General features: G+C 46.4%; 1 protein-coding gene across 1 annotated transcript; it reads right to left on the bottom strand.

Moving 5' to 3' along the window:
- Window positions 1–56,885: 56,885 nt before the first annotated feature.
- On the bottom strand, window positions 56,886–63,280 carry LOC143983527 (uncharacterized). The gene is made up of 2 exons (XM_077483320.1): window positions 62,493–63,280; window positions 56,886–58,802 (listed from the first exon to the last, which is right to left on the bottom strand). The coding sequence occupies exons 1-2, from the start codon at window positions 63,268–63,270 to the stop codon at window positions 58,204–58,206; spliced, it is 1,377 nt and encodes a 458-aa protein (XP_077339446.1). The 5' UTR covers window positions 63,271–63,280; the 3' UTR covers window positions 56,886–58,203.
- Between the last annotated feature and the right edge of the window lie 8,809 nt (window positions 63,281–72,089).

Here is a 72,089-nt window from a genome sequence, read left to right as displayed (position 1 = left end):
CCAAAAAGCAAGCCAGATATAGGTGTAGCACCCCCTTCCCTTAGGCATAGGTGGAGGACAAAAAAACACAAAAAGCCTTACACCAGGAGTGTGTTTGGCTCACAGTGCTACAATAAATATGACCTCAAATTGTAAATGTAAATATAATGTGTAGTGACAGCACCATCACTACTACTGTCAGCCCAACACTGCAAGCTGCAAGGAGAGGAGGAGAGAGTCGGGAGGAGGTGCAGGCTGTATTCTCTCTCCCTCTCCTGATCATAGGTTCACACATAATGAAGGGGGTATAACAATTTGGCATCTTTGCCCTGGGCACTGGATGATCTTGTCCTGGCACTGCATCCAGCCCAGCTCTTCACTTGTCAGCTGGCGACACAGTGATGCAGACACTGTGTCTGCTCATCCATCCTTTCCTTCTGACTGTGTTGTGTATTGAGCGGGCTCTTTCTCGTTGACTATATGCACTCTATCACATTTTATATTTGTGAGTATATAATATGTTGTTTTTATTAACCTCCCTGGGAGTATGATTATGTCTGATTTTTGAATGTCAAAGCGGTACATTGTTTTGCATGGAAATTTGTTGTTTGATATTGTAGGCCTGCAATTCCTAGGAATAACTCACTTAAATCTGTCCAAACAAGAGCCTAGTAGACATCCCGGGTATGATAAATTTTGAAACACAAAATCATAAATTATAACTATAAATAATTATAAAAAATAATAATATAATATTAATAATACATTTTATTCAATAATGTAATCAAACCAAGAACACTGAAAGTTGTCCATGAAGTGATGACCAGTCAGGCATTCTGAGTAGACAACACCAACAGCACGACGTCCAGCTCTATTCACAGCCATTGATGGTGTTTGGTGGTACACAAAGATCCATTCGGCAACTTTCCAAAATTAAGTCAGAAGGAAAAGGGGGGGGAGCACAATTAGGGGCCCACCGGCTTGAGAAACTGTGGCCACTCGACCTCGTGCTTGGTTAAGAAATGTTTATATATATATATATATATATATATATATATATATATATAATATGCAGGCTAGTTATTTAGGGTTACTGTCACTTTAAGAATTGGGAATGAATTCCAGGATCCAGGATCCAATGGGAATCATTGGAATTCTCTGGAAACCGAGATAGGCCATGTAAGGGCTGCTACTGTGAGGCTTATTCCTTTTCCCCCAGTACCAGATCAGCAGCTCAAGAGTTAAGCAAGAGATTTCACCCCTGGGTCATCATTTGCATCAGTTGGTAAGGGAGAAGATATGGAAGGAGGAGTTTATAGAGATATTGTCACTCCTCCCTTTTCACAAGGATGCTGTTTTTAAAGCAGACAGGAAAGGGGAAGAGAAACAGGAGGATGACAGGGGTAAGCATATACCTAGGTCTTTTCACAATTGGTTACAGGCATTCTGTATATATGCTGGCATGATGGCTGAGAAACACCTGGCATTGCGTGGGGAGTATGTTTCAGCACTTAGATCACAGTTTGGAGGCTTACAAAAGTTTTCAGGGCCTGGGGTGGTATGTGTACGATTAGTCTTTTAGGCAGAAATTGTCCATACACCTTGCCCTTAGGTGGGACGTGAAGGATGTGGGTCTGTGGCTGAATTAGATTTTGCCATAGAAACCAGTCACGCCAAAGCAGGGAGTGGTTAAGCCTTTACCGACAGCATATAGGAGAGGTTTTTGTTTCACTTTCAATGAGAGCCAATGACGCTGGAAAGCTTCCTGTAAATATAGGCATGAATGTGCCTTTTGCACTAGAGTGCATCCGGCGGCTAAGTGTTTTAGGAAAAATGTGAACACTGGGTCCGGTAACACACACAAAAAAAGACTGCACGCCAGTGAGGCTGGAAAGAATGCGCCCATGGTTGCATAGGTACCCAAACAGGGAGAAGGCACTTTTTCTCATTAATGGCTTTGAGCAGGGTTTTCCATTGCCCCCCCGTTTTTGGGTAAAGGTTGTGAGGTGGTTGGTAACTTGAAGTCTGTTCAAATTTTTCCACACCTTTTCAAAATTTCCGCATTTCTCTGTTAGGGGTAGTTCCTAAGGGGGAGCCCAATGCTTTCCGCCTCATACATCACTTGTCCTTTTCCGAAAGGGAATTCTCGAAATGACGAGATTGATGTGGCCTCATGCTCAGTCTCTTATGCGACATTTGAGGACAAAATTGTTAAAATCAGGTCATTTGGGGTGGGAGCTCTCATGGCTAAAGGGGATATAAAATCAGCTTTCCAAAGGTTTCGCAGCAATTTGGGGCACATTTGAGGAATGTAGTATTATTAGAATTGTTCCCAATTTTGGTAGCTATGGAGCTTTGGGGAGCTTGTTTTGCGAATAGGAGGATTTGCGTATAAACAGATAATAATGGAGTTCTGTTTGCGGTGAATTGCCTTTCTTCTAATTCTTTACTTGTAATTAAGATATTGAGACAGATTGTTTTCTTATGTCTTAAGTACAATGTATGGTTGAAAGCAAAATACACTCTGGGTAGGTTGAATGTTATAGCTGATTCCTTGTCCCGGTTTCAGATGGACCACTTTCGTCAGTTACTTCCAGATGCAGACGAGCAGGGAATCCGGTGCCTGGAGGGCCTGTGGCAGATAATATGAACCTAGTATAGAATATATACTGGGATTGGTTGTTCTGAAGACTTGGAGTGAGTTATTCCGCTACCTGAAGGAGTTGGCTGTCATTTGCGAGCAATAGGGATTTTGATGGTATCAGACCGATGGAAGGAAGTGTTTTGGCCTTTATGACATCCCTCATGTAATAAAAAATTTTCAGCAGTCAGTTGGTAAAGACTTTGGTGGGTCTCTCTTTTTTGAGGAGTTGAGGGTTGAGGAGCCTATCTTCCTGTATGTCTTACTTTTCGGTTAAGCAGGCGGTTAAAGGTTACAAAAGGAGGATAGTGGTGCTGGATGGCAAGAGGCCAATTTAGTTAGAAATCTTGGGTGGTCTGAGATTGACAACGCATGCAGTCTGCGCTTCTGCATATGAAGCTTTGCTGTTTAGGACTGCCTTTTTCCTGGCATTTTTTGGGGTATTTTGGATCTCAGAGCTTGTTCTGGGCTCCAAAATGGGCAGTTCATGCATCCGTTATGAGTCCGTTATGAGTATACCTGTATTTCTGTGGAACAATCAGCAGTTCACATTTAGTTACAACGTTCCAAAAATGACCCTGGTGGTAGAGGTTCGTGGGTTATTTGAGGGCTCAGGTTAATAAATCAGAGTGCCCTTTAGGGGTAGTTCAGGAATTTTTAAGGGTCATGCCCCGAGTGGCAGGGAATCTATTCATACATTTGGATTTCACACCCCTAGCGAAGTACCAGTTTTATTTTTTTTTCGGAATTGCCTCAGACATATGGGGTTACACGGGTTTAAGTTCTCTTCCCATTTCTTTAGAATTGGCACAGCTTCAGAGGCGACCAGGAGGGGTTTGGATGACTCAGCCATTAAAGAAATGGGGAGGTAGAACTCAAAATGTTTTCAATTATATGTGAGACCTAATTTGTGTGTTAAATTTGTCAGATTTATGTCACACTGTGTGGATTCTGGGACACTCTTTTATTTACTGAGCACGAAAAAGAGTGGCTCAGCGTAATTATTCTTTAAATTTGTCATTGAATTGGGAATGTTTTTTGGAAAGGAGTAAGCTCTTAAGTGGCACCAGTTATACTTCCACTTATACAGATTATTGCAGGTTTGGCCCCCGCCCTCTATATTAGTAGTTAATTTAGGGGGTAATGACCTGGGAAATATTAGAACTTTAGATTTACTGTTCAGCATGAAACGGGATCTCCACCGTTTTTACCTTAACTTCCCCAGGTACTACTATTTTGTTTTCTGAGATTGTTCCGTGTCTTTTGCGGCTGTCCTCGCCCCATAGGCAGGTTATGGAGAAGATGAGGAAAAGAGTGAACAGGGAGATGGAAAAATACATGCTCGTGATTGGTGGCATATCGTATCGACATGTGGACCTGGAGGGTGGGCTATACAGGCCAGACGAGGTGCACCTCTTGGATGTTGGGTGTTGATAAATTTCAATATATTTAACCTGGGCCTGCAGTGTGGGCTTGAAATGACCGCAGTGGGGGTGGTGGGTTGGACTTGCTTTTTCAAGCTCGGCTTGTGGGGACATTTTTGTAAATGGTACAGTGTTGATGCCTTGCTGCTTGAGTTCTGATAACTGGGCAGTTTAATAATATTTGTTTTCATTAAAGTTATGCTGAAAGTTGTTATTTACAATAAAATTGTAATATATTGAAATATGTAAACCAATAAAGGTGCCACGGACAAAATTTTGGCAAAATTCAATCTTGTTTATTTATTTATTTGTTGGTATCTGGGGAAAATGTTTATTTTAGGTGAGTGTGGCCTTCAGTCTCATGAATCACACTCTTTTTTTAGCAGAATGTAGGCATTCCACAAGCATTGCTCAAGAAGATGCCTGAAGATATTTTTGCAGTACTTATTTTGCTGTTTCCTAATTGCTGGGTAGAATGTCATTGCTTGGTCGGCTCTGTCGACACCTCCCATGGTGTTATTGTAGTCTATCACTACTTGTGGCTTCATTAATCTCTTTCCCACCTTTTGCACGTACCATAACAGTGGCGGTATTATGAACTGTACTCATTAGGCACACATCTTTCTTGTCACGACATCGCAGTGCCATCATTTTGCCTTTCTGCCAGGCAACCATTTCTCCAGTCTTCAGCTTCTTATTGCCAAACATTGGCAGGATGTCACGCCGATTAGCCCTAATGGTTCCATAGGCATCTGTTTTGTTTTGCAGAAGAAACTCATAAAGTTCAGGAGACATGTAAAAGTTGTCAGTTGTTACGCAATAGCCCTGATTTAGCTATGGCTCAATCAGTGAAAGAACGGAAGATGTTGCCATTCCATATTGCTGTATTTTGGATTGAATGTTGTTCCTTTCCCAGTGCATAGATTTGCATAGCATGAAGGATTTTACACCAAATTGTGCTCACTTTGATGCAATGTATTGTACCCAGCTGAGCCTTCCCTTGTAGGCCATTAGACTTTCATCTATGCTGATATCTCTTTCTGGCACATAGCTCTGTTTTCAAGCTGGTCATAAACCGTTTTTCACGTAGAGGGGATGCTTTTTTGGATGCCATGGACGTTCTCAAGTTTCCAGGCAGAAATAATGGCAGAAAGAATCATAAAAGTGCAGGCAGGTCACTGCACAAAGCATGTGGGACAAAACTGATCTCAAATGATTTCATACCGTAATGTAATCCTAACAGATTACAATGTATTGTGTGTGTTGTGTACTTATTGAATTTGCTGCCGGTTCCGCCCCCATGCAGTGTGACGTTTGCAGGGAACAGAACCCAGAACAGTGATGCATCGGGTGGAGGATCTGGCCGGGAGAAATTGGGAATATATCACGCTATCCTAGGGACAAGGTAAGTACCTGTACCTGGATACTGTGCAATCCAGAGTGTGGCTCAGGGGTAACCACTATTGGTACTGAAAACCCTGAACCACACTGGAATACCGCCAGGGAGCTTAAAGCCCTTTGATCTTTTTACTAATAAGAGGTCTGCACTGTTTTCTCCCTTCCCCTGTTTTTGTCTCAGAGGTGGTGGACCCCCCCCAGGTGGCTTGGTGGGTTAGCATTTCGCACCAGGACAGAATTTTTTAATTTTTGTAGGGGGAAAGAAATTTGGCACCTGTCACAATATAAAGGTTTGAAAGAGTTTATTATTGGACCATAAACTCAGGGAGATGTAAAGGTTACTGAAAAGCAGCCAAAAATTGCAGACTCCAGACTCTACTTACAGTAGAAGTACTACAGAAAAAGGTTCTTTAAACTGGTACTAGCACTCTGTACTCTTCACCCTGTATAGCAGATCCAGTGCAGCACATGTATCCCCTGGACAAGCCACCAGGCCCTCCTGCAGTGTCCACTGGCAGTATCTTCCACCCAGCTCAGCAGCACACTCATCACCTATAGTGCTCCAGTCCAGGTAGTCCAGAATTCCTAGGTAGTGATGGACGAATTTCCGACGGGACGTTTCGCGAACACGTACCGCGAACGTGGCCAAAATTTTGCGAACCGCAAGATCGTGGCGGACCCCATTGATTTTAATGGCAGGCGAACCTTAAAAACCTCCAGGTCATATTTTCAGCCACAAAATACTTACTAGATGTGCACACATAGTCCCACAACATGGACACTGACATAACAAAAGTATTAAGTGAATCTGGGATCGACAACGACAAGCATTCTTTTTTTTATCTGTGAAATTTTGACAATTCAGGCCATGAAGGCCATGGAGGAGAGGCAAGGTCAGGGCAGGCTATGAAGGGGGTGCAGGAGATGATCAGTCAGGAGATGATCAGTGCCAGTCAGGGCAGCGCAGTCCTGTGTCCCAGTGTGCCAACCTGTGCTTGAGCCCCTGACCCCTCCCTCTGCCCGGCCCTTACCCCCACCTATGCAGGGCTCCACTGCAGTGGTCTGGAGGTGCCAGTCCAGTGCTGATCCTCAGCCATGGTGCTGGCACTACCTGCTGATTGGCTTCTCCGATGCTATCTCCCTCACTGACACCAGCACTGAGATAGAACACTGACACCAGCACCGCGATAGAGACTGAGCACTGACACCAGCACCAAGATAGAGAGCACTGATACCAGCACCGAGATAGAGAGCACTGACACCAGCACCGTGATAGAGAGCACTGACACCAGCACCGTGATAGAGAGCACTGACACCAGCACCGTGAGAGCACTGACACCAGCACCATGATAGAGAGCACTGGGATCACACCAGCATCGAGATAGAGAGTACTGACACCAGCACCGTGATAGAGAGCACTGACACCAGCACTGTGATAGAGAGCACTGTCAGCAGCACCGAGATAGAGAGCACTGACACCAGCACCGAGATAGAGAGCACTGACACCAGCACCGTGATAGAGAGCACTGACACCAGAACTGTGATAGAGAGCACTGACACCAGCACCATGATAGAGAGCACTGGCGCCAGCACCGAGATAGAGAGCACTGACACTAGCACCGTGATAGAGAGCACTGACACCAGCACCAAGATAGAGAGCACTGACAACAGCACCGTGATAGAGAGCACTGACACCGGCACCGTGATAGAGAGCACTGACGCCAGCACCGAGATAGAGAGCACTGACACCAGCACCGTGATAGAGAGCACTGACACCAGAACCGTGATAGAGAGCACTGACACCAGCACCGTGATAGAGAGCACTGGCGCCAACACCGAGATAGAGAGCACTGACACTAGCACCGTGATAGAGAGCACTGACACCAGCACCAAGATAGAGAGCACTGACAACAGCACCGTGATAGAGAGCACTGACACCAGCACCGTGATAGAGAGCACTGACGCCAGCACCGAGATAGAGAGCACTGACGCCAGCACCGAGATAGAGAGCACTGACGCCAGCACCGTGATAGAGAGCACTGACGCCAGCACCGAGATAGAGAGCACTGACACCAGCACCGTGATAGAGAGCACTGACACCAGCACCGTGATAGAGAGCACTGACGCCAGCACCGAGATAGAGAGCACTGACACCAGCACAGTAATAGAGAGCACTGACACCAGCACCGTGATTGAGAGCACTGACGCCAGCACCGAGATAGAGAGCACTGACACCAGCACCGCGATAGAGAGCACTGATAAGAGCACAGTGATAGAGAGCACTGACAGCAGCACCGTGATAGAGAGCACTGACACTAGCACCAAGATAGAGTGCACTGACACCACACCAGCACCGTGATAGAGAGCACTGGGACCACACCAGCATCGAGATAGAGAGTACTGACACCAGCACCGTGATAGAGAGCACTGACACCAGCACCGTGATAGAGAGCACTGTCACCAGCACCGAGATAGAGAGCCCTGACACCAGCACCGAGATAGAGAGCACTGACGCCAGCACCGTGATAGAGAGCACTGGTGCCAGCACCGAGATAGAGAGCACTGACACCAGCACTGTGATAGAGAGCACTGACACCAGCACTGAGATAGAGAGCACTGACAACAGCACCGTGATAGAGAGCACTGACAACAGCACCGTGATAGAGAGCACTGACACAGCACCGTGATAGAGAGCACTGACGCCAGCACCGAGATAGAGAGCACTGACACCAGCACTGAGATAGAGAGCACTGACAACAGCACCGTGATAGAGAGCACTGACACAGCACCGTGATAGAGAGCACTGACGCCAGCACCGAGATAGAGAGCACTGACACCAGCACCGTGATAGAGAGCACTGACACCAGCACTGTGATAGAGAGCACTGACACCAGCACTGAGATAGAGAGCACTGACACCAGCACCATGATAGAGAGCACTGACACCAGCACCTTGATTGAGAGCACTGACGCCAGCACCGAGATAGAGAGCACTGACACCATCACCATGATAGAGAGCACTGACACCAGCACCGTAATAGAGAGAGAGCACTGACACCAGCACCGTGATAGAGAGCACTGACGCCAGCACCGTGATAGAGAGCACTGATGCCAGCACCGAGATAGAGAGCATTGACACCACACCAGCACCAAGATAGAGAGAGAGCACTGACACCAGCACTGTGATTGAGAACACTGACGCCAGCACCGAGATAGAGAGCACTGACACCAGCACCGCGATAGAGAGCACTGATAAGAGCACAGTGATAGAGAGCACTGACACCAGCACCGTGATAGAGAGCACTGACACTAGCACCGAGATAGAGTGCACTGACACCACACCAGCACCGTGATAGAGAGCACTGGGACCACACCAGCATCAAGATAGAGAGTACTGAAACCAGCACCGTGATAGAGAGCACTGACACCAGCACCGTGATAGAGAGCACTGTCACCAGCACCGCGATAGAGAGCACTGACACCAGAACCGAGATAGAGAGCACTGACGCCAGCACCGTGATAGAGAGCACTGACACCAGCACCGTGATAGAGAGCACTGGCGCCAGCACCGAGATAGAGAGCACTGACACCAGCACCGTGATAGAGAGCACTGACACCAGCACCGAGATAGAGAGCACTGACAACAGCACCGTGATAGAGAGCACTGACACCAGCACCGTGATAGAGAGCACTGACGCCAGCACCGAGATAGAGAGCACTGACACCAGCACCGTGATAGAGAGCACTGACACCAGCACTGTGATAGAGAGCACTGACACCAGCACCATGATAGAGAGCACTGACGCCAGCACCGAGATAGAGAGCACTGACACCATCACCGTGATAGAGAGCACTGACACCAGCACCGTGATAGAGAGAGAGCACTGATGCCAGCACCGTGATAGAGAGCACTGACGCCAGCACAGAGATAGAGAGCATTGACACCACACCAGCACCAAGATAGAGAGAGAGCACTGACACCAGCACCGAGATAGAGAGAGAGCACTGACACCAGCACCGTGATAGAGAGCACTGAAACCAGCACCGAGATAGAGAGCACTGACACCAGCACGGAGATAGAGAGCACAGACACCAGCACTGTGATAGAGAGCACTGACACCAGCACCGTGATAGAGAGCACTGACACCACATCAGCACCGAGATAGAGAGAGCACTGACACCAGCACCGAGATAGAGAGAGAGCACTGACACCAGCACCGTGATAGAGAGCACTGACACCAGCACCATGATAGAGAGCACTGACACCAGCACAGAGATAGAGAGCACTGACACCAGCACCGTTATAGAGAGCACTGACGCCAGCACCGTGATAGAGAGCACTGACGCCAGCACCGAGATAGAGAGCACTGACACCAGCACCGTGATAGAGAGCACTGACACCAGCACCGTGATAGAGAGCACTGACGCCAGCACCGAGATAGAGAGCACTGACACCAGCACCCATGATAGAGAGCACTGACACCAGCACCGTGATAGAGAGCACTGATACCAGCACCGAGATAGAGAGCACTGACACCACACCAGCACCAAGATAGAGAGAGAGCACTGACACCAGCACCGAGATAGAGAGAGAGCACTGACACCAGCACCGTGATAGAGAGCACTGACACCAGCACCGAGATAGAGAGCACTGACACCAGCCCTGAGATAGAGAGAACAGACACCAGCACCGTGATAGAGAGCACTGACACCAGCACCGTGATGGAGAGCACTGACACCACACCAGCACCATGATAGAAAGCACTGACACCACTCCAGCACCGAGATAGAGAGTACTGACACCAGTCACTCGCTGCGGGACCCAAAAATATGACACCGCTCAACCTCATGACTCATGGCGTCATGACTTGTCTCAGATAGAGTAGCCCTCCCTGGGAATTCATCCAGCATTGCGACTTCCTCATCTTCCTGCTCCTGCTCCTCCACGGCTTGATCAATGACACGACGCAATGTACGCTCCATAAAGAAGGCATAAGGTATGATGTCACTGATGGCGCCATGGCTGCGACTGACCAGTTTGGTGATCTCATCAAATGGCCGCAGAAGTCTGCATGCGTCGCGCATGAGCAGCCACTGGTGCGGTGAAAAAAAACAAGCTCCCCAGAACCTTTTCTGCCGCAGAGTTTGTACAGGTAGTCGTTAACTGCACGTTTCTGCTGGAGCAGCCTATCAAGCATATAGAAGGTTGAGTTCCATCGCGTCGGGCAATCGCAAATAAGATGTCTGACCGGCATATTGTGTCACCTCTGAATGTCAGCAAGGCAAGCCATAGCCATGTAAGATCTTCTGAAATGGGCCGAGATTTTCCTTGCCTGCCGCAAGATGTCCTGGACCCTAGGGTATTTGACAACGAATCGCTGCACGACCAAGTTTAAGACATGTGCCATGCATGGCACTTGTGTAATTTTTCCCTGTTTCAATGCGCTAAGCAGATTGGCACCGTTGTCACACACCACTTTACCAACTGTCAAATTGAGTGGTGTTAGCCACTGATATGCCTGTGAACGCAAAGCTGAAAGGAGTGCAGGGCCAGTGTGGCTCTTGGCTTCCAAGCACAACAGACACAGCACAGCATGGCAACATCTCACCTGGCATGTGGAATAGGTTCTGGGGATCTTGGGCAGCGCAGTGGAAGAGACTCTAGCAGCGGAAAAGGAGGAGTCAGCCAAGGAGGAGAGGGAGGATGAAGTAGGAGGAGGAGAAGAAGAGGCAGGCCTGCATGCAATCTGTGGCGGTAAAACCAAATCTACACGGGTGCCACGGGTTACATGCTTGACGGCCGTCAGAAGGTTCACCCAGTGGGCAGTAAAAGTTATATACCTTCCCTGCCCGTGTTTGCTAGACCACGTGTCTGTGGTCAGATGTATCTTGGCACCGACACTGTGTGCCAGAGATACATTCACTTGCCGCTGAACATGGCCATATAGCTCTAGGATGCCCTTCTGTGAGAAATACTTCCTTCCTGGGACCTTCCATTGTGGTGTTCCCATGGCCACACATTTTCAAAAGGCCTCCGAGTCCACCAGTTTATATGGCAGTAGTTGGCAGGCTATCAGTTCTGACAAGCCAGCGGTCAACCGTTGGGCAAGAGGGTTATTCGGCATCATCATTTTTTTACGCTCGAATATTTGGCTCACAGATGCCTGCCTTTTTCCAGAAAAACATGAGGTCGGCATGAAGGAAGGTGGAGTGGAGGACAATTGTGAGGAGAGAGGTAGAAGACGAGGCTGGACGGTGAGAGCCTGTAGTGTGGCTTTGTGGGTTCCGTTGCTCCCACTGGGCTCGGTGATGGCAGCTCATGTGCCTTCTTAAGGCGGTCGTCCCTAGGTGAGTATTGGGCTTACCACGACTTATGCGTTGACTGCAAAGGCTGCAGATGGCAACACTATTGTCAGCAGTGGACACAAAAAAAGCCTACACCGCGGAGCCATGTGCCGGCATCCTGGGAGTGCCAGATGTGACCGTACATGGTCGATGCCTCGCTCCTGATACATTAGCAGTCTGGTTTGTCCCTCCTGTGCAATCTAAGTTCCGCCTGCTTCTCCTCCCTATCTGCTGGTCCATATCTCCCTCTGAACTCCCCTCCTCTTCCTCTCTTGTGGGCACCCACGTGACATCACTAGACACGTCATCATCGACGTCACCTTCCCCACCGCTATAATTAGAGATCTCGGACTAGGCAGCAACACCGGGGACCAACCTCCTCCTTGGGCTGATCTGGGTACTGTCGTCAGACTGCTGAGTGGCGATTGTTGTTACCTCCTCTTCCTGATCCAATGCCAAGAGTGGCTGCGCATTGGCAATCTCTTGTGATGGATCGGAAAATTATTCCTGTGACTCAAGCAGAGGTTATATGGTGGTGGTGGTGGTGTTGGTGGTAGTGTCTTTGGGGGTACACACAGCAGAGAGTGAAGAAGAGGGTGCAGATCGAGAGGATGAGGAGGGTTCAGAAGAGTAAGGCTGAGTGAGCCCCTGAACCAAGTCTGGTGCATCCTTTGATGTAATCGAATGCACCTTCTGAAATTTCCCACTTTGGTTCAAGCTTGTTACTCCTGCCCTACCCCTACCACCCCTGCGGAAGGGCCTGCCTTTTCCTCTGCCTGTCATTTTTTAAATGACCCTGTGACAAAAGTCTTTAGAGAAGTGCAGTACATGTGGAAGAAGGTATATAACACCTTGTTTCAATCTGTGCTTTTGGGGGGCCACTGCTGCCCTGGGCCCTGTCATTGTTGTGGGGCCCAAAACAGCTGCCTCATACTTGCCAACTATCCAGGTTTAAATTCCCTTGTCCCTTGAAGTTTTATTCCTGTGCTGTGTCCCAATATCTCAGTGTGAAGTGCTGGTACTAATGCTGCCCAGCTCTGCCCTATTGTTGTGTGCAGATGACTCACCTGCAGACCCTGTGTTTACATGTAAATAAGCGGCCTTCGTATGTAAATTGCAGTGACATGCATATGTAAATAACTGAGGCCAACGGAACTGATATGTAAATAAAGGCAGCATTCATATTGATGTATGAATCTATCATAGCTTTTAGATCAGAACTGAGGAAACAATGGATATTGTGAAACGCGTCTTCTGATTGACCGACACGTCACTTCCGGTATACGGAGCTTGCGTTCCACACTGAAACGCACTTCCGGTTCCGGGTTCTTGGACTCTCCGGACGCTAGAAGGCACTGATACTGCCTATTGCCATCATCTGGACATCCACGAGGTGGCGTTTTCTACAAAACCTAGGCTGCTACACTGAAGCCTCCGCTGCTGAACATCTTTAATGGCCGTTCCAGCTATTTATCATCTCCACTCCTCCGGATAGAAGTGTGTTAGAAAAGTTTTAAATGTTTATTGTGTGACTATTAGAAAAACAATAGTCCTGAGACTGATTTGTTAAAAAGCTTACTTCTGAGCACATTATTGTATTAACTCATTGTATTGTTTTGTCTTAATTAACTCCATAGTAAGTTGTAGAATCATTAGATTTAACTAAATATGATAGCCTAAGAATGTACAGGAAACATAGCTAAAAGAATAAAGGTACCAGTTCGTACCATGACAACGTTATTTATGTTTCCTCAGCCAATAGAAGCATAGAGATGTTATTCTTATGGGTTATGTGAAGGCGGGACACAGTCTTTTTGGAGACATTTTTCTTCAGCTTCCGTGCTGTAAGCATGAATCTCTGTTGTGGGCCACATCAGAAATAAATTTTCCTGCTTCTCAAGAACACCTGGAGTTTTTTTTACTGATCACAAGGGAAATTCCTAACAAAGTGGCTGTGATTACCCTCCCCTCCGTTACATTTTATGCCTGACTACAATGTCATTTTGTGAGTAGCCAATTGGCTGTGTGATTTTATCAGATTAAATATCATTTACCTTATATACTACACTTAGTTTGGCGCACTTCTTGTCTTTTCTACGTTGTGTGCAGATGACTCACCTGCAGACCCTGTGTTTACATGTAAATAACTAGCATTAGTATGTAAATAGGGGCGACAATACTAAGTAAATAGCTGCGGCGGGCAGCATTGATATGTAAATAAAGGCAGCATTCCTATGTATATCATGCTCCCCTGCTGTGAGGAGTTGATGTGCTGTAACCTCTAGCAACTAATCAGTGAGCCATAATGTGTGCTGTAACCTCTAGCAACCAGTCAGTAAGCAGTAATAATATACTGTAACTGCTGGCAACCAATTGCAATTGCTGCCTGATCTGATACAGGAAACTGATTTTAAGTCTAGCTGCTATTTATTGTATGTCTCAGAGTAGGTGGAGAGGGAAATTGCATGGGGGGGGGGGGCAAGAAAATTTTTGCCCAGGGTCCAATCTATATTAAAGACGGCCCTGACTATACCCTCCTAACCTCCCTACACCATGCCCTTCTGTCCTCCTTGCACCATGCCCTCCTGGCCTCCCCTGTACTCTGCCATCCTGAGACCCTGAAATATACCCTCCTGATTCCCCTGTACTCTGCCCTCCTGAGACTGTCATTGTAGCTCCCTCTAAACCATACTCTCCTAACCCCCCCTCTACTCTGTCCTCCTGACCCCCCCAATACTATTCCCTCCTGACCCCTCAGTAACGGGCCCTCCTGAACCCCCTGTATTCTGCCCTCCTGAGCCCCAAGTGCCATGCCCTCCCAGCCCCACAAATACTGTCCCCCTTACCTCCCTGCACCGTGCCCTCCTGACCCCCCAACACCATACCCTCCTGCCCCCTGCACCATACCCTCCTGACCCCCTGTTCTCCACCCTACTGATCATTATACACTGCTCTTCATACTGCTGACCTCTGTACACTTTTCTTAATCCTATTGACCTTTATATACCGCCCTACCTACTACATGCCTATGTACACTGCCCTACCTACTACTGACCTCTGTACACTGCCCTACATACTACTGACCTCTGTACACTGCACTACATCCTACTGACCTCTGTACACTGCCCTACCTATCACTGACCTCTGTATACTGCCCAACATCCTACTGACCTCTGTACACTGCCCTTTGTATTACTGACCTCTGTACACTACCCTACCTACTACTGACCTCTTGTCAGGAACCATGAATCAGACTGGGACAGAAGTGCAGTAAAAATCACACTATTTAATAAAATGGTAAAATGGTATAAACAGAGCAAATGTAGTCAAAACATAGCCAGAGTTCGGTAACCAGGATGGATAGTCAGAACATGCCAGAGAAACAGGAGTCCAGAGATCAGCAAAGTCAGGTGCAGCAAACAGGATCAGGAACCAGAAGGGAAGTCAGCCACGCAAAAGTCTTTCACAGGAAAACACAGAGGAGAGAGTCCGGATATGTTGACCAAGACAAAGGCACAGAAGATCTAATCCATGCAGTTTAAATAGCTACCAGAGCTAGCTGACGAGCAGGAAATGAAGACCAGGTGAGTCACTGTGGAAGGTAGAGTCTTTGGCAATTAACCGACAACTAAGCACAGAGCTCTAGAAGGAAGGGCTGAGCCCAGCCCTGACACCTCTGTACACTACCCTACATACTGCTGACCTCCTTACACTGCCCTACATACTACTGACCTCTGTATACTGCCCTACATCCTACTGACCTCTGTACACCACCTTATGTATTACTGACCTCTGTACACTACCCTACCTAATACTAACCACTGTACACTGCCCTACATGCTACTGACCTCCTTACACTGCCCTACTTCGTGTTCGTGTCGAACTCATGTTCGACTTAAACATTGCCTGTTCGCCTGTTCAGCGAACAGACAACAATTTGGGGTGTTCGCGGCAAATTCGCAAAGCCACGGAACACCCTGTACAAGTCTATGTGAGAAATCTAAAGTGCTAATTTTAAAGGCTAATATGCAAGTTACTGTCCTAAAAAGTGTTTGGGGACCTGGGTACTGCCCCAAAGGACATGGATCAATGCAAAAAAAAGTTTTAAAAACTGCCATTTTTTCGGGAGCAGTGATTTTAATAATGATTAATGTGAAACAATAAAAGTGTAATATTCCTTTAAAATTATAGCCGCAAGTGATTTTAAATGACTTTTTTTTCTGCAGAAATGACACTTTGTGCAGGGACAGTTCTAAGCACGGGAAACATGCGCCCCTTCACAGGCATATTATAGACACCCCCCGGGTACGAAATTTTAAGGAATATTACACTTTTATTGTTTCACTTTAATCATTATTAAAATCACTGCTCCCGAAAAAACGTTGTTTTTAAAACTTTTTTTTGCATCGATACATGTCCCCTGGGGCAGGACCCAGGTCCCCAAACACTTTTTAGGACAGTAACTTGCATATTAGCCTTTAAAATTAGCACTTTAGATTTTGAACGTTCGAGTCCCATAGACTTTAATAGGGTTCTAAAGTTCACACTAAGTTTAGGTCTGTTCGCACGTTCTGGTGTGAACCGAACAGGAGGGTTTTCGGCTCATCCTTACTACTGACCTCTATACATTGCCCTACTGTCATGGATCTGCCACCTAGGGGTTAAAATAGTGCAGACTAATTTCAGTGATTGGCAACAGGCTGCCTTATTTAAACACCTCAGCAGCACTGTGTCTTTGCTGTCTGGTCTGCAGCTCATACCTGTTCCCGTGACTTCCTGTTCCTGTGATCCGATCTGTTTCCTGTGTTTGATCTAGCTTGTTTGACTATGATTGATCTCTGTTATCCTGACCCTGGCCTGCCTTGTAACCACGCTCTGCTCTACACTGCTTGATATCCTGTTGCCGAACTTTGCCTGTATCCTGACCATTCTCTGCCTGTCGTCTATATCTACATCTGATCATCTGTTACCAAACCCGGCTTGTCTGACTATGTATTCAGTGTTTCCCCAGCTTACCAGCCTGCTCCCTGTTTCCTGCTGCACAAGCTGAACTGACAAGACCAAAGACGAACCAGGCACCCATATACCGCCAGGCTCTTGCGGCCACTGTTGCAACACCGGTGGCCCCTGAGACGGGGTTGTACGAGACAGCCTTCCCACTGCACGTCAGGCTCATCCGGCAGGTATGTAACACCTATATACTACTGACCTCCTTACACTGTCCTACCTACTACAGGCATACCACAATTTTAAGTTACCAATGGCGTTTATTTACTAAAGCTGGAAAGTGCCAAATCAGGCTGACTTCTGCATAGAAACCAATGAACTTCCAGGATTTATTACTAAAGCTTAATTGAACAAGCTGGGATTAGAAGCTCATTGGTTTCTATGCAGATGTGAGCCTGATTATGCGGGGTATGCCTGTACTGACCTCTGTACACTGCCCTACATACTACTGACCTCTGTACACTGCCCTACCTACTACTGACCTCTGCACACTTCCCTACATACAACTTACACTAGCCAGAGCGATGACAACGGTTCCACAAGTGGAACTTCCACTTTAAGCATTCCTCGCCCCCCTGCATGCCACATTTGGCATGTAATTTTTGTTGGGGGGGGGGGTACCTAGTTTTGACCGGTACCCAGCTCCCATTTCCGCTCGGCTGTGTAGGCAACTCATCCTCTCTAAAGCCCCGTACACACTATCAGATTGTCTGCTGAGTTTTTCCTTCAGATTTACCAAAACCATATAATATGAGGTCAAACCTTAGGAGTTTCAATGTGTATGCAATCAGGCAGGCCCTTCTACTACATGGTTTTGGTAAATCTGAAGGAAAAACTCAGCAGACAATCTGATAGTGTGTACGGGGCTTTACTCCCTCCCTGCAGTCTTCTGGGACACGTTGCAGGTCCAAGAAGATTGCCTGGCCACTGAGAAGGCGCAGCATGTGCCCACTCTTTCAATAATGGCGTAGTGGAGAGGAGAGGAGCGAGGCTTCAGGCTGCCGCATCGCTGGATCCTGGGGCAAGTGAGTGTCTGTTTATTAAAAGTCAACAGCTACACTTTTTGTAGCTGCTGACCTTTAATAAACTTAAAAACAACTGGAACTCCATTTTAAGTTGGAGAACACTGAGAACTCTGGGCTACACACTTGAATGACCAGTTTATTGCTGGTCATAGGTGAGCAGATGTCTCTCTGCTCAATCTTCCAGGCATTAGAAACTGTAGCAATTCAGCTTGAATTTGGCCAACCGAGCCCATGAGATCTGACACCTTCTTCTCTCATTTCATCATAAAAGGTAAGAATCAGCTCAGATGCAGTCGGAAGAACTATTTATTACCACCTAGGAATGCCGCTAAATGCCTCAATCCTCAAATGAAAGCTGTATTTTGATACAGATCAGGCTGGGATCAGCACATTCATGGACATCATAAGGTCTGAATACTTTTTGCTATATCTAAAAAAAATGTCACTTTGATGTGTCACTTTCATAAAACCTGTGAACCACCTGAAACTAGTTTTTACCCTTCATTTACTTATTGATCTTACCTAATTTCCTTGCATGAGTAGTATGAAAATGATTCATCTCTCACCTATGTGCTATGAGGTCAACTCCCCTAGCTACCTGTCTTTATCACTATTTTGTATTGAACTTAGCCGTTAATCTGCATATGACATTTGTTTACTGATTGCCCTTTGGTTTAGTCTAGAATTCTTTTATCTAAAATTTGCAGGCAGCAAACTGAAAGGCAAATACAGTCATTGCAAGCTGTGTAATACACCTGACGTAGGAGATGTCAGTGTCTCATCTGTAGGCTCACCATAAATGATGCATGCAAAAGATCGCTTGGAGTGGGGAAGCCCGCTGACAGCTGATGACTCATTGGTTGTTAAGGACACGGCAGCCGGCTTCCCAGCACCCCTTCTTAGCAACCAGCTATATACAGTGTTTTTAACGGAAAAAAAAAAAACGCAAAACACATCAAAAATCTCACCACAAACACAACACTTGTGTTTCTGGTGTGATTCCATTGAAGTCTATTACATGCAAAATGCAGAAAAAATGTCCCCGACCCTTTCCAAAAACGCACCAGCTGCAAATGGTTTTCTATGGTACAGGTTCACATCTATGCAGGGGCCCTCCTGTACCTTTTGTATTGAACTGTACTCTAAATTGTGTTGTCCCCCCTATACATTGTAAAACGTTGTGTAAAATGTTGGCGCTATATAAATCATGTATAATAATAATAATAAATGGACTGTAGTGCATTTCTGCAAACCACACAAAAAAATGCATAGGTGTGAACTTAGGGTTAGATCTTACACTGCAGATATAAAGCTATGAGGCTGTAGACATAGGAGTGCCTAAGTACCCACACGTACCCAGAAAGTGCACTGTTATTTTTCAGGAGTAATGTGGGACTTTTCAGGATACTACTTAGGAAAGATTACATTAATAAATGTTCCATTTAACATAGCAAATCTTCCCTTTAGAGTCATGCCCTGTACACGCGGTTGGACTTTCTGAAGGAAAATGTGCGATCGTATTGTGTTGTCGGAAAATCTGATCGTGTGTGGGCTCCATCTGACTTTTTCCGTTGGAATTTCCGACGCACAAAGTTTGAGAGCAGGATCTAAAATTTTCCAACAACAAAATCCGATTGTTTAAATTCCGATTGTGTGTAGACAATTCCGATGGACAAAGTGCCACGCATGCTCAGAATAAATTACCAGACAAAAGCTATTGGCTGCTGACCCGTTTATAGTCCCGTCGTACGTGTTCTACGTCACTGTGTTCAGAACGATCAGATTTTCCGACAACTTTGTGCGACCGTGTGTATGCAAGTTTGGGCCAAAATCTGTCTGAAAAAATCAGACGGATTTTGTCCTCGGAAAGTCCGACTGTGTGTATGGGGCATTAGAGTTCACTTTAAAATATAACTGCTGGTGGTGCAGTTCCCTCACTGGTGATTTCATGCATATCTTTTGGAATTTGCTCGAACATTCAAGTATTTTGGAAGGGGGTCACAGAATGTATAGTAGAAGTAATAGCCATTCCTATGCGGCCCACAATAGAGGTGTTCTAGTAAATGATAGGCTCAGCAATGGCATGCAATGCCAAGCTGCTGCTAATGAAGCAAACAGAATATTGGCATGCATTAAAAAGGGGTTCAACTCCAGAAATAAAACAATAATTCTCCCACTCTACAAGACTCTGGTCCAGCCACACCTGGAGTATGCTGTCCAGTTCTGGGCACCAGTCCTCAGGAAGGATGTGCTGGAAATAGAGCGAGTACAGAGAAGGGCAACAAAGCTAATAAAGGGTCTGGAGGATATTAGTTATGAGGACAGTTTACGAGCACTGAACTTATTCTCTCTGGAGAATAGATGCTTAAGAGGGGATATGATTTTAATTTACAAATACCGTACTGGTAACTTTTCCGTGGAAGGGAATTTAATAAGATATGTGGCCACTCAGAAGAAAAGAGGTTTAACCTTCGACTGCGTAGGGGGTTCTTTACTGTAATGCCGTGTACACACGATCGAAATTCTCGTTGGAAAAAGCTCTGATGGTTTTCCCAATGGAATTACGACGGAATTCGGCTCAAGCTTCCTTGCCTACACACGATCACACCAAATTCCAATCGTTTACAACAGGGTGACGTACAACACGTACGACGCGACTAGAAAAAGGAAGTTCAATAGCCAGTAGCCAATAGCTTCTGTCTCGTAGTTGAATCTGAGCATGCGTGATTTTTGGCGTGTCAGAATTGCATACACACGATCGGAATTACCGATAGAAAGTTTTTCCGTCGGGAAAATTGAGAACATGCTATCAATTTTTGGCTGGCGGGAATTCGGACAGCTAAATTCCGATGGAGCAAACACACGGTCGTATTTTCCGAAGAAAAGCTCTCATTGGAATTCCGGCCAGAAAAAGACAGATCATGTGTATGCGGCATTAGAGTAGCAAGGATGTGAAATTCCCTTCCACAGGTGGTGGTTTCAGTGAGGAGAACCGATAGTTTAAAAAAAACTATTAGATAAGCACTTGAACGACCACAACATACAGGGATATACAATGTAATACCGACATATAATCACACACATAGGTTGGAGTTTTTTCAACCTCACCTACTATGTAATTATATGTGACCTTTACATTAACCTCTTCACTTCCTGATCCCTCTGTATATGACATTTACATTTATTATATAAATAATATTATATATTATTATATCTAGTGCACAATTAACAAATTCCATGTTTTAACACCATCAATAACAACTTGTTTCTTGATCTACAAAAAAAAAATTGTGGCAAAAAAATGTCATCACCTTTGGTTGTCTAATTTCCAAAAAGGGTTTATTTGTTTTTTTTTTCGTACTGTCGTGGCATTTTTATTTGCTGTTTAGAAATGAAAGTTTTTACCTTGATGTAAGGTGTAAAATGTAAATGTACAGCTTACACGGCTAACTCTTATAATGTTTGGTGGCCCAGATGGAGAAGCAGGAGTGTGAAGGGAAGAGAAACATTTGAAGCTGGCATTAGAATGACTTTGTAAGCCAGCCATATTCACATGTACAGTATATCCAATTTTTTTTTTAAAATAATGCATTTCCCCGTTAATATTTTAGAGTTTTCTGTGTATACCTGCTCCACAGCCTCTGAATATGATGTAATCTTCATGTCAGTATCAACTATTCAGACAATATTCACATTGTGACATATTTGGGGTGAGTGGAATTGCCATTGGGCAGCTGTCCACTTCCATTAAGCACACTTTAAGACCTACAACAAGACTAAAATTCAAAGCAGAAAAGCCTTAAATGTATAAATATTTCTTAACTCAGATCAATCAAGATATCTTTCTTTAATTACCTAATTACCGCAGCTTTGAAAGAATAATGACATGATCTGATAGCAGGCAAATTTATTTCTTCAGGGATTTCATGTGCAATGAGGAGCTTTATTTGGGAGAATAGTAGAGTTCTAACAGGCAGGGCTGCTTGGAAATGCACATTTCAGCAATGCCAGGTTTTCTGGTGTCAAGTTTAGCAGATTGTTGCTAAAAGCTATTTACTCTTTTGAAAGGTGTCAAGAAATACACCAGAGAGAGATGCAGTCTATCTACTTCTCCTACTTCTCTGATAATCATCATGTTCATCCCTATTAGTCCTGATAAAAGGCAACAAACATGTAAGTGACAACAAATCTGGCCACCAAAAGTCTAAGGATGTAACCTCATTTAGGTAGTGGATACAGGAAATGCATTTGACACTAGAGATATAGGGGTTGATTTACTAAAGGCAAATAGACTGTGCGCTTTGCAAAGTGCAGTTGCACTCTACAAGTGCAGTTGCTCCAGAGCTTAGTAAATGAAGTAAACTTCACGTTGCAAAGAATACCCAATTACAAGCGATAAAAAAACAAACAGCATTTTTGCTTGCACCTGATTGGATGATGGAAGTCAGCAGAGCTTCTGCACATTTACTAAGCTCTGGGGCAACCTCCCTTGCAGAGTGCAACTGAACTTTGCAAAGTGCACAGTCTATTTGCCTTTAGGCTGGGTTCACACCAGTGCGAATTGGATGCTTGTTTCCTCGCATCCAATTGGCATGTCAGGAGATTGTGACAGGCTGAATGGATGTATTATGAATTGGTATGTTTTTATAATAAAATTAAAACCACGATAAGGCCTACGAACATGCTGACTATATTTGAATCAAGATGTGAGAAGATAGTCAGGGCCAGCCATTTACTATCACAAATACACACATTAGTACTTGGGACTAAGAAAAATATAAAATTATATTACATTAGAGAATGGGAAAATGAATTAAACTGCAACTTTACTTGAAACCAAATAAAAAATCTTGTTGAATCAACATATAAGACATCCATAAGTTCACAAATCCAGGAAATATCATATAAATTTCTCACTAGCTGGTATCGAACCCCAGTAAGAATGGCACAGATCTATTCAACAGTAGACGCTAATTGTGGGAGAGGGTGTGGGCAGAGGGGTACCCCTCTCCACATATGGTGGCTGTGTCCTTTGGTCAAGGGTTTCTGGCAGGAAATTGCCCAGTGGGTAGAGAAGTTATCCCCTGGAAGAATTGAACTAACGCATTTAAACTTTCTATTCCACGGGACAATGACATCAGCTAGAACATACAAGGAGAGTATAAGCCCACACTTATTAAATGCGGCAAAACTACTAATACCCAGACTATGGAGACAGACCACACAACCAACTTTGATAGAATGGAAGAAAGAAGTGGATAGGATAATGGAGGATGAAATATGGAGATATACGGTCCAAAATAGGAAGGAGGAAAGGGAGGATTGGAGCACTGTCCCTTTTTTTTTTTTTTTCTCTCTCTTTTTTTTTTTTTCCTTTGGGGAACATAAGATATGGCATATGTAAATGAGAAGCTGGAAATGGTATACTTTTTGGAATTATCTTGTTTGTTTTAAAAATGAATAAAAAATCTGGATTATAAAGGAGATTGTGACAGGCTCTCTATGGAGCTAATTCACATATCTCCAGAGCACCTGTACGTTTTCTGGTCCATTTCAGGTCCAAATTCAGCCAAAAATTTGTGCTGAAACAATGAATGGAGATGCACCAGACCCCCTGCTCTAAGCCGCTCCATTGAACCCAGCTTTAGTAAATCAACCCCATAGTTATTCTGCACAGCTGACTGAAGAGAAAGCTTGTGTAGGGATGTCGACACTGATATTTTGACTTGAAAATTAGACCAGCACTGAACAGCCTTTCCTAAAGGCCAGCAATACCTGAGGAGTTCCAAAAATTTCAGAATGAGTGACTGTATCCTCGTTCAAAATTTTTTATTTTATGTTAAAATAAATTACATGTACAGAATATAAGACAAATTATGTGATACCAGAAATAAAAAGTAGACATATTAAAGTACGGATGATACAAAGCAAAGAAGAATTTCAAGATATTCTCGTGGGAATGACAATAAATGGCCTTTATATATTTTAGAATTTGAAAACATTCTTATAGCTGAGTTTTAAACATTTTAATCCCAAGAAAATATAAATATGTCTAAAAGAAAATATATGATTTTAAAGTTTTGACCATAACTTCTAAAGTATGTTTATAGTAAGTATTATATAGTAAGGGAAGAACATAAAAGGTATATAGGAGGGGAAGGGGAGGGAATAATTCTCCGGAGGAGGTTTTATATATCATCTAATGTTGTAATTCTATAAAAAATCTTAATCACCATAACAATAAAACTCGGTTGTCAATATTATCTGACGTATAATATTTAATCCAGGGTTTCCATATGATATCAAACTTTGTCATCTGGTTTTTATCTATAGCGTCCATTTTAGCATGGATGAAAGATTGATTCATTCTACGTTTGGTTTCTGCAATATTCACCACATCTGTTTTCCACGCATTGGCTATAGTCTGCTTTGCGGCTATCAGGAGTGTAAGAACTAATTTGAATTGTTTCTGATTCAGAAAGGCTGGTTTTAAATTAAGGAGAGCTATAATTGGGTCTGGAAAAATTGGACGATCAAAAAATTTTGTAATTATCAGAAAGATATTTTTCCAAAATGATTGTACAATTGAGCAATGCCACCAGGTATGTATATAGGTACCTTTTTCTGGACAGCCACGAAAGCAGAGGCCAGTGTTGTCTGTTGAGAATTTGGCGATTCTCGCAGGAACCAAATACCAGCGTGTGAGAACTTTATATGATGATTCAGATGCCAATATATTTATAGAGGAAGATTTTGTGAAAGACCATATGTTGGACCAAGACCTAGAATCGATCGAACAATCCAAATCTTTTTCCCACTTGGCCACATATTTAGGTATAACAGTATTAGAATTAGATATCAATTGTGTATACAATGATGTAATACGACCTTTAGCATGTGGTTCCTTGAGACAAAATCTTTCAAATTGAGAAATATTATGTAAGTTTACATCTAAATTGAGAAGAGGAGTATAAAAATCTTTGATTTGGAGATATCTGAATATTTCTGATTGTGGAAGCTTATATAATTCACATAGATCTGTAAAAGATTTTATTGATGTAGTTGAAGTTAAATTATATAGACAAGTGATACCAGCCTTAGACCAAGCTTTAAAGGTTTTGGGATATTTCCAGGCTGGGTAAAAAGTCGGATTCTTGTGGAAAGATAATAGCGGATTTTGTGGAGATTGCAGACCATGTGAATTTCTATACCTACCCCATATAGATAGAGTGCTTAGAAATGGGGTTATTTATAGACTTACGATCCGCAGGTTGTAACCATAATATATTGTTTATAGGAAGAGGATCACAGTCCACAGCTTCAATGAGGACCCATAAAGGAATCTCTGTAGAAGAGTGATATTTTGTTAATTGAGATAATTGAGCTGCCTTATAATATATGTTAAAGTCTGGGAATCCCAAACCACCCAAAGCTTTGGGGAGAACAAGTGTTTTTTTGTGAAGTCTGGGTTTTATTTTCCCCCAAGTAAATTTCGTTACTTTTTGTTGAATCAGCCTAAGAAAATATGCAGGAATATGAATCGGGAGAGTTCTGAATAAATATAAACATTTCAGAAGAACAGACATTTTTATGATATTGATTTTCCCAAACCATGATATCGGCATTGATGACCAATTAGATAACGACCTTGTAATATTTTTTAATAGAGCTGGGTAATTAGCTGCAAATAAATCGGAGGGGTTAGGAGTAAACTGCACACCCAGATATGGGAGGCTATGATCTACCCACTTAAAGGGTAGTGAATTTTGTAAAGATTGTTTATCTTTTTCGACAAGTGAAATGTTTAATGCTGAAGATTTTTGAATATTGACCTTAAGGCCCGAAATAAATGAGAATTCTTGTAGTACAACCATAAGATTTGGGGCCGAAACATGTGGAGAAGATAGAAAAAGGAGAATATCGACTGCGAATAAACAGAGCTTATGATGAAAGCCACCCATTTCAATACCTGTTATAGTGGGTTCCATCCTAATTCTTTGTGCTAAAGGTTCAATGAGTAAAGCAAATAATAATGGCGAAAGTGGACATCCTTGACGAGTCCCCCTCAGTATATTAAACTCGTCCGATTTGTACCCTGCATATCTGACATAAGCTTTGGGATCTTGATACAAACTAGAGATCCATCGTAAAAAATGAGGGCCGAATCCCCATTTGGAAAGGGTATAGTTCATATATGACCAAGATACTGTGTCAAAAGCTTTCATAATATCTAAAAGAAAACAAGTGGGAATATGTCTTTTTTTTAGCGGCATGTGACAGGAGTGTTGCACGTCTAATATTATCTCCTGCTTGACGTAATGGAATGAAGCCCACTTGATCACGATGTATTAGATTGCCTATAATAGTATTTAATCTGTTAGCTAGAATTTTGGCTAAAATTTTTATGTCCAAATTTAATAACGAAATAGGGCAATAATTAGACCATATTGAATCGTCTGTGGTTTAGGGAGCATACAGTTAATTGCAGTTAGGGTTTCTCTTCTAAAAGAATGACCTTCCAAAAGGGAATTAAAAGTGTTTGTCAAGACTGGAGATAGGGTGTCTACAAACGTTTTGTAATACAGCGCAGAAAAACCATCAGGACCTGGCCTTTTATTTAGTTTCAGATTTTTGATAACATCAGATACCTCTATAATTGACACTGGTTCCTCCATCATTTCCATTTGTGTTTTAGATAGTGTCGGTAGAGATATATGAGAGAAAAAATCATTTGCTCTAGAAGGGTCCAACTCATTATTAGAAGAGTATAAATTTTTTAATTGTGTTTTGAATTTTTGTAATATTTTTAAAGGATTATTTGTGTATACCCCCCTAGAGATTTTCAGACGTATCGGTTTCGTTGGGTTCTGGCAGGATTTTAATGCCCTGGCTAGTAGTGTGTGAGGTTTATTCGCATTGATATAGAAATTGTGTTGTGATCTCTTGATGGTTTTATCCGCTGCTTCAGTAAGGAATAGATCAAATTCCAATTTAGCTTTGTCAAGATTTATTTTAGATAAAGAAGGGTTATTTTGGAATGCTGTGTGACATTTATTGAAATTTGTTTCTAAAGTCTGACAAAGGATTTTCCGCTCTCTGTTAAATATGTTTGCTTGCTGTAGACATATGCCACGGAGAACAGGTTCGTGTGCTTCCCATAATGTAGTCGGAGAGACGTCAGGTGTGGAGTTATATTTTATATAATCTTTGAGCGCAATTTCAATATTTTTATGAGCTGGATTTTTGAGTAGGAAATCTCTTAATATCCATGTTGGATCTTTTTTTTTTTTGGAATTATAGAGGCAACAGTAATGTAGCCTGCAATATGATCGGACCATGGGATGGGAATAATTTTTGTAGATATTATTTCTGGAATTAGCCCTATGGACATAAATATATGGTCTATCCTAGAGAATGAGCGATGAGGGAACGAGTAATGTGTGTATTGTCTCTTGGTTGGATTCAATTCTCTCCAAGTATCTACTAGGTTATGTTTTGTAATTAGTTTTGATAAGAGTTTTGTCTGCTGTATGTGACTGTGGGATTGGTGATTTATCCAAAAATGGGAATATGGTCTGATTAGAATCTCCACATAGAATTGTAGTACCTATTTTGTGGTGTTCTATAGTTTGAAATAAATGAGAAAGAAAAGAAATAGGATTTTTGTTAGGAGCATAGTATGATGTAATGGTGATAGCGGTATCAAGTAGGTGTCCTTTAAGAATCAAGTAACGACCTTCTGGATCCTTGATTTCCTTCATTAGTGAAAATGGTGTATTGCGATGGAAAGCTATAAGCACGCCTCGTTTTTTAGAGGAGGCTGAAGCTGTGTATACTTGGGGGTAGTCTTTACTGAAAAATTTGGGAGTGGATTGTGACGCAAAATGAGTCTCTTGGAGGCAAACTATATGTGCTTTCTTGGATGAAAATTTGCGGAAGGCTTTAGTGCGTTTGTGTGGAACGTTTAGTCCCTGAGTATTTAATGATATGATTTTTAATGGGGCCATGGAGTTGGGAAAAGTAAATATGTGTTGGTGTTTATGTTAGAACGTGTGTCATATAAGAAATTATTTGTCTCCAGAGTATAGGGGTGGAGGGAGGGAGGGGAAAGGAGATAATGACTGAAAAAGAAAATACAATTAATATACAATATTGAAATATATCTTAACATATCTATGTTCTTAATGTGTCCGTTGGGAGGAGAAAAACTCTCCCTCCAAGGGTACATGAGCCACTGTCAACTGCCCGGTGTGCACCGAGCTGCTGAGGGTAGCAAGAGAGGGTGCAAGGAACTTCCCTGCAGGACACCAAGAGCCAATCATATAATTTCATTTTTCAAGCAAAAAATAAAAATGTAAGATTAAGGCAACCTCACAAACAAAGAAGAGAAGAGAGAGAAAAAAAAGTTATAATAAGGTGCCTAAATTATTAGGAACATCTCTTAAATAAGATTAAGATAAAAATATTGATTGGAAGTCAGAGAAAAAACTCGGCAGTAGCCATTCTGTTGAAAAGGCAAGATAGTAGCCTCAGTACAGGTGTTTATCAGTCCATAGTGTCAGCCAGATCTGGATCCGGAGGTGGAGATTGTATGCGACTTCTTTTCTGTGGATTGTAGTTTTCTTCTCTTCTGGAAGCAGAGGAGGGAGTATCAGTATATGAGGATGATTTTTGGCGAGTGTCCGCAGCATCTCTTGATGTGTTTATCATCCCTAGTTTCTGTAAAGTAGTTTGCAGGTCCTTAGCTGTTCGGCACATATATTTGCGACTTTGGAAAGTAAAACGCACTGAGAAAGGAAAGCCCCATTGGTAGATTATGTCATTTCGCTGTAATATTTGCAGTAGTGGTTTCAGGGTTCTTCTTTTGTTGACTGTAATCTGTGAGAGGTCTGTGAATAATTGATATTTATGACCCTGGAAAATTAGGGGATCTTTATTTCTAGCTGTATTTAGCAGTAGTTCCTTAGAGCGGTAGAAATGCAATTTTGCGATAATGTCACGGGGAGGACCATCTGTTTTCTTTGTTGCTAGGGCTCTATGAACCCGGTCCATTTCAGGACGCTCTAGTGGGATAGCTGGTTGTAATTCTTGAAAGTGCAGTAATAGCACCGTTTAAATCAGTCACAGATTCGGGTATTCCTCTAATACGTATATTGGAGCGTCTTGCACGATTTTCGAAATCCTCCAATTTGGATTGTAATATGTCATTTTCCTCTTTAAGAAAATCAATTTCTGAGGCAATGTTAGATGTATAATTTTCCAGATCTTCTGCTCTAATTTCCAGTGCTGATGTACGCTGACCAAGTATTCTAATTTCTTTGGTAAGGCTTGTGGTGATGATATCTGCAGTGGTTTTTAGTGATTTTTGAAGCAGATTTTCTATTTGTTTCAGCGTTACAGGAGGGGATAAGTCTTTTTGTGTGGAAAGTTCTAAATTCTCCAGAACTGACATATTTTTCTCAGGTATTTGGTTAGAGAGACTATGTGCTTTTAATGAGAGAACATCTTTATGTAAAGCAGCAGAAGGGGCTGTCTGTTTGTTCTCCTCACTGTGTCTCTGGGTTTCAGTGCCATACTGCTGTGTGTGTGAGGCGGCGCTTTCTTGTTAATTTTCTGCCTCATGAGTCTCCTCTGACCCCCCCCCAAATGTCACCAATGTAAGGTAGGGATATTTATCTACCGTTTGGTATGATATGTATGCGAAGGGTCAAGTTACCTCCACCGTTATATGGCTCCGTTGTCCTGCTGAGAATGGAGCTCTAAGCCAGCATTACCTCTCGGCTAGGCTCCGCCTTCTCCCTCCGAGTGACTGTATCCTCAGAAATCAACTTTTGTTAAACCTGACATGTTCATCGACTGTGATCTGAAGATTAAGATTAGCCTGTTACATGTTAAACCCTAAATATAGATGTAACATGTAAACATGTAACATGCTTATTTTCTTTCTTTGCTTACTATGGTCGGGACTAAAAAATAAACCGTTTTTAAAGGTAATTTTCCTTTTTTTTCACCTTGGTAAATATGAAATAATATGCAATATTTTATCCAGCCAACAGAAGGAGCTCTAAGCTTCTTTTAAATACTGAAAAGTGAACCTGTTCTTTGCCACGCAGTCCAAAGCATCAAGTTCATTTTAACAATGGCCTTCTCCCCAGCTGCTCCCAGTTTCTTTTCTCCCTCATCACTACATTTGGCTGGGGAGGGTAAGAGAGTAAACAACTTCCGGGTTGTGACTTGTAGGTTATACAGGCATCAAGGAATACCTGTCAGCTACCTGCCTCGGGCACAAGCTTACATAACTCTCCAGGTTTCCCTGAAATTACCTGAAAGGACTGGTTCTGCTCCTGTGATCATAGACTCTTGAGCGTACAGTTGCTTTGTGGACTCTACATTTGCCTTACAACATAAACGATGAACCTCCTCTTTGTGTAAAGAAACAAGGGTTTTCAGTACACTTGGTTGACAGCTCTTGAATTAGGTCTGCCCCTGCTACTCAAGAGAATTTTTCCATTTCCTGTTGTATCTTCTTAAGACATCAAGAGTTTATGTGCATGGACTTCACAACATCTTCCTTGCTTTTTGTTATATTTGGCATGCTTTGAATGATGGCTCATAATCCTTGCATTGACTGGTCTACCGGGGAGGTCACCTTTATATCCAGCTACCGCCCACATCCATCTCGACCTCTCCTTTCCTATGTATTCACCCAGGTTCAGAAGCATCCAAGCTTGATCCTGCAGTTTATTTCTTTAACAAAAGAGTCTGGCTTTTGTTCAGATATATTTTCCTCTCCCTGATCTAGAAGCTCTATGCAAATATATTGGTGACAACCTCTCCAGCAGGAGTTGGTATCTTTTTCATTGAAAAGAAGGATTATACCCATTAGCCTTGTGTGGACTATTGAGATCTTAACAAAATCACTATTAAACAAAGGTAACTTCTCCCAGAACTCTTCCAGAGATTACGAAGTGCACAAGTATTCTCCAAGCTTGACTTTAAAGAGGAAGTAAACCTTGCAAAGGTAAAGCATAATAGACTACTATGCATTGCATAGTAGCCCATTATGTGTCACTTACCTGACACAGGAGCCAGCGATGTCACCGATGTCCCCTGTAGCACGAATCGTCCATCTTCTTACGGGTATCGCTGCTCCGGTGCTGTGAGTGGCCGGAGCATCGATCACGTCACTACCGCACATGCGCACGGGAGCCGCCACTAACGGCATATTGCCGTTACCAGTGGCATGCTCAGTGCGCCTGCCGCCACTGTCTACGGCACATGCGCCGTAGACAGCGGTGCTTGTCTTTTTGCAAATATCTCCTAAACCGTGTAGGTTTTTTTTTTAATCGAAAAAACAAACTTTATTGAAAGGAGAAGGAAACAGAGAAAAGGGCAGACATAGTAGGCATACATACGGTACAACAAGTAACATGGGTACAACACGGTACAACAAGTAATAAAGCCATTTTGTGTCAACCGGGGAAGGGGGAGCAGACAGAGAAAGGGGGAAAAGAAAGGGGAGGGGGAAGGGGACATAATAAGAGGAAGCCCATGGGGTGGAAGAAGCACAGAAAGGGAAAAGCAGAGGGGGGAGGGGGCAAGGGATCAATATAGCAACGTTTCAAGTACATGTCTCCCCATCCCCCAACCATCTACTCCAGATCTGCTCATATTTAAGTGGACATCCTCTATGTGCATAGATCAATTTCTTATATGGGAGGGTATCGTTAATCTCTTTCTTCCAGCATTGGACTGTGGGGGGGAGGGCCTGCATCCAGCCACGAGCAATCACCTTTCTCGCTAGGAACAGCGTTTCATGTAAAAAGGTGCGAAGGGGTTTGTCAGCGTGTAAATCTGGCAACAGACCAAGCAGGCACATCTTTGGGTCAAGGCTAGCAGGAGAGCCCATCTGATCATGGAGAAAGCGAATCACCTGTATCCAGTATGTTTGGATAACCGGACAGGACCATATAAGGTGATAAAAGGAGCCTGGGGTGTGGTCGCATAAGCGGCATCCTGGATTATACATGGGTTTGAACCGTGCTATCCTCTGGGGAGTCAGGTATGTCCTGTGTATGATGTACAACTGTGTGAGGCGGTCCGACAGCCTGGGGGAGACTCTCTTCACGTCCCCCAAGACTTCATCCCACACCTCATGCTCAATTATTCCAACATCCACCTCCCATCTGGTCTTAGCAACATAAGCCAATGCCACGGTGCCTGGGAGACAGATGGTGGAGTATAGGAGGGACTGTCAGAGTGGGGTTGGAACTGGCGAATTGAGTCTGTAAAGCATGTCGGAGCTGTAAGTATCTGAAGAAGAGATGGTTAGGGAGTGAGAATTCTTCCTTTAGCGTTTGAAATGATTTGAGCCCAGTGTTAGTCATAATTTGGTGCATGTACAGGATCCCATAAGGTATCCAAGCTGCGGGGTCTGGGACGGACAACAGTTCGGGCGGAGTATAAGAATGGACCTGTGGGGTCCCAAGTTTTTTTTTGGGGCCGTCCGCCATATCCTCCGGTGGTGTGTCAGCATGTCTACTTTGTGATGGGTGGAACGTCTTGACAGTGGGGCCCTAAGGACTGACTGAAGTGGGGTATGGGCTGGGTCGTCGGGGCGTTTACAAAGTAATGTCTGGTTACTTGGTAGCTCGCTCTTGTCAAAATGATAAAAATGGGAGGCAAGATAAAAATCCTGGAAATCTGGAAGAGCAGCCCCTCCCATTGTCACTGGGTTCTTCAGAATTCTCCAAGACAATTTGTGTCTGCTGTGACCCCATATAAATGAATTAAGAATTGATTCAATTGTTTTGAAAAAAAATTGTGGTATATACAGGGGTGCATGCCACACCAAATAAAGTATCTTAGGTAGGAGTATCATTTTGACCAGACTAATGCGTCCCATAACACCCAGAGGTAGTCTGGCCCAGGTTTGTGTCTTGTTCTTGATCAGGGTGTAAAGGGGTTCAATGTTTAGGGCTACATGGTCTGTCAGCGATCTAGTGACCTGCACTACTAGATACTTGATCACAGAGAGCCTAGGGAGATTCAGAGGAGGGGACATGGGTACAGGGGGGAAATGATCAAGCGGGAGGATCTGGGATTTAAAACCTTGTAGGTTTAGGAGATATTTCATGGACCTACAGGTAAGCATTAATCTAGGCTTACCTGTACGTCAAAGTGGTCTGCAAGGGTTTACAACCACTTTAAGGGCCCATACACAGTGTTAGGCAGTCAGTGATCAGTCAACCAGTGGACTGAACAATAACAAACTGACTCAGTTTCCGCCATCCACACATTTGATGTGGATCGGGAAATCCTCCCTTCTGAGCTATTGTATTCTGACATCAGGGAGACTTCCCCCACCATCAGAATACACTGATCAGCACTGTAGTCTAAAGCCTGCAGCGTTGATCAAGCAGGTAAAATCTGACAGGGCAGTTGTACAAAAGTTGATTGGTAGATTGACTGTATAACCACACTGTGCATATATGGTTTGAAATTCGACCAGTCACAAACAGGCAAATATTTCCGAGCACACTTACCAGCAACTTGCCATATGCACACACTTGCATATATGTGCAACTAAAACCTCAGTTTTTAATGTGAATTGGTAAGTGTCTTGGGAATTTTTGTTTCTGTTTGTGTTGTGCATTGCCCTTCCATGTGCACCGTACTGTAAAGGCTAGTTATAAATTGGGGTGGTTGTCACCTTTTTGTATAGGAAATACGATCCATGCATGGCCAGCTTTAGAGAATTCGATAAGCGTAAGATGGTATTTTGAACATGTGTTAGGGATTTCGAAAATCTGAGAGACCCAGCGTGTCTGCACATGCTCCAGATCGCCGCACATGCGCAGACACATGGCTGAATTTATGCCAGTACTCAAGCAGCAAATGGCTTCTCCGATGCTACATTATACATCCCAATTGCCAGTTTGCGAGCTGTCATGTATGCGCAGACACAACGTGAGGGTCTCTATTAGAATACTGGTAGAGACCTGCACAGTGTCTGCACATGCAGGCAGGCTATGACATCATCCTGGCCTAAGCCAGGATTTCAGAAATAAAAATAAGGAAAAAAGTTTTTACTTTTTATTTTTTTTAACTAATGTGTAAGAGAAAGGGAGAAGAGGTAGAAGTTCCACTTTAGTGACTGAAAGATGTTTATGACCCCATCAGGTAAGATTTTCACTTTTCTTTCAGTGTTTCACATGTAACATATCGCCCTGGATCAAAAAACTGCAAGCCAGATGTACTTTCCTGCATGTTTAATGATCCATTTTTGCCCTCTGAACTTGACATGATATTGCCAGCTAAGAACTTGAACTTCTTTAAGCTGACCTAGTATCACAATTAAGAGAGATGGTCACAGATCATTCTCCTCCACAGCATTTGCACCTTCAGCAGAGGGAGGGTCTCTACCTGCATGAAGAAAGAATCTTTGTTCCTTGGCAAATTTGGGCCATCCATTGTTGGATTCTTTTCGAAAATTTACAAGACCTCTGTTCATTTTGGTAGCCTAATGCGGCACTGTAGGAACTATGTTAATTCTTGTACTGTTTACCTAATAAATAGGTCAGATGGAGCCAGAACTTGTTGGCATCTTTCCCAGTGCCTGAAAAACTTTGGAGCATGACTTATGTGGACTTTATTTTAGAATTACCTCCAATGGAAGGATTCACCACTATTTTTGTCATTATCAATTGCTTGTCTAAAATGGCACACTTAATTTCCTTGAAAGGGGCTCCCTCTGCTTCTGATACTGCCTCTGCTTTTAATAAAGAGATTGTGCAGTTACATAAGGACCCTGACAGCATTGTTTCTGACTTAGGTTTACAGTTTACCTCCAGATTCTGGAAGGCCTTGTATGAAGCCTTGAACATTGAGCTGCATTTATCCACTGATTACCACCCACAAACAAATGGACAAACAGAGAGGACAAAGCAGACCGTGGAACAATACTTTAAATGCTTTTCCTAATTTTTCCAGGATGACTGGGTATCTCTCCTCCCATTGGAGGAATTTTCTTATAATCGTTCACTCTATTCGGCCACCAAGCAATCCCCCTTCCATGCTAATTATGGCAAACGTACCCTGGAATCTTCTGTCTCATCTGTTCATGATCAACTGTTCTTCAGTTCCAATAACCAATTTTTACAAGAAGCCATCGCTAAGACTCGTTTGGGTGGCAAGACATTTTTAGACATGAAAGAAGGGGAAATCAAAATATAAAACTAAGAAAATGTGTGGCTGCCTACAGCAAATCTGAGATGAACCTGTATTTCAAAGAATCTTGGCCAAAGAAACATGGACACATTTCCGATTACATGGAAAATCAACTAGGTGACAACCCAGACTCAGGAAGAAAAGAGGTCAGACCCAGTTCCTCATCACATGGAAGGGCTTCAGCAGTGGTGTACTTTGGTTTTGTAAATGTATAGGATCACCTGCGCTACTATGTGTGCTTACAATCTCACGTCTGTGATAAATAAGTGTATATGGGCTTTGCTGCTTAACACCTATATATGTTCCCACATTTACTGACAATAAACCAAGAGAAACAAACAAGTGAAGCGCTTCATATTGAAGAGGGCTAGCGATTCACTTGTCTTTTTCTCTTGGTGTACTTTGGCTTTGTGCTACCCTAAGCAAGACTAAAATCGGGCACCCCTCCCATCTAAAAGTGTCCCATCCCAGCTGCTTAAAAAGTGGGCACGCCAATGCAATGGCGATAAACTATGTACATTTTACTATCCATAGGCAATGCTTTAAAAGCTTTTACAGGTTACCACTTTAGATTTACAGAGGAGGTCTGGTACTAGAGTTACTGGCCATGATCTGACGTTCATGGTGATACTTCACATGTGTGGGATGATCGCTGTTTGTGTCCATGTGGGACCGACATGCGCTTTCACCACAGGAGGACGGAGGACACTTTAATATATATTTCTCATATCGTCTTCCAGGACAGCCTTTGAGATATAGGGCTCCTCCCTCCGGGACAGGAAACACGTCAAGCCAATTAAATAAAAGGTGTGGTCCTCCAGGCCCTCCTCAGTTTTTGTGTTTCCTGCCGGACGGGAAGGAGCACGTTTGGAACTGGTAAGGGGAGCTCCTTCTCAGGGGTTTTGCCTGGGGAGAGCACCTTGATGGACCTGACCCTTAGCACCCCTCGGTCCGTACGAAGGGAGGAGAGGGTAGCTTTCAGTCCCCGCTGCCATTTAAAACGTTCGGAGAGAACGGGACCCCGATGCGCGGCAATCTCCCCCTCGGAGCGCTAACCGCTAGTCCCTTTCGGTCGGATGGCGGCGGGAGACGTTCATTCCACCGACCGGCGTCCGGGTACTGTGAGCGGTGCGTTCGTAAGGAATGCACGGCGTCGGGGCGGAGACTTTGCGTTCTGGCGTACGGAAGTGGGAGAGACGCGCTTCCGCCGGATTTGCGTCATCAGGGGGCACCGCAGGACCTGTTCCAGTCCTTTGGGCGCGGCGGTGTGACTACAGGGTTGCCTGGAGCGGTGTGAAGGCTCAGAGAGACTGAGTGAGACACAGGAACCATGGAGAGTGCAGTTGTGCAGGTGGACTCCGGTTCAACAGGCTCCAGTACCTCTCAGGTAAGCTTGGTGAGGGCAGACCAGGACTTACACTGGGGGGTGGGGGGTCACTCTGACCTATAGTACCTTCCCGGGGGGTGGAGAACCTGCTGGTGAAGGGGGGCACTTCCTAGGCGGACCCTAGAAGCACAGTGGTGTGGTCAGGGGTGGTATTTTAATGGGACCCTGTTTTTCTTTGTTGGTAGGTTAAACAGGACAGAGCCCAGATACCTTTGCCCAGAAGGAAATGTGCCGTGTGTGGGCTAAGTTAGGCACCGGTTGGGGGAAGCCGCTTGCCCGGATTGTGTCAGTAGCCTGGTGAAAGAGGACTCGGTGGCAGCTTGTCACAATGTTTTAACATCCGTAAAGGATGAAATTGCATCCACTTTCCAGTCATTTAAAAGCATGATGGATAGGGTGCAGGGTCCCTCTGTCTCTTTACCCAGGGCTGTGAGTTTGCCTTCCTTATCTGAACCAAGTCAGGTGGATAGGGAGAGGTTACCCAGGTCATTAGCCTCCTCTAGGACAGAGTCTACTTCTGAATCTGAGGGGGAGGAAGAGGCCATTAGATCTGCCAGATACAAGCTGTCTTTGGATGAGGTGGGTGACCTCCTCAAGGCTATATATGACACTTTGGAGATCAACAGGTCCAGCTTTCAAAACACGACATGATGTATCAAGGGTCGATTGTAATGAAAGACAGGGTATTCCCCGTCCATAGGTCGCTAGTGGAGGCGATTCTGCTGGAGTGGGAACAACCGGAAAAAAGGCAATTTTTTTCAAGTAGCCTTAAAAGGAGGTTCCCTTTTGAGTCGGATGCTGTGCATCCCTGGAACAAGGTTCCCAAATTAGATGCTCCCTTGGCTAAGATCTCTAAGAAGACAGATTTGGCCTTTGATGATATGGGTTCACTCAGGGATCCTACGGATAAGAGGGGAGATGTGCTGCTTAAGAGAGCCTGAGGATGCCTCTTCCAGCGGGCTTAAACCGGCCCTAGCAGCTACCTGTGTGGCCAGAAACTTGGAGTGTTGGCTTACACAGTTACAATCGCATATTTCTGCGGGTACTTCTAGGCAGCAGCTGTTGAAGTCCTTTCCGCTACTGTTCAAGGCTGTGGGCTTTTTAGCTGATGCCTCTGCAGAATCAGTAAAACTGGCTGCTAGATCTGCAGCACTAGTGAACGTTGCCAGAAGGGCCGTTTGGCTTAAAACCTGGTCAGGAGACACCGCTTCAAAATTGAAGTTATGTGGATTACCCTTTTCAGGGGATCATTTGTTCGGGCCCGGCCTGCAAGAGGTGTTAGAGCGCACGCAGGATAGGAAGAAAGCTTTCCCAGAAAGGAAAAAGAGACCAGAAGGGAAGCACCTTTTTCGAAGCCCCAGGCAGCAGAACCTACAGGAACGGGAGGTTTGCCCCAAAAAGCATTGGCAAGGGAAGGGGCAAAGGAGGAATCTTATTCAGTCCTCCTCAATCCTCCCCTAAAACACAGTGACTCCTGCGTCCCGGTGGGAGGAAGACTGGGGAAGTTCCTCCCACACTGGGAAGCTTCAACCAAAAGTCCGTTCATTCGAGATATAATAAGGAACGGCTACAGGTTGGAGTTTGGTTCAGTTCCCCTCCCAAATTTTCAAGTAACAAGGTTACCAAGGGACCAAGAGAAAGCAGAGGCTTTGGCTCTTCTTCTGGGGGATCTGGTGGACCAAGAAGGAATGGCGCAGGTGCCTCAGGAGGAGTGAGGCTTGGGGGTTTACTCCCACGTATTTGTGGTAAAGTAACCTTCGGGAAAGTTCAGGTTAATACTGAATCTCCGCCCCCTAAACAGATTCATAAAATACAAGCGGTTCCGGATGGGGTCAATCTTCTCGGTAACCAAGTTCCTGTTTCAGGGCTGTCACATGGCCACAGTGGATCTCAGGGATGCATATTGGCATATCCCGATTCATCTGGAATCTCAGATTTCTCAGGTTGGCGGTGAGGTTGAACACGGGTGTGTTACACCTCCAGTCTCGAGCTCTCCCCTTCGGGCTTTCAGCCTCACCAAGAATCTTTACAAAGGTTCTGGCAGAGGCACTGGCCCCATTAAGGCTCAAGGCTATAACAGTGATCCCATATCTGGACGATCTACTGTTCATAGCCCAGTCGGCCCAACAGCTGCAGAGGGACATACAGGAGGCCTTGGTTTTTCTGCGCTCACTGGGGTGGCTGATAAACCAGGAAAAATCCCAGCTGACCCCCTCACAGGAGGTCCTGTATTTAGGATACAGGATTTCTTCGATGGAAATGAGGGTATTCCTTCCGGAGGAGAAGATCTGCAAGCTAGAGCAGGCGGTAGCCCAGCTTCAATCTGGTCGGGAAGCCCAGATCAGGGAGGTTATGAGAGTCCTGGGGTTGATGACATCATGCTTTCCAGCGGTGGTCTGGGCAAGGCATCATCAGCGCTCTTTACAGAGACTCATGCTCCGTTATTGGGATGGCAGGCAGGAGAGCCTGGATCAGGTTATGCCCCTATCCTCGGCAGTCAGGAGGTCTCTTTGGTGGTGGCGGGCCCAGGTCAACCTAGACAGGGGTCTCCCCTGGTCCCCACAAGCTACGGTGGTGGTCACGACCGATGCCAGTACGCTGGGTTGGGGTGCCCACCTAGAAGGAAGCTTAGCCCAGGGTTCCTGGTCGAACCTAGAGACAGGTCGTTCCTCAAACCAGAAGGAACTTCTGGCAGTTTGGAAGGCTATAGAAACCTTCCAGTCCCAGTTACATGGCAGGGATCTGCAAGTTTGCTCAGACAATGTGGCAACAGTAGCCTACCTGGACAAGCAAGGGGGAACCAAAAGCCCGGCACTCCAGGTAATTGCGGACAGAAGCTTCTGCTGGGCAGAGAAGAACTTGTCCGCAATATCAGCCATTCACCTAAAGGGAACTCAGAATTTACTGGCCGACTTTCTCAGTCGCCAGAACATAGGTCAGGACGAGTGGTCCCTCAACAAGGAAGTGTTCGAGGAGATTGTGTCATGCTGGGGAAGGCCAGAAATAGACCTATTTGCAACAGAAGGCAACAGGAAGGTGACGCACTTTTTTTCGGTTCACCCACAGGATCGGGCCAGGGGGATAGACACCCTTGCCAATCCATGACTGTTCGGCCTGTGTTATGCCTTTCCTCCCGTAAGGATGGTGGCGGAGGTCCTGCAGAAGTTCCGTTCGGAGACTACGGACCTCATTTTAGTAGCTCCTTTTTGGCCAAGGAGACCCTGGTTTGCCAGCATAAAGAGATTGGCCGTCCATCCTCCGCTGTTTCTACCAGTCAGGGAGGATTTACTTTCCCAGGGGCCGATCCGGTGTCCTCAGATAGAGAGGCTCAAGCTTGCGGCCTGGTATCTGAGGAACAAATCTTAAGGTCACAGGGTTTCTCAGAAAGAGTGATTATGACCTTGTTAGAATGCCGTAAACCAGTTGCTAGGGCAATTTACGCCAAGGTAGGAAAGAGGTTTAATTCCTGGTTGCGAGAACAGGGAATTGCAAGCCCCGGGGTCCCGGCAGTCCTGGACTTTCTACAAGCAGGGGTAGAGCTGGGCCTATCTATCAGCACTCTAAAGGTACAGGTGGCGGCCTTAAGCGTTTTCCTTCAGTCCTCCCTTCAGCAGAATCCATTTGTCAGGAACTTCTTCAAGGCTCTGTCTAGATCCAGGCCTGTCAGAATGAAGACCTGTCCTACCTGGGATTTGGCCTTGGTTCTTAGGGCTTTGACCCAAGACCCATTTGAACCATTAGAGGGAGCATCACTTAAGTGGATGGTACTAAAGACTGTGTTTTTGATAGCGATCACGTCAGCTAGAAGGGTCAGTGATCGGCAGGCACTCTCGGTCAGAGAGCCATTTTTGTTAATCTTAGAGGACAGGGTAGTACTTAAGACTGACCCTAGTTTTCTTCCTAAAGTGGTGTCCACTCTTCATAGGACACAGGATATTATTTTGCCAACTTTTTTCTCAACCTCAGACGAGGACGAGGCGAGATCTTTAAGTTTGTTAGACGTCAGGAGAAGTCTATTAATTTTTCTAGAAGCCACTAGGGTCTTCAGGAAGTCAGACTCACTTTTTGTTAATTTTTCGGGCGCCCGCAAGGGCGGCAAGGCGTCCAAAGCGTCTATCGCCAGGTGGATACGGATGGCGATAGATAAAGCCTATGAGTTAGAGGGGAAGCAGGCACCCTTAGTTAAGGCACACTCTACAAGGGCGGTTTCCACATCGTGGGCAGAGAGGGCTGGAGCCTCTCCGGAGGAGATCTGCAAAGCAGCAACGTGGTCCAGCTACTCAACGTTTGCAAGACATTACCGTCTGGATTTATGGTCTGATAAAGAACAGACTTTTGGACGTAAGGTCCTCCAGGCAGTGGTCCCGCCCTGACAAGGTGAGCTCCTTGCTTATCATCTCAAAGGCTGTCCTGGAAGACGATATGAGAAAACCGGAGTTAGACTTACCGGTAACTCTTTTTCTAGGAGTCTTCCAGGACAGCCTGGCTTCCCACCCAAAGTTGTTTAAATTGGACTAAGTGGTGAGGATGTGTATTAACGTGATTGTTAGTGTGTTATGTCTTTCAGAGCCTTCCGGCGGTTCTTGGAGTAAAACTGAGGAGGGCCTGGAGGACCACACCTTTTATTTAATTGGCTTGACGTGTTTCCTGTCCCGGAGGGAGGAGCCCTATATCTCAAAGGCTGTCCTGGAAGACTCCTAGAAAAAGAGTTACCGGTAAGTCTAACTCCGGTTTTTTTTTAAAGTGATGGTTCCCCTTTTGCCACATTTGGCATCTTTCATTGGGGAGTGGGTACCTGCTTTTGACAGGTACCCACTCCCACTTCCATGTGAGTTTGCCAAGCAGGGGTGCTTACAATGATTAGCATTTATTAATTTATGAAAAAACCTTTATTCCAAAAGGAAAAAAATGTTTGCTGTAACTGCTTATAAATTGCTAAATAGTACATCTAAGGCCGCGTACACACGGGCGGACTGTCTGCCCAACTAAGTTCGTCAGACAGTCCGTCCAAACTTTTGAATGAACGGACTTGCCCACACACGGCACTTTTTGAGCGGACTAATTACAGCGGACTAAGTCCGCCAAACAATCCGCTCAACTTTTGAAATGAACGGACTCGCCCACACACGCGGAGGAAAGTCCGCTCATTTCGAGCGTGTCTCCAGGTAGGCGGGGCCCGCGAAGGAGACGTCGCTGGCCCCGCCGCCTGGTATGGACTTAAAGGGGAACCCCAACGCCGAAAAAAATCCACAACAGACCCTTGTCCGTGCACGCTACCCGGCCGGCTAGGAAAGGGGGGCGAGCGAGCGCCCCCCCCCCCTCCTGAGCCGTACCAGGCCGCGTGCCCTCAACATGGGGGGTGCCTTGGGGAAGGGGGGGCCGCGCCCCAAAGCACCTTGTCCCCATGTTGATGAGGACAAGGGCCTCTTCCCGACAACCCTGGCCGTTGGTTGTCGGGGTCTGCGGGCGGGGGGCTTATCGGAATCCGGGAGCCCCCTTTAATAAGGGGGCCCCGGATACCGGCCCCCCACCCTATGTGAATGAGTATGGGGTACAATGTACCCCTACCCATTCACCTGTGAAAAAAAGTCCAAAAAAAACACAACACAGGGTTAAAATATTTTATTGCACAGCTCCGGGGGTCTTCCGTCTTCGGGGGTCTTCTCGCCGGACTCCTCCGCTATCTTCTTGTAGCTCTTTTGCTAGCGGAGGAGTCCGGCTTTCTTCCTCCCCGCTGCCGGCCTCTTCTCCCGACTTCGGGGGTCTTGTCCCCCTCTTCGGTTCTTCTGCCGGGCCACTGCGCCTTCTTATAGCTCTTTTACAGGCGGTGGCCCGGTCTTCTGTCGCCGCCTTCCGTTCTTCTTCTTCTTCTTCTTCTTCTTCTTCTTCTTCCCCAGGAGATGTTGCCTCGACGATCTCTCCGGCCGGAATGCCAGAGCCGCGCTGCGCGGCCACTTATATAGTGACAATGGGGCGGTGTCACATGGTATATGTCACATGGGTTGGTCACATGGTGACCCCGCCCCCTTACGATGTCATAGTCCCCATGTGACATCAACCCATGTGACCAACCCATGTGACATATACCATGTGACACCGCCCCATTGTCACTATATAAGTGGCCGCGCAGCTCTGGCATTCCGGCCGGAGAGATCGTCGAGGCAACATCTCCTGGGGAAGAAGAAGAAGAAGAACGGAAGGCGGCGACAGCGACAGCGGCGACAGAAGACCGGGCCACCGCCTGTAAAAGAGCTATAAAAAGGCGCGGTGGCCCGGCAGAAGAACCGAAGAGGGGGACAAGACCCCCGAAGTCGGGAGAAGAGGCCGGCGGCGGGGAGGAAGAAAGCCGGACTCCTCCGCTAGCAAAAGAGCTAGTAGAAGATAGCAGAGGAGTCCGGCGAGAAGACCCCCGAAGACGGAAGACCCCCGGAGCTGTGCAATAAAATATTTTAACCCTGTGTTGTGTTTTTTTTGGACTTTTTTTCACAGGTGAATGGGTAGGGGTACATTGTACCCCATACTCATTCACATAGGGTGGGGGGCCGGTATCCGGGGCCCCCTTATTAAAGGGGGCTCCCGGATTCCGATAAGCCCCCCGCCCGCAGACCCCGACAACCAACGGCCAGAGTTGTCGGGAAGAGGCCCTTGTCCTCATCAACATGGGGACAAGGTGCTTTGGGGTGGGGGGGCCGCGTGGCCCCCCCTTCCCCAAGGCACCCCTCCATGTTGAGGGCACGCGGCCTGGTACGGCTCAGGAGGGGGGGCGCTCGCTCGCCCCCCTTTCCTGGCCGGCCGGGTAGCGTGCTCGGACAAGGGTCTGTTGTGGACTTGGGGGGGACCCCCACGCTGATTTTTTTCAGGGTTGGTGTTCCCCTTTAAGTCCATACCAGGCGGCGGGGCCCGCGACGTCTCCGTCGCGGGCCCCGCCTACCTGGAGACGCGCTCGAAATGAGCAGACTTTTCTCCGGGCGGGAAAAGTCCGCTCATTTCGAAAGTACAGCGGACTGGCACACACGGGCGGACTGTCAGCTCAAACCAAGTTTGGACAGACAGTTTTACGGAAATTCCGTAAGACTTTGTTCGTCAAACAGTCCGCTGAAAAAGTCCGCTGAAGCCCACACACGAGCGGACTGTCCGCTCAAATGTGTTTCGGCGGACTAAGTCTGGCAGACAGTCCGCCCGTGTGTACGCGGCCTAAGGCCGCATACACACGGGCGGACTGTTCGCCCAACTTTGTCCGCTGAACAGTGTTTCAGCGGACAGTCCGCTCGTGTGTGGGCTTCAGCGGACAGTTTCAGCGGACAGTCTGACGAACAAAGTTTTTTGGAATTTCCGTAAGACTGTCCGCTGAAACTTGGTTTGAGCGGACAGTCCGCTCGTGTGTAGGCTTGTTCGACAAACTAAGTCTTGCGCATGCTCAGAAAGAATTTACACGGCGAAGGTTGCATTGCAGTGTATTGGACGTCGAATTTCTCGTCCCGTCGTACGTGCCGTTCACGTCATCGCGCAAGTTTTCAGCGGACTGTTCGTTCGTCGTGTGTGGTCAAGTCCGTTCATGCTAATTTTGAACGGACTGTTTGTCAAACTGTTTGACGAACCTAGTTGGGCGGACAGTCCGCCCGTGTGTACGCGGCCTAAGACTCCCATCCTCCCAGACTGACTGCAGTCCAAAGGTGCTCCCTGTGTTCGTTTATCAAGCGTGGATAGACTAATACATCAGACATGTTACTGGGCAGATCACCGGGTGAAACAGGGTGGAAGAAAGCCAAAAGAAAACGAATGCAGCCAACACACCTAAGCTGCAATATATTACATTTTTGGTTTTGGGTTTAACACTTTAATTGTTCTGTAAGTGACGCAAACAGCTTTTCTGCTGCTAGAGATTTTCCCCTTCAGTGGATTTCTGGAAAACATTGTTAGGCAAGATCACTGGTGACAAGAATAGGTTTAACTGAGTTTGTGCTAATAAAATACACTGTAGGAGAAAGTCAAGTTTGTCTAATAAAAATTATCACTAGTATCCAATAAAAGCATCAGGGATTTAACATCTCAATCAATCATTTTCTTGTTCCTTGACCATAGGAAGAAAAGAGAAAGTTTCACATTGACAGAATTCACTGAACTGTACCAGGCCAAGTGGATAAACTTAAACCATAGATTATATAAATGCAATAGAATAAGGCTCTATACACGTATGCAGCAAAATGGTGTGCATTCTCCGACAGTATTTCCTTGGGGATGGTATTGTGTATTTAGTGGCAATGGATCAACACACAAGAGCTGTCTGTGAAGTGTTCTCTTTTCTGCATTCTGCACCATCTGAAATAAACATAAGATGCAGCACCTGTCAGTTCTGAAAATGCAGCCCTCACTCTTCTAAATGTCTATTCCCGAGATACACCTTGTTCAGAACAGCAGGCTAATATGGAAATTTAAAGCTGACCCTGCATATAGAAAAAAATAGAATTTATTATTCTAGCGTCATAATCAGAGTGCAAGATTGTCTGTATGATGCAGCATATGGATTCATCACTGTACCAATACATCGGCAATTGGCCATGACGGTTTAATCACTTATGCAGCAAAATATGATTTTAAAGCGTATCCTTACTCCCAAAAACAAACATCTAATATATTGTAGTTTATCAGTCCTTAGATGTAGTAACTGCATTAGTCTGCTTTTTTCAGGCTTTTTTTTTTATGAGTAAATGAGTAATCCTGTGACACTTCTTGTCCCTTCATATTTGCACTTGTTCTACACACTACTCTACTGTATCTATGAAGGAAACCATGGTTGTCAGACTGTTTTTCAAACAACTAGGTGTTTGTTAATCTCTAATACAATGGTGGATGAATGGGACTAGTAGTTTACACAAGAAAGATATATATATATATATACATACTATACAGTATCTCACAAAAGTAAGTACACCCCTCACATTTTTGCAACTATTTTATTATATCTTTTCATGTGACAACACTAAAGAAATGATACTTTGCTACAATGTAATGTAGTGAGTGTACAGCTTGTATAACAGTGTCAATTTCCTGTCTCCTCAAAATAAGAGCCCTTTCACACTCCTGAGCCCATAGCTAGTGGCTAGCTAGCTAAAACTGCCCGCAATATGCTGCAATAGCGGCGTTTTGTCTGCGGTAATGCAGCGCTGCCCCATTGATTTCAATGGGGAGCAGCGGTGGAGGAGTGGAAAGCACACCGCTCCTTCACCGCTCCAAAGAAGCTGCTGGCAGGACTTTTCCTGACGTTCTGCCAGCGCACCACTCCGGTGTGAAAGCCCTTGGGGCTTTCACTCTGGAATGAATGGTGAAGCAGTTTGAGGGTGGATTGCAGGTTCTATTTCTAACGATATAGCGCCTGCAAAACACCCTTGGTGTGAAAGGGCTCTAACTCAAGACACAGCCATTAATGTCTAAACCGCTGGCAAGTGAGTATACCCCTAAGTATACTCGGCCCAGTCTCCGAAGGGAGGGGATCATGCTCTGTTTCAGTATCTCACAGTACATGTTGGCATTCATGGTTCCCTCAATGAACTGTAAATTCCCAGTGCCTAAAGTACTCATGCAGCCCCAGACCATGACTGTCCCACCACCATGCTTCACTGTAGGCAAGACACACTTGTCTTTGTACTCCTCACCTGGTTGCCGCCACACACGCTTGACACCATCTGAACCAAAAGTTTATCTTGGTCTCATCAGACCACAGGACATGGTTCCAGTAATTCATGTCCTTAGTCTACTTGTCTTTTGCAAACTGTTTGCGGCCATTCTTGCACATCATCTTTAGAAGAGGATTCTTTCTAGGACGACAGCCATGCATACCAATTTGATACAGTGTGTGGCGTATGGTCTGAGCACTGACAGGCTGACCCCCCACCCTTCAACCTCTGCAGCAATGCTGACAGCAATTTATTTCCCAAAGACAATCTCTGGATATGATGCTGAGCACGTATTTTGGCCATTGTGCTACAGTTCAGTTTCAGGGTTTTGGCAATCTTCTTATAGCCTAGGCCATCTTTATGTAGAGCAACAATTATTTTTTTCAGATCCTCAGAGAGTTCTTTGCCATGAGGTGCCATGTTGAACTTCCAGTGACCAGTATGAAAGAGTGAAATTTAACACACCTGCTCCCCGTTCACACCTGAGACCTTCTAACACTAACGAGTCACATGACACCAGGAAGGGAAAATGGCTAATTGGGCCCAATTTGGACATTTTCACTGAGGGGTCTATTCACTTTTGTTTCCAGCGGTTTAGGCATTAATGGCTGCGTGTTGAGTTATTTTGAAGGGACAGCAAATTTATACTGTTATACAAGCTGTACACTCACTACTTTACATTGTAGCAAAGTGTAATTTCTTGAGTGTTGTCACATGAATAGATATAATAAAATATTTACAAAAATTTGAGGGGTGTACTCACTATTGTGAGATACTGTATCCCTTGAAGTGATTACTAACTGTGGGGGGTTTGTTTGCCCTTCGTGGGCATTAAGATCTGGTGAGTGGGGAGCTGAGGGGGTGAGCACGGAAATCACCTGAATTATATGTGCCTGAGCACCAGTCACTTTAAACTGCACCTGCTTGAAGATTTAGAGCATATACACCTACTTTGCTTTGAACTGAACTTATTATCTAGGATGTTTATTGTTTGATTTATGAATTTGTTTATGGACTTTATGCACTAAATTATTACATTTTTGTTTTGTTTTTCTGTGATTAATTTTGATATACCTTTGCAATTTTTGCACATCTTATCAATTTTTTCCTATGTGATTAATCTTGATATACCTTTGCAATTTTTGCACATCTAGTGGTTTTTTGCATTTTTGCACATTTTGTGTTTGCACTTTTGCACAGTTGCGCTTTATCAATAACACCTAATGTAGGTTTATATATCTTTTGCTTGTGATTAGCTTGCTTACATTGGGTATACGGTTACATTAGTTAGATTTAGTGCTATACACATATGCACTTGTGATGCTTTCATGGTATTTTTAGTTTGCACTTGAATTATTTCTAGTATACTATAGGTAGTATTGTATTTATAATCAAATATTGTACCTATATCCCTCCGTTAATCACTTATCCTTAGGGTAAAATTATATTGTTTGCCTGGAACCTGTCCTGCCTACTCCACTCTCCTGTTTTTTCATTAAGTGGATGTTGGGGGGGTCTCACCACTAATACTCATTGGGTTTTTTTCAGTTTTTGGTGTTGTATGTGTATTTATATATATATATATATATATATATATATATATATATATATATACCTGTACACATATATACATAGATCTCTTTTTTTTTAGTCACTCGAGGTAGCGCCTGGGCCCTTTTCAATATAAGAATTTTTTTTGATAACTAACTGTGGGGGGTGCTTTGACTGGGGAAAGATAAAGATCTATGTTCTTGCTTAGCAGGAACACAGGATTAGCATATTCTCCTCTCACAGAACAGTGATCTGCCTTGTTTATATAGGCAGACTGCTGTTCTGCCTTTTTCCTGAACAATCGGTGGCTCCCAGTAGACATTGCAAATCCGCCGGACCCGCTGATTTGCTCCCGCTGTGTCTAAGCACAATGGGAGCAGGTGCACGCGTGCCCCAGACCTGGACGTGCCAGATACTAGGTACGTGATCTGGCGCGGAGCAGATGTCCTGCCACATTAAATCTACCGTGACTAAGCTCCGAGGGGCAGAGGGAAACATGTTGGGCCATGGCCTAGCAGGAGACCAGGCTGAGATTGTCACTTCACCCTGAATACCTTCGTGGTTGTGCTGCATCGGGGGATTTTCTCCTTTCTCTCTCTAGCTAAATCTACAGTGGGAGGTCCACAACAGGTTAAGAGAATTTAAAACTTTTATTGTTTCACTTTAAGCATCATTAAAATCACTGTTCCTGTAAAAAAGATCTCTTAAAAAAAAAAAAAAAAAAAATTGCATTGATACACGTCACCCAAGGCAGTACCCAGGCCCCCCATACCCTTTTTATGGCCAATAACGTGCATATTAGCCTTCAAAATGGGGACTAGGGTTTGGTGTTTAGGTCCAAACTCTTGCAATTATAGTGCCCTGGAGTTTAGTCACGGAGCCCCTCACCAAATTCCTTATCAGGAGTAGCTACTGTAGTTAATTACTAGGGATCCATTGACTTCTCCCTAAGTTTGGCCTGGTTGTACTTTCCTCTTCTACCACCAGGTGGCTGGGCACTTGGAGGTATTGAGACGGACAACTCAAGGTCAGGTTATGGGTATAGGGGGTATCTCAGCCAATGGGCAGGGATTTTCTTGAATCCCTTGGCCTGCTGGGAGAGCCTATATATTTGGATGAGGTCAGGTGATCCAGGTTTGTGTGTGCCACCCAGGCCGCCGTCTGGGTGTACATGTATCGTCATCCCCGGGCTGCTAGGCCAGAGATTGGGCCTATCCCGGGGGCATCAGGCTGCCAGGCCATGTGAGGGCCTATTCAGAAGTAAGAAGGTAGCGCAGGGTTGGGACTGTGGCTTGCAGTCCAACCAAAAGTGACGGTTCTGCCGGCCGGAGAACCTGTCATTGTCAGAGGTAGAAGGGAAGCTGTCGCCACTAAGGGGCCAATCGCCTTTACCAGGGACCACAGTGAGTAATTAGGGTTGTCATCTGTACGGGTTTCTCCCGGACAGTCCGGTTTTTGAATGATGTGTTCGGGGTTTTCAACTGCTCCAGACCCAGACACATCATTCAGACCGGACTGCACTGGGAATGACATGTCTGCATTGATTATCTGATGCATGTCTCCCCTCCCGGCTGTCCCTGCAGCCTGTCTCACTCACACACACAGCAGAACGAAGCTGTCTCCTCCCCCTTATCATTCAGCTCTGTATATACACACAAGAGGAGGGGGAGCAGGAACATGCACTAATTTCAGGTCTGTATAGAGTTTATGCTTTGTAGATGGACAGTGGGGAGGGGGAGAGAGTGGCTGGGAAGGAGGAAACTAAAAGTATGTACACGTGGTGGAGTAATTAGGGGGTTAGGAGGATATGTGCTGGGGGATGCTTTGGTATGAGAAAGGACATATGCCAGAAGTTTGGGATCAATTTGAAGCCTGACAGCCCCTTCCAGCATAAGCCCTCTCCCCACCCAGCACATATCCAATCCCCCCCTTCCAGCATTATCCCAGCTTCCCCCCAGCACATATCCAATCCCCTCTTCCAGCACTAGCCCTCTCCCCCCAGCACATATTCAACCCCCCCTTCCAACACTAGCCCTCTCCCCCAGCACATATCCAACCCCCCCTTCCAGCACTAACCCTGTAACGTACCTTAGGTGGGAGCCTGACGTGCGGATGGAGACCTCCCGTACAACCCCGGGTCGGAGACCACTGGAGTGGGGACAGTGGTGGTAAGAGCCCAGTGAGGTAAGGGTGCCTGTTTGGTCCTCCCTACTTGGAGTGGTGTAGTCAAGTGGAAGCTGGAACAGGTGATACTGGAAGAAGAGGATGCAGGTTAGCAGGTGCAGGTTTGCAGAACAGTAGATGCAGGTCAGCAAGTGCAGAGAAGCGGATGCAGGTCAGCAAGTGCAGGTTTGCAGAGCAGCGGATGCAGGTCAGCAAGTGTAGGTTTGCAGAAAGAAGTGGAGTCAGACTAGCCAGGTCATACACGTCAGGGTTAACAGCATAAACGGCAGGCAGAGAGTAGTCAGAATCCAGGCTGGGTCTTGGCAACAGGCAATCAGGCAGGTAACTTAAGCAAGGTCAAGCAAGCCAAGGTCAGGACTGGAGACAAAAGCAAGGTCAGGAAGCCGGGTCAAACACAGGAACAGGATACAGGCACAGAATCAGGAACACAGGGAATAGAAGCAGATCAAACCACAAAGGGCAACATTCCTGGAGCGACTTTTATAGGCCGTTGGGTGCCAAAGTGCATCTAACGTGCGTGCATGCACACATTTGTGCATGAAGGCCATGATTCGCACGTGCGGGTAGGCACACGATTTCTGGAGCGGGCAGTATGTCTCTGACAGCGCTTCCACCTTAAGGGCAACCTCCGGTGCTCAAAATAACTTTTTTCTGGGGGTGACTGTGAAAAAAGGCCTGAATTAATTCTTGGATGTGGCGGTTCTGTTGGGGTTCCCAGGAGTTCTCCTCCAGACCGTACCCCTTCCACTTGACAGGAATTGAAGCTGGTTCAGTCTTCTTCGGCAGTCCAAGACGGCCTCTACCTCGAACTCCTCATCTCCGTCAATGATCACAGGTTCAGGCGGTCCTGATCCCCTGTCTGGGAAAGGATCAGGCACTGCAGGTTTCAATAACGACATATGAAATACCGGGTGGATCTTTAACGACTCTGGTAAGGCAAGTTCATAGGAGACTTCATTTCATTTTCATTTTACTGGGAAAGGACCGATGAATTTGGGTGCCAGTTGGTGGTAGATAACCATACTTGGTCACCCTGTTGCATGCATAATTCCCCTGTCCTCTTCCTGTCAAATATCCTTTTACAGGCTGCTTGTGCCCTGGTCATGGCTTCCTGCAGTATCTTGCTGTTACGGTTCAGGAAATCGACGGTACTCTGGACTGCCGGGACTGTTAAATCAAGGATGAGATCAGGTAGGCAGGTCAGATGGAACCTGTAGTTGGCGAAAAATGGAGACTGACCTGTAGCCAAATGACAAGTGTTATTGAAGGCACATTCTGCCAGGGGTAGTAATGCTACTAGACATGTGCATTCATTTTCGTCCGAATGCATTTTCGTCCGAATTTCAGCTATTTTCGTTTTCGTTTTGACAAACGATAACGAAAGCTCAAAATCCGAAAAACGAAAGATCCGACATAAATAAATGCTTTATTTTCATTTTCATTGTTACAACAGTTCGATATAGAATAGGAGATTCGACATGACTCTGACAATAACAATCTGTCTATAGAACCTGTGGTCGAATGTGCCTAACCTTACTTCTAATAGTCCAAGATTATATAGAGAAAATATTCGACAGAGAAAAAAGATTTGACAGAGAGAAAAGATTCTGCAAGTTACTGTCCTAAAAAGTGTTTGGGGACCCGGGTCCTGCCCCAGGGGACATGGATCAATGCAAAAAAAAGTTTTAAAAACGGCCGTGATTTTAATAATGATTAAAGTGAAACAATAAAAGTGTAATATTCCTTTAAATTTCGTCTATAGTATGCCTGTGAAGGGGCTCATGTTTCTGGTGCTTAGAACTGTCCCTGCACAAAGTGTCATTTATGCAGGAAAAAAAAGTCCTTTAAAATCACTCGCAGCTATTATGAATTGTCGGCTTCGTAATACAGAGAACACTCATTGAAAGTCATTGATAAAAAAATAAATAAATAAATTTAAAAAAAAGCGTGGGGGTCCCCCAAATTCAATTAACAGGCCCTTCAGGTCTGGTATGGATATTAAGGGGAACCCTGCCTCAAATTTAAAAAAAAATTTGACGTGGGGTTCCCCCTAAATATCCATAACCAGACCCTTCAGGTCTGGTATGGATATTAAGGGGAACCCCGCATCAAATTAAAAAAAATTTGACGTGGAAGTCCCCCTAAAAACCCATACCAGACCCTTTATCCGAGCACGCAACCTGGCAGGCCGCAGGAAAAGAGGGGGGGACGAGAGAGCGCCCCCCCTCCCTCCTGAACCGTACCAGGCTACATGCCCTCAACATTGGGAGGATGCTTTGGGGGTCTGTGACCCCTCAAAGCACCTTGTCCCCATGTTGATGAGGACAAGGGCCTCATCCCCACAACCGTGGCCGGTGGTTGTGGAGGTCTGCGGGTGGGGGGCTTATCAGAATCTGGAAGCCCCCTTTAACAAGGGGACCCCCAGATCCCGGCCCCCCCCTGTTTGAAATGGTAAGGGGGTACAAAAGTACCCCTACCATTTCACAAAGAAAGTGTAAAAAATAGTTAAATAAGACAAACACACTTTTGAAAAATATCTTTATTAAAAATAAAAAAAATAAAAAATAAAGATTCCAGGCACGCACCCCAAGGCATTTTAAGGAAAAACGTTTTAGGAGGGAAGTTTAAGGAAAAAAAACTTACATTTAAATGCCCGTCAATGCAGCCTTATCAGTGTGCATCTGCAGCCTTGTCCATCATTGCAGAATGATCAGTGTCATTTGCAGCTTGCCCAGCGCTGTTTGCAGCTTTGCATTGTCATTTGCAGCTTGGCCAGTGCTGTTTGCAGCTTTGCAGTGTCATTTGCAGCTTGGCCAGCACCGTTTGCAGCCTTGCCCATGTTTAAATTTCCCGCCGCCGAGACAGACTGAGCGAGCGCCGCCGAAAAAGACCAAGCCGGCTTGCTCGGCTCCGCTCGTAGTCCCGCCGCGCTGCTGAAAAAGACCGAGCCGTCTGTACTGTGTATTCAGCTGGGCTCCGCTCGCAGCCGAGCCGAGTACACAGTACAGGCAAGTATTTTTCGGCGGTGCTCGGTATTTTTCGGCGGCGCTCAGTATTTTAGACTCGCAGACAGTGGGGATCGGCGTATAACACGCACCCACGACTTTCCCCCGATTTTAAGGGGGAAAAAGTGCGTGTTATACGCCGATAAATACGGTATATATTCCCTGCAATTTCTTTCAAGATCCAGCCACCAAAATGTGTGCTGAACCAGTTCCAGAGTTTTATGCATTCTGAAATGGCATGCCAGGGGATGATCATAGCTCAAGTTTAACACTGTGACTCAAACCTCTTCAGGCACAAAGATTTTGTTATCTTTCCAAAGTAACCCATCCTTGGGTAACAGAGTAACTCCAGGGGGACCAGACACACCTGAAGAAGCTTGCTTCAAGCCAAGACATTAGACTAGTTTGCAAAAGTAAGAAGTTAGCTTCCGATAGGACGGTATCTGGAGCTGACACTGGTTTCTGGTTTGGTGATTTTAGAGCCTGGCCAGTAAGTTATATGGAACGAGAACCTAGAGAAAAATAATGCCCATCGTGCCTGATGTGGTTTCAGATGTTTTGCAGCTCTCAGGTACTCTAGATTTTTGTGGGCTGTCTAAATGAGTATAGGGTGCGCTGCTCCCTCCAACAGTTACCTCCACTCCTCAAGGGCAGATTTAATGGCCAGAAGATCCTGGTCCCCAACTTCATAGTTCTTCTCGGACGGGGTGAGCTTATGGGAGAAGAATGCTATTGGGTGCCTCAAGTCCTTGAGACCCTGGCATTGGGAGATGACCGCTCCAACCGCTGTCTCTGAGATGTCTACCTCAAGTAGATAAGGAAGAGCAGGATCAGGGTCACTCAGGATAGGAGCAGACGTGAAAAGTCTTTTTAGGTTTGTGAAGGCAGCCTGTGCCTCGGAAGTCCAATGTAACCAGTAATTTTGCTTGGTCAGCTGTTTAATTTGGGAAATAATAGCGGAGAATCCCTTGATGAACCTCCAATAGAAGTTAGCGAAGCCAACAAAGCGCTGCATCTCCTTCTCGTCTGAGGGTGCAGGCCAGTCCAGAATGGCTGAAACCTTCTGTGGGTCCATCTTGAATCCCACTGTTGAGATCACTAGGCCAAGGAACTGAATACTCTGTCGCTCGAATTCACACTTTTCTGCTTTTGCGTACAGTGCATGTTGGCGGACATGACAGAGTACAATCTTGACAAGTTCCCAATGCTGCGCAGGAGAAGTGGAAAAAATAAAAATATCATCTAGATAAACAACTACATAAATGTCTAGACAGTCTCTGAAAATATCATTGACTAGATGCTGAAAGGTGTCAGGGGCGTTACATAGTCCAAAAGGCATTACTAGATATTCGTAAAGGCCGAACCTGGTACAAAAAGCAGTCTTCCATTCATCCCCTGCACGGATGCGGACCAGGTTGTACGCCCCCCGCAGGTCTAACTTAGTAAACACAGAGGAAGTCCTGAGTCTTTGAAAAAGTTCAGGTACCAGGGGCAAAGGGTACCGGTTCTTTACCGTGATTTTATTTCATTCCCGGTAGTTCACACAGGTCTGAAGAAAATGGTCCCTTTTCTCCACAAAAAAGTTTACTGCCCCTGCTGCAGAAGTGGAAGGACAGATGAATCCCCTCTTGAGGTTCTCATCAACATACTCTTTCAGTACTCCAAGTTCCCGCTCAGATAGATGGAGGATCCGTCCGAAAGGAATTTCAGCACCAGGAAGAAGCTCGATTGGACAGTCGGATGGACGATGAGGCGGGAGGACTTCAGCCCCTCTTTGCTGAAGACAACCAAGATTTCAGGGTGTTGTTTGGGTACATAAGTGCGCATCTCTGGATCTGGTTCCAGGTATAACAGGGGACCAGAGATGCTAGGATATAAAGGCATGCAGTGATACAGGCAGTAAGGTGATTGGAACTTAATACTTCCGGTTCCCCAATCAATCTGTGGATTGTGTGCCTGAAGCCAGGGTAGGCCCAAGATGACTGCAAATGGGAGATGCTATAGCATCCAGGCTTAATAATTCCTTTTGATCCACAGGGGTGATTCCTGGGTCACTACTCCGGAATGTGCTGCAAAGTCTAAATCGATAAAACAACTACATGCCTCTGAGTCGATTATTGCAGTAACTGGTATTGTCCTTCCTGGCAATTGGAACGAGATAGATAGGGCCAGGTGAGTGGCATTGGTAAAGGGAGGTGAGTAGTTGGGAGAAAAGGTAGCCAGGACCTTGCACAGCTTAGCAGGACAGGAAGAGACATAATGACCGGCTTCTTCACAATATAGGCATAGGTAATTCTGCTGCTGATGAAGTCGTTCTTTGGCAGACAGGGAATGCTTCATCAGTCCAAGCTGCCTCGGCTTGCCGGTAACAAAAGCCTGGTTAACAGGTGAGGACCTAGCTGAAACTGGACTAGCACTTGCAGGGTACACCGGAGCTGGCATCCGGGGTAGCATCCAAGCTGGGCAGAGCTGCTGAGTAGTCCTTTCTGTTCTGCGCTCTCAGTCATTGGTCTATCTGGATAGACAAGGTAATTAAAGTGGGGTACCCCCTAAAAAAAAAAATTAAAAGTCAGCAGCTACAAATACTGCAGCTGCTGGCTTTTAATAATCGGACACTTACCTGCCCCAGGGTCCAGCGATGCGGGGGAACGAAGCCCCCCCTCGCTCCCCACTCCGCTCGCGGCGCCGTCATGCATACTGTGGGCACCCGGCTGTGGCTTCACAGCCGGGCACCCACTGCGCATGCGCGAGCGGCGCAGGGCGCCGTGATACGCCGTACAGTCACCTGGGACACATGACGGGTCCCAGGTGAATGTGCGGCGCGAGGGGAAGTGATGTCACCAGCCCGGGCAATGAAGAAGGCAGACTACGAGGGACCCCCTAGCAACCAGTATTTAGAGGTGAGTAAAAAATTTTTTTTTTGCCAATTATTTTTTTTTGATTTTTTTAAAGAATTTTAAGTAGTTTTATTTTTTTGGTGGCAACACCACTTTAAAGTCTCTAGAGCATCAGGAACACCGACACGGCTAACAGAAACAGAAACAAAAAAAAACTTTTTTTTTCAAAATTCGCAGTCTTTTTTTTATTTGTTTAGCAGAAAATAAAAATCCCAGAGGTCATCAAATATCACCAAAAGAAAGCTCTATTTATGGGAACAAAATGATACAAATTTTGTTTGGGTACAGTGTAGCATGACCGCGCAATTGTCATTCAAAGTGCGCTGAAAGCTGAAAATTGGTCTGAGCAGGAAGGTTTATAAGTGCCCAATATAGAAGTGATTAAAGCATATCTAACCTGCATTTGTTTTCTTTTTAGGCAGTTTTATCTTTATTTTTCCTAGTGATTCGGCTAGTGACACTCTTTCTGTCCAGTGAACTGTCTGTACTTCACTGGAGGAGCAACTGAGACACCAGCATTGTCAATCTAGGGATGAGGTATTGTTAAATGCCCTTTATATCCTCTGTTAACAATGGAACTTAAACATTTACCTAGATATAAGTGGTCTAGTTCTATGTTTGGGAATCAGAGACTTTTAAATGCCACCTAATAAATGTCTGATATCTTTCATTCAGATCTGTGTGCCTCATTCTTCCCTTTTGCATAGTAAATATTTATTCTCTCTTAATAAAGCATACTTCCTATACCCGATCACTTATTATTCACTCTCCTCTCTGTTTGATAGACACGTGCATTCATTTTCGTCCGAATTTCGAGTATTTTCGTTATCGTTTTAACAAACGATAACGAACATGCAGAATCCGAAACCTGAAAGATCCGACATGAAGAAACAAATGCTTTATTTTTGTTTTCGTTGTGACAACAGTTCGATATAGATAGGAGATTCGACATGACGCTGACAATAGCAATCTGTGTCCATCGAACCTGTGGTCGAATCTGACTAACCTTAGCTCTATTAGTTCAAGATAATTCTACATAGAGAAAAAAGATTTGTCATAGAGAGAAAAGATTTGACATTATAGAGACAATAGCAAAAAAGGTTGAATGTGCCTAACCTAACTCTATTAGTCCATGACCTGCGTAGCCCCAATGTCCCCTTTCCTGTTATTAAAAACCCCATGACACCTCTGCCCCTTATCAACCTTTTAATAATAATGAGACCACACCTTTTCTTTGGAGTAAAACTGGCCACAACAGCCTTTTATTAACACACCGAAATTTTTAACTCACTCCAAAGATCTGTATATAAATATATAAATATATAAATATATATATATAAACCATAAACAACATTTAAACCCAAGTCCAGTCTGGTGATCTCTGACGGTGACCCACTTTTATAACCAAAACCAACCTCACTGCGGTACCATTAACATAAACCAGGCCTCCAGCTGTGACCGCCCGGAGACAACCAATTCCTGCAGTGCAAAACACCCAGTATTCCGTCCAACGTTCGGGAATACCCCGGAGGGGCCCCCTATTACTGATGAGCCCCCCACCCCTTTTAGATCACCTCCATTTTACCGCCACCGTAAAAGACCACCAGAAAGATAACGCTGCAGCCCCCAATAGGGCCGTGTTCACTGCTGTGACGACCAATCCTCTGTTCCTGAAAGAAAGAAAGAAAAACAACAACCAGCCAGCTACCAATAACCTGAATGCTCAAATAACCCCACATTAGGGAGGGAGGGTGGGAAAGCTGCCTCCTCCTGTGATGTCTCCTCGTGCACTGGTCCCGTCTAAGCTCCGCCCCCTATTTATATGGCTCCGCCCCCCTCGCTTCTCTCAGTTCCCTCAGCCTCCTTTTCTTCCATTGGCTCCTGGGCACCAGGTCATGCCCGCCCCTCATTACCCCTCCCCTTGAGGTCGGATCATTCCGTGGCTCCCTTGACCTGCGTAGCCCCAATGTCCCCTTTCCTGTTATTAAAAACCCCATGACACCTCTGCCCCTTATCAACCTTTTAATAATAATGAGACCACACCTTTTCTTTGGAGTAAAACTGGCCACAACAGCCTTTTATTAACACACCGAAATTTTTAACTCACTCCAAAGATCTGTATATAAATATATAAATATATAAATATATATATATAAACCATAAACAACATTTAAACCCAAGTCCAGTCTGGTGATCTCTGACGGTGACCCACTTTTATAACCAAAACCAACCTCACTGCGGTACCATTAACATAAACCAGGCCTCCAGCTGTGACCGCCCGGAGACAACCAATTCCTGCAGTGCAAAACACCCAGTATTCCGTCCAACGTTCGGGAATACCCCGGAGGGGCCCCCTATTACTGATGAGCCCCCCACCCCTTTTAGATCACCTCCATTTTACCGCCACCGTAAAAGACCACCAGAAAGATAACGCCACAGCCTGAAAGGGTGACCCCCCTTACCCTTGAGGGCAACCCCACACCCTTAAAGCAGTTTGAATGCCCCCTTGCAAACCCAGGGACCATAAGTCGATGCCGACATCCGTGAGATGTACGCCATCCCGTCTTAAATACAAACCCACATTAGACTCCAGTTCCCTGTGTCTAATCACCAACCCTCCATTCTTGACCACGAACCTTCCCACCACCTTATTCACCCTGATCCGTGTTTTCTGGATACTGGCCACCGATCTGGCCCATCTCCACCTTGTCCGGGCCACGATGTCGGACCAGAGCAACATCGTGTTCGGGAACCTCTCTCGGAGCCGCAGAAAATCCGCCTTTATGTCCACGAGCAGGTCCCGGACCTTACGCAACCCCAGGTCGTTCCCCCCAGCATGGAGCACCAACACATCCGGGGGCCCATCTAGAAGCACATACCTGTCCACCACGCCCATCACCCAGTCCCACTGCATGCCCGGGATTCCCAACCAATGCAACTCCGCTGCTCTCCTGGAAATCCCCAGCTGCCTACCATCCGGTCTCATGTCACCTCTCCTGGCCCCCCAACATACATAAGAATGGCCCACGATCCAAACGAGGCGTGGTGCACCTCCATCTGAAACGAAAAACCACACACACGTACACTGAAACGGAGAGAAAAAAACAAAACAAAGCAAAAACACATCAACCACCCAACCGTACCATCCCACCAGACACCAAGCCCTCTGGAACCAAGTTGTCGAGTTACCCCCACTTCCTGTATGGGGGACACCCACTCCAAACCAACCACCCCACCGCTAGCACCCTACCACCAACTGCGGCCTGACGTAGGACCTGAACCTACGCGACTCCCATCGACCTATCTTGCGCACCGATGCTTCATCCAACCCGCACCTGGCCGCTTCCGTGGCCGCCCCGATGCGGAAGGAGTGTGAAGCATACTCCGCCGCTACCAAACCTTGATTCCGCAAACACCGCCGAAAAACCGACACAAACTGGAACCGTGACAAGAAAGACCCATCCTCGTGCATAAGGAACGGGCCCTCCCAGCCCGGCCTGACCCCCCGATACCCCTGAACCGCTGCAACCGGGCAAACCGGGGACCCAGGTAACTGAAACAACGCAACCTCCACCCCCCGACCCCGCTGGTCAGTTTTTGATCTTCGGAGAAGCAAACACACCTTATCCCGCGTCACCCGCACGTCCTGATCCAACAGCCCTCCCGGCATTTTTTTGGACGGGCTGACCAACTCACCCACCCTAAACGCCCCATAAAACGCTAACGAAAAAGCCGTAGTAAACAGTCGCACCTCAAAACTAGACTTACAAACCGACCCCAATTCCGCGCATATGGCCACCAAAAGGTTGAACGTCACCGGACGCCGTCCGTCCCCCCGCTTACTCTGTTTACGGAAACCCCGCAGCATCTGCCGCACCCAAAAGTCTTTTGTCCAATCCTCCGAACCCAACAGTTTAAAAAGAAATGACAAACCTGCCATTTTCTTGTCAATCGCGGCCGCTGAGCGCCCGCCCTCCATATTCCGGACCACAAAATACAGCACCAATAAACGCCAGTCACCCGCATCCCCGTCCGAGGACACCTCCTCCACCAACCCTTGCCATTCCCGCCATACCCTTTCGTATGCTGACCAGGTAGACCCACTCACAGACCGCCGTATCCATCCCGCGGCGATTCCAAGGGCAGCGCCCACATCCACTCTGGGCAAGGGAGTCCGTCCACCGCCGCTCCAGGCGCCAGTTCCCTGAACTTGTCCCACTGGAAACGAGACAGTGAGTCAGCTAAGGCATTCTCCACCCCTGGGATGTGCACGGCATAAATGAACACGTTTAAACGCAGGCACCGAAAGACCAAATGACGCAAAACTCGAATAACCGGGGGGGAAGATGCCGACATGCGATTCACCACCTGCACCACCCCCATGTTATCACAGTTAATGCGCAATTTCAAATCCCTGCACCTCTCCCCCCACAGCTCCAGTGCGAGCACTATCGGGAAGAGTTCCAATAGCACCAAATTGCCCAGGAAACCTGCCTCCTTCCAGGAGCTCGGCCACGGTGCCGCACTCCATTCCCCCCGAAAAAACGCCCCATAACCCGTTGACCCGGCCGCGTCGGTGACCAACTCCAGATCGAAATTGCTCACCGGCCCGGCCATCCAGACTGCCCGACCATTGTAAGAGGACAGGAAGTCATGCCACGCGCTCAAGTCGTCCCTGTGTTCCTTCGTTAATCGAATGAAGTGCGTCGGGGCTTTTGCCCCGGCCGTCGCAGCCGACAGCCGTCGGCAAAACACCCTCCCCATAGGGATAATCCGGCACGCAAAATTCAGTTTGCCGAGCAATGACTGTAAGCTCTTCAACTGCACTTTCCGGCGACCCTGAACCTCCCGGATCTCCCTCTGCAGGCCCTCCAGTTTGTCCAACGGCAGCCTGCATTCCATGGCCTCTGAATCGATCACTATGCCCAAAAAACTCAACACCTGCACAGGACCCTCCGTTTTTTCAGCCGCCAAAGGCACCCCGAAAATGCTCGCGATGTGCTGCAACGTGGAAAGAAGAATCGCACACACAGACGAAGCCCGGGGGCCAATGCAGAGAAAATCGTCCAAATAATGAATGATCGATTCGAGGCCAGAGACATCCCTCACCACCCATTCCAAGAACGAGCTAAACTGTTCGAACACCGCACACGAAACGGAGCAGCCCATGGGCAAACACTTGTCCACGTAAAACTGCTCCCTCCAATGACAACCCAACAGTGGAAAACTGTCCGGGTGCACCGGAAGCAACCGGAACGCTGACTCGACGTCCGCCTTTGCCATAAGCGCCCCCCGGCCGTACTTCCGCACCCACCGGACCGCCGCGTCAAATGACGTATAAGATACCGTGCAGAACTCCGGATCAATGAAGTCGTTGACCGAACCCCCCTTGTTCGGCTCCTTCTTGGGGACAACCCCCAGTGGAGACACCACAAGACACCCCCAAGGTTTTTCCTCAAAAGGACCCCCCATGCGACCCAGCGCAACCTCTTTGCCCAACTTGTCATCCACTACCGACGGATGCAGTAGGGCCGACTTGAGGTTCCGCGCCAACGGCGGCACCACCTGCAGGTCGCAAGGAATCCGGAAACCCACGCGGAACCCCTCCGCCAGCAGACGCGCCGCCTCCCCGTCCGGGTACTTATTTAGGAAAGGAAGCATCCTTTCCACCTTCACCGGCGTCCTCCCTCTTGTTAGAAGCGTCGCCGGCACGTTTCCCTTTCTTAAAGCACCGAGACAGCGCGTGGGCCCCCCCGCAACCCGAACATTCGTGCTTGAATCTGCAGGCACCCCCGAACTTGCACGCACCCTCGTTGAACTGCCAGCAAACTCCCCACTTCTTTCCGGCCGACAGTCCTGAGGAGGTTGTACCCCCGGCCCCCCCCTGAAAAAACGAAGGCTGGGCCCGGGCCGAGGACATCAGTCGCATCCAGAGGCTGATGTCCTTGTGATCCCACCGCAGTTCCTGACGCACCGCCTTACGCTGCCGGAACTGTTCATCATACCGCAGCCACGCAACACCCCCGTACACCCTGTGGGCCTCCCCGATGGCGTCCATGTAACAAAACAACGCCGAGCAGTGCTCGAGGTTCTTTTCCCCAATGACGCTCGCCAATATCGCGAATGCCTGCAACCAATTTGCAAACGTTCGCGGTATCAGCCGGTAACGCCTCTTTTCCTCATCGTCCTTCTTGGTGTCATTAGGTTTGACCCGATCCAAATTGAACTTTTCTAATGGGAGCAGCGAGAATATCTCCACGTACTCACCTTTTGTAATCTTCTCCCGGACCTCCGGCTTCAAGTGCGCTCCCAGCGGGCCCTCGAAGCAGACGTACACCTCGCACCGTGCCGCGTCCCCAATTCTGACCACGTCCGACCGACCTGCCGCCACCTCCGCGACCTTGTCGCCACCGGCTCCCCCACTCGATGCCGGCCCCTCAACCCCGGATGCCGCGGGTTCCACTACCGCCGCCGGCACGGCCGCAGCTGCCGAACTCGCACCCGACCCCCACGGTGCTGCCAGGGCAGGAGTGCCCGGCGCCCCCCCAAACCTCTCCACCAATGCCCGCAGGCCGTCCAGAAGCCCCTGCAGCTGCGGTGCAGGCGCCGGCATAGTCGAGCCGGGCCCCGCCCCCCGCTGCTCCCCCCCCACCGGCACCACCGGTGCCGGAGACCCCGTCGGCACCCCTTGAACCACCCCCAGCAACCCCTGCAAAGCATCAGTCAAAACATTATGCATGGACTTACCGGGCCGACCAGGCACCGCTCCCACAGCCGCACTGCCGCTCTCCACTGCCGGATCTGCCACCTCGTCTTCTGTGGACAGCTCTCCCTCCGACCGCTCCGCCACGTCCGCTTCTGCTTGCGAAGGGAGCCCCCTGGGCGATCCCCCCCCAGAGGCCGCAACGCTCCGGCGGCTGGAAAGGTGTGTCTCCCCAGGGTGCGCACTCCCAGACCGGCGATGTGGACCGGACCTGTGGTGCCCCCCCGTACCGCCCTGCTCCTCCACTTGTCCCCCGCGGCGTCCTGCTTGTCCATCTGCCGGTCTGCGTCCCTTCCTCCCTGTCTCCAGCTTCCTTGCTACGCTCCTGCCGTCTTCCGCCCCTGGCACCTCTTCCACCCGAACTCCGCTCGTGCTGGGGCCCCCCCCGAGCACCCCCACGCGACTGGTTGCCGGGCTGTGAGACGGGGAACCAGCGCAGGTACTGCCTGTGGCCCCGCTCCCCGGGGCGGGCCGGCGGCGTGTCGACCGCCCTGAACCCCGACATTCCTGCTGCCTCTTCTTCGCCGGGGGGACCGATCCGTCCCTCCCCGGGCTCCGCCGGTCACGAGGTGGCCGAGGGGCGGGGCCTGGCGAAAATCGCGCCGGCGGCCGAGACCGCCGGGCCCGTGGTACAGTCCCCCCGCCGCCCCTCGCCTCATCACTGTCCCCCAGCAGCTCCTGCACTTGCCTGGTCAGCCATTCCGGTCCCTTCACCGCCGCCTGTGCCCGCAATCGCGCCAGCGCCGCCTCGATCGCCGCCATCTTGGATGTAGAGGAGCAGTGAACCAAGCTGCCTCCTCCTGTGATGTCTCCTCGTGCACTGGTCCCGTCTAAGCTCCGCCCCCTATTTATATGGCTCCGCCCCCCTCGCTTCTCTCAGTTCCCTCAGCCTCCTTTTCTTCCATTGGCTCCTGGGCACCAGGTCATGCCCGCCCCTCATTACCCCTCCCCTTGAGGTCGGATCATTCCGTGGCTCCCTAGATTATTCCACATAGAGAGAAAAGATTTAACATTAAGATTTGACCAAGCACTCGCCGCGAGCGGACATTTATGGTCAAATGCTCCGCCCATAGGCTATAGAAGTTGGTTGACTAGTAATAATAATTAATAGACATAATTATTGCTAGTGTCATACAACATTAGAATTCTACTATAGCTTGTAAGTGGAACATTCGACCGGAAATGTACTATTGCGTCGTCGTACAGTTTAGCTGCTCCGTCTAATCTCCTTAGAACATTCGACAGACACCATAAGCCTTCAATGACAGATTCGACCTTAATTATTTCAGATTTTCGGACGAATGCATTTTTGAACGGAACAAAATAAAAACTAATTTTGGGAATAACTAAATAAATGTATTTTTCAGACGAAAACAAAATTTGAAAATGAAATATTTCAGTGTGCACATGTCTACTGTTTGAAGGCTAATGAACATTCATTCCTGGGTTAGCTAAGTGTGCATGAATACCTTATGAAGGGGGATGGGGGAAACCATTGCAGCACATCTCTGGCACCAGCTTATCAAAGAAGAAACAATAAGATTGTTCAACCAGGAATGGTCTCTAGTTCACTTCTTTCCAATAAGGATCTGGGTGTGCCCAGCACTGTCCATAAAATTGATGAGCAATTAGTATTGACAGTCTCCATATTTAACTAATGACAGGTGAACTTTAAATCATGTTTTACTACTTCAGGGTTGCCAACCTACCAGATTAAAATTAAGTAACATGAAACCCAAAATTTACTGGTACAGCCAAGTTTTTACTGGCGATTCCATAAGTTACAAGTGCAAATTTCAGTATTTAGGCTACAAACAAGTACAACATGTAATTGGCAATGTGATTTAAAGCAGAGTTCTGACCGCCCCTTTAAAAATTAAGTCAGCAGCTACAAATACTGTAGCTGCTGACTTTTAACATTAGAACACTTACCTGTCCTGGAGTCCAGCGATGTTGGCACCACCGCAGCTGATGTTTCCATCAGCTGGTCGGGTGCTGCCACCGCCATTGCGGGTAAGGGAACCTGGCAGTGTAGCCTTTCTGCTTCATGGCCAGGCCCCTACTAGGTGAGCCGAACACCCCGCGCTTCGGTTCGCACCAGAACCTGGGAAAAGACCTAAAATTTCCTATTAAAGTCTATGGGACTCGAACGTTTGAAATCAAAAGTGCTAATTTTAAAGGATATATATACAATATACAAGTTATTGTCCTAAAAAGGGTTTGGGGACCTGGCTCCTGCATCAGGGGACATGTATCAATGCAAAAAAAACTTTTAAAAACGGCCATTTTTTTCAGGAGCATTGATTTTAATAATGCTTAAAGTGAAACAATAAAAGTGTAATATTCCTTTAACTTTCGTACCTAGGGGGTGTCTATAGTATGCCTGTAAAGGGGCGCATGTTTCCCATGCTTAGAACTGTCCCTGCACAAAGTGTCATTTCTGCAGGAAAAAAAGTAATTTAAAAGCACTTGCGGCTATCATGAATTGTCAGCTCCCCGTAATACAGAGAACAGTCATTAAAAGTCATTGATAAAAAAAAAATGCATGAGGTTCCCCCCAAATTCATTTACCAGGCCCTTCAGGTCTTAAGGGGATCCCAGCGTAAATTTTTTTTTTTAAATGACGTGGGGTTCCCCCCAAATATCCATACCAGACCAAGGGTCTGGTATGGATTTTAAGGGGAACTCCTCGCCAAATTTCAAAAAAAAAGTTTCCCCCAAAAATTCATACCAGACCCTTTATCTGAGTACGCAACCTGGCAGGCCGCAGGAAAAGAGGGGGGGATGAGAGAGAACGTCCCCCCTGAACCATACCAGGCCACAACATTGGGAGGATGCTTTGAGGGTCTGTGACCCCTCAAAGCACCATGTCCCCATGTTGATGGGGACAATAGCCTCATCCCCACAACCCTGGCCGGTGGTTGTGGGGGTCTTCAGGCGGGGGGGATTATCAGAATCTGGAAGCCCCCTTTAACAAGGGGACCCCCAGATCCCGGCCCCCCCCCCTGTTTGAAATGGTAAAGGGTACATTGTACCCCTACCATTTCACAAAGAAAGTGTAAAAAATTGTAAAAAAAAGACACAGACACCGTTGGGATAAGTCCTTTATTAAAAATAAAAAAATTCAAAAAAGAGTCCAGCGGTGGTAATCCACTCTTGGTATCCAGCGATGGGTGATCTCTATTCCGGGGGCCAGCGATGAGTGATCTCTCCCGATAATAATAAAAATGCCATTAAAATGCCATAAATCTTTCCAATAGTTTGTAGACGCTATAACTTTTGCACAAACCGATCAATATATGCTTATTGCAATTTTTTACCAAAAATATGTGGAAGAATATATATTGGCCTAAACTAATGAAGAAATGTGTTTTTTTAAAAACATTTTTGGATATATTTATTATAGCAAAAAGTTAAAAATATTGTTATTTTTCCTTCAAAATTACCAAAATTGTCACAGAGGTGATCACATACCACCAAAAGAAAGATCTACAGTATCTGTGGGAAAAATAGGATGCAAATTCCGTTTGGGCACAGCATTGCATGACCGCGCAATTGTCAGTTAAAGCGACGCAGTGCCAAATTGTAATAAGTGCTCTGGTCAGGAAGAGCTCAGATCTCACATGTACACTTAAATGCAATTAAAAAAACAAACAAAATAAAAATTCTTTTTTTTTTTTAAATAAAAAAAAAAGTCCCTTTAAGGCTGTTGGGCGGAAGTGACATTTGACATTGCTTCCATCATCCAACGGCATTGAGTCGAGTGGGGACCATCATTCCCTCACTCGACTTGGTGCCTCTGAGGAGAAAGGATCGGATCATCTCTGTCACTACTGATGGCTCTGGTAAGCGGCGGAGACGACCGGAACACGGCAGAATTGGGGTGGGCACCTCTCCCGCCACCAATAAAAGTGATCTCACAGCGAATCCTCTACGGAGACCACTTCTACCATAAAGTGGACCACCCGCCGTTTAAGAAAATACCATGGTTATGGCAGCTATATGCTGCCATAACCCTGGTATTTAACGTCAAAGTAGCAACGATAACCACTGCGGGCAGTCCACAAGTGGTTTTTAAGGTAGATACCAAAGCAAAAAAAATATATATATATTTTTTTTAAAACCGTCCAAAACCGCATACTTGGCCCCAGCCGTCCTGGTCTCTTGCACCATGACATCATGTTGCACATGCTCAGGCACCGCCTCCGTCAAACCTTCCCCCCGCTGGCGCTGCCCAGGCACACTGTAGCAGGCACCCGGATGGTCTCAGCCAGCTCTGAGCCGAGCGTCACAGCCATATTTTTAACTGGCAACCTTTTCCTGTCATTGGTATTTACTGGCAGGAGAAATGTGCCCAGTTTTTACTGGCTGCCAGTAAAAATACTGACGAGTGGCAACACTGCATCACATACAGAGTATTATTCAATAAGCACACATGATATTGCTTGAGAAGTATTTTATGTTCATCATGATGACACTCATGCTCTTAAGATGGCCATAGACAATTCGAATCTCAGCCGGATCAGCAAGAGCTGTGTTTCAAACCATGTATGGGCAGACTGAATATACCCAAGTTGATTGGTCAACTTAAGTACAACTAGCCTGTCAGATTTTACATGCGATTACTGCTAGTGGATAATATAGCCTCTAGCAAAAATCACTGTGTTCTCCCTGTGGGGGCAGCTTTCCCCTCACCCTGCTGGTAGAACAGAGTGGCCCCGCAGGAGAGACAGATTCCCCCAGCAACACTGATAGTGTTGACAGGGGAATCAAGCAATTTTTTTTGAGAAAATTGCTCAATCTATGACTCGGCCTTATAATATTGGGCAAATTTGAGGAAAGTGATCCCTGTAAATTACCTAAGGACTGTTTCCTCTTTTGTGCAGGAAATACTTAGGTGGCTCATTTTCATTGGTAGTAGTATAATAAAGTCAGTGAAAGCTGCAAACACGTCTATGCTGGTCTATGCTGTGTCTTCTCTTCTTTTGCTTGGTGCTGTGCTCTGTTGGACAATGACATGCCACTTGACTGCTGCCCGGATCACTGTGGGACACTAAAAGTTTTCCCATAGTGATCTTTATCTGCTCAGCCACGCTACCTGCAGTGGTGCTGCTACACATGCGGCATCCACATTAACGCATCGGCCATGCAATGCCAAAGTGCCCTCTTCCTGGAGAATTTAGCCAACATTTTCAGTTTGGTCAGAGCAAGGAACAGTTAGAACCACAATCATATTTTTATTGCTGTCTCTGTTGGCTAGATTCCCTCTTTATGTTTGCATGCCTGTCGGTAAAATGTGAGGGGAAATCCTACAAAGAAAACACCTGCTCCAATGACAGCTCTCGCATAGTGTAGGTGATTTTCCCTTACTTGAAGAAATTAAAACTTGTTTCAAATAGACAGGAATTTAGGGTAAATCTCCCCAATAGGAAGAAGATATCCTAGAAAAAAAACCTGACAAGGTTCAAAAACAAAAAAATATTTAGTTTTGGCTACAGTTAATACAACTTCTTGGCCTTTTGGCTAGCATCAAGTGTAGTATCTAGTCTCATCAGTGTCCAGTAGGGTAGGGGTGCTACACTGTCATTCTGGCCTTTTGGCAGGAATGGCTGGCTGCACAGTGCCTCTGCTGGTAAGATAGACGTCCCGAGGAGCCTTTCTGATAGGCAAAGAAACTGAATGAACCTGCACCATGTAAGGTATGGGTCAGGAGTACTTCCTTGGAGTGGGGGGTTCCGAGGGGCCCATTGCCTTCTGGTTTGAGCGGTGCTGCCTGGTCTGGTCATGGGCTGGGATTGCAGAGAACCTGTGGTGTCTGTGCTGCTGGGAGTTGGTTGTCCCAGGGGTGCTTTTAGTAAGACTATGGGCCTGGGAAACCCACTGTGTGAATGAGCACAAGGTCACTGTGCCTCTGTGGGCTAGGCCTTTTTTTTCTCTAAAGTTTTGTTACTTTACATTTTTGTCTGTGTATCTTTCACTTGAATGGAGGGTGTGGTTCATTGGGCCTACCTTGAAGTGTAGGGGCAGGATTTGTGGCCATTAGACTCCTTCTTTCCCTGAACCAGGGGGGTCAGCTTAAGCTGACCATGAGGAGAGGGGTCTGCCAGGCTTTTTGGATAGGTGGAACAAATTTAGCCTTGCCCCTGTCAGAAACCTTGCTCCCCAAGAGGCCAGGGTAGAGTCCTAGATCTTCGGAAGGTGGACTAGAAACAATTCCTTAAAGTGGTTACTTACAAACCACTTTGACCTACAGGTAAGCCTAGATTAAGGCTTACATGTAGGTCCAAGAAATATCTCCTAAACCTACAGGGTTTAGGAGATATTTACTACAAGACAGTCACAGCTATCTATGGCGAGCAGGCGCACTATCGCCGTTAGCAGCATGCCGCTGCTAATGGCGATATGCCGTTAGTGGTAGCTCCCGTGCGCATGCGCAGGAGTGACATCATTGCTGCTCTGGAGCTGTGAGTGGCCGGAGCAGTGAGTGGCCGGAGCAGTGACACCCAGAAGAAGATGGACGCTCCGGACTACAGGGGACAGCGGTGACATCGCTGGCTCCTGTGTCAGGTAAGTGACACATAATGGGCTACTATGCGATGCATAGTAGCCCATTATGCTTTACCTTTGCAGGGAGAAAAAGGAAGTAAACCCATCAGGGTTTACTTCCTCTTTAAAGCGGGAGTCCGCCGGGACTCCGCGTTTTTTTTTTTTTTTTAAAAGCCAGCAGCTACAAATACTGCAGCTGCTGACTTTTAAAATAGTGACACTTACCTGTCCAGCGCGCCCGCGATGTCGGCACCCGAAGCCGATCTCTAGATCGTCTCTCGGATCCTGCCGCCGCCATCTTGGGTATGGGAATCAGGAAATGGAGCCTTTCGGCTTAATTTTCCGGTTCCCTACTGCGCATGCGCGAGTCGCGCTGCGCAATAAGGACGGTCCCCGCTGCCTCTGGGATCTGTGTGTTTCCCAGCAGGCAGCGGGGCACTTTCGGAAAGGGGCGGGCACTTGCGGAAAGGGGCGTAATCCATGCCCCTTTCCGCAGAGAGCTATCCCGGAAGTGGGTACAGTTACCTGGATTATCCAGGTAACTGCACCCCCCTCCCCCCTGAAAGGTGCCGATTGTGGCACCTGCAGACAGCGCGGCAGGACAGGAAATGGCGTAGACTCCCACGGGAGTCTATGCCTGGAAGTGGGTGTAAATACCTGTCTTTGACAGGTATCTCCACCCCCCTCCCCCCTGAAAGGTGCCAATTGTGGCGCCGGAGGGGGGGAGGGTTCCGATGAGCGGAAGGTCCACTTTAGGGTGGACCTCCGCTTTAAAGTGAAAATAAAGCCATTGATTTAAGTTTCAAAAACAGTTACCGTATATACTCGAGTATAGGCCGACCCGAATATAAGCCGAGGCCCCCAATTTACCCCCAAAAAAACTGGCAAACTTATTGACTCGTGTATAAGCCGAGGGTGAGACATGCCTGTCCATCCCTGTGTGTGTGTGTCCGTCCATCCCTGTGTGTCCGTCCATCCCTGTGTGTCCGTCCATCCCTGTGTGTCCGTCCATCCATCCCTGTGTGTGTGTGTCTCCATCCATCCATCCATCCATCCCTGTGTGTGTGTGTCTCCATCCATCCATCCATCCCTGTGTGTGTGTGTATCCATCCGTGTGTGTGTGTGTGTGTGTGTGTGTGTGTGTGTGTGTGTGTGTGTGTGTGTGTGTGTGTGTGTGTCCAGCCTACCTTTGTCCCGAGCCTCCGTCCCGTGCCTTGCCTCCTTGCCTCCGTGCCTTGCCGCCGTGCCTTGCCTCCGTCCCGTCCCGTCCCGTCCCGTGCCGTGCCTTGCCTTGCCTCCGTCCCGTGCCCTCTTCGTCGGCGCCTCGGCGGCCATTGTAAAATTCAAAAGCTGCGCCGCCGCCTTCGCCTGTGATAGGCGGAACACTGAATTTCCCAGCAGCCTGTGTTCCGCCTATCACGTACATCGTATCATCCTCGTCCGTAGTACGAGGATGATACGATGTCCGTGATAGGCGGAACACAGGCTGCTGGGAAATTCAGTGTTCCGCCTATCACAGGCGAAGGCGGAGCCGGAGGCGCGGCTTTTGAATTATAGAATGGCCGCTGTCTGTCTGCTCGACACGCTGATCGAGCGGGCAGACAGCGATGACTCGAGTATAAGCCGAGGGGGGCACTTTCAGCCTCAAAAAAGAGGCTGAAAATCTCGGCTTATACTCGAGTATATACGGTACATACTGTCACAATGGTTTTGCTTTCAACCAAACTGTCCTTGGGTGAAAACAATAGGAGGGTTTACTTCCAATTTAAGTGCGCTTTTTTGTGTGTGTTATCTCACATGCATTTTTTTGTACACCTATGCCGGCCATAGATAGTTTGAATCTTGGCAGGAATCAGCCGAGATTCAAACCATGTATGGGCAGACTGAATGTAAACAAGTTAATCAATCGATAAACTTGGGTACAACCAGGCTGTCAGACATTACATGTGATTATTGTTGCTAGCAGCTATTATAGCCGTTAGCAGTAATCAATGTATTCTCCCGACGGGGACAGGTCCACCCCCGCCAGGAGAACTCAGTGGCTCTGCAGGAGGGATTCCCCTTTCAACACTGACTGTGTTGATGGGGGAATCAAGCGCTTGGTTGCAGGTAAGAAAATTCCCCCGTCTTTGGGTGATTCATTTTTGCACACCACTGTGGGTTAAAAGAAAACAAACACAAAAACTGCCACTATATACTGTTAATAATGGATAATAAATAGCATGTGGCTTTATAGCTATATGCCTTGTGAGATAGTATAACTTCTTATTAGTTTGTTGAATGTGGTTGTCTGAGAACAGCTAAATCCTCTCAATGAGAAGTCAAGGGTTACTGATAATTTAAACATTCTGCATTGTTTGTCAGTTACACAAAACTATTTTTGGCCATTTGTTCAAACATGATTGGATTGACATTTCACGTAGTTAGCTAGTAATGGAATCAGCCTTAATTGACTTTGCTCGGTAAACATTTAAAAGCCAGAAAGCTTTAGATGTAGATTAAACCTCATGTATGCATATGCAGATATTTAGGGCAGACAGGCTGGAAACGCCAAATGTGCTTTCCAATGTAAGCTATATAGTGTCACTATCAATGTGCAACTTATCAAATGAAATGAGGCTGCAGCGTCACTGCAGCAGACTGTCTCCACAGTCAATGTTCATTCCATGTGATGCAGAACAAAAGGAGACAAACAATTAAGGTGTAGTGTTTTCAGTACAATCATTTCAATGCTGCATAAGTATCACAGCATAGATGTGTTTTTCAACCTTCTCTCAGTCAAAGCATCCTTTAAAAGTACTTTTAGCTTTGACGCACCCTAGTCTACGGCTTGGTTAACATGTGAGGGTTGGTAAAACGCAGCTATTTAATTGCATAGGCAGTGGCCAGGGTTGTACACATGCTGCGACTGTGATACTTTGCCACTGCAGCAGGGATTATACCCTTTGCCAAATACAACCCATTCAGGTGAATGGGGCCACGCTTCAACTGTCCCAAAATCACGCATTGCATATAATTGCGGCTTGATGATGCTG

This window comes from Lithobates pipiens, unplaced genomic scaffold (genome assembly GCF_037356315.1).
Source record: "Lithobates pipiens isolate NorthernLeopardFrog02 unplaced genomic scaffold, aLitPip1_a1.2 Scaffold_16, whole genome shotgun sequence".
Taxonomy (NCBI): Eukaryota; Metazoa; Chordata; class Amphibia; order Anura; family Ranidae; genus Lithobates; species Lithobates pipiens.
Note: the sequence above shows the minus strand (reverse complement) of the source record. Positions and strands in the feature narration are given on the sequence as shown.

Coding starts and splice junctions, on each gene's coding strand:
- LOC143983527 (XM_077483320.1), bottom strand. CDS start 63,270: ATGGCGGCGATCGAGGCGGCGCTGGCGCGATTGCGGGCACAGGCGGCG. Junction 58,803..62,492: donor AGCGGTGCCTGGTCGGCCCG/GTAAGTCCATGC, acceptor TTTTCGTTTCAG/ATGGAGGTGCACCACGCCTC.